Genomic DNA, 72,089 nt, shown 5'->3' on the forward strand with positions numbered 1-72,089 from the left:
GATTTCATTATTTATAATGAACATATGGTCATGAACATGGATCCACAGGGCCCTGCAGCAATAATGGACAGATGCCCATCAGCTACTATGAGTGGGCTGCCCATCCTTCTGACATTGCACACGTATTTGCACTTGCTCTAGGTGCTAAAAAAGGATAACCAGTGTCATCTTATCACAGAAATGAATCTCTTTGGGGGCACAGTGCCAATAAATTACAATCTAAGGATGTAATGTTAGAGTTCTCCAGAGAAATAGAACCATAGATAGAGAGAAAGAGAGAGAGAGAGAGGTAGATCTATAGATAGATGTGTCTGTTTATATATATATATATATACACGTAGATATGTGTGTATATATATACACACATGCATATATATATAAATATATGTATATAGAGAAATATACATACATAGAGATAGATATTTTATATGTATTATATGTGTATCTATATGTATATATGTAATATATAATGTATTAGGGGTCTCTAGAGGGACAGAACTAATAGGATAGACATATATATAAAAGGGAGTTTATTAAGTATTAACTCACCCAATCACAAGGCCCCACAACAGGCTGTCTGCAAGCTGAGGAGAAAGGAGAGCCAGTCTGAGTCCCAAAACTGAAGAACGTGGAGTCCGACATTCAAGGGCAGGAAGCATCCAGCATGGGAGAAAGATGTAGGCTGGGAAGCTAGGCCAGTCTAGTCTTTTCATGTTTTCTGCCTGCTTTATATTCTAGCTGTGCTGGCAGCTGATTAGATGGTCCCCACTCAGATTGAGGGTGAGTCTGCCTCTCCCAGTCCACTGACTCAAATGTTAATCTCCTTTGGCAACACCCTCACAGACACACCCAGAATCAATACTTGGTATCCTTCAATCCAACCAAGTTGACACTCAGTATTAATCATCACATATATAGAGAGATTGATTGAGTTATTAATGATAAGGAATTGGTTCATGCAATTATGGAGGCCAAGAAGTCCTATGATCTATTACAAGTTGGAGATCTGTTGTCTGGCAAGCTGTTGGTGTAGTTCAAAGGCCTCAGAACGAGAGTGCTGATGGTATAAACTTCAGTCCAAGTCTGAAGGCCTGAGAACAAGGTACATGAGGGTAAGACAGGTTCCATGGATGTCCCAGCTCAAGTTGTCAGACAGAGAGGAAAATTCAACCTTCCTCTGTCTTTTTATTCTATTTGGCCCTCAACGAACTGGATGATGCCTGCACACTGGTGAGGGTGGGTCTTCTTTACTCCGTCTACTGATTCAAATATGTGTCTCTTCATAGAGGCAAAAATAATGTTTAACCAGATATCTGGACATCCTGTGGCTTAGTCATATTTATACATAAAATTAACCATCATAGATATAAAGTTTTCAATGCAAAGTTCTATGACTATTTAATTTGGGACTAAATCTGATTTTAATGAAAAGATTTGTGGTATGTAAAGAATATTTCCGTCATTGACTCTGCCTATCCAAATCAGTTTAACTCTAGTGTATAGCATTTTTTTTACAGCTGAAAGCAGAATGCCTTGGAGGAAGCAAAAATTACTAGATATAAACATGACTGCCTATCCACAAAGTCATCGTAACCGTGGGCAGGTCTCGAACTCCTGACCTCAAGCCATCGGCCCATCTCTGCCTCCCAAAGTGTTGGAATTACAGGCGTGAGCCACTGCAGCCAGCCAGTTTCATTTTCCTTGACTCCCTAAGGCATTGTCAGAGGTTCTTATTTTTCCTGCTTCCTTAGGGAACCCAGATATGAGCATGAGTTCTTGATCTTGTCAGCTCATGATTTTGCTTTTCTTGAAGGAATTTCTGAACAATCTCATATTTCAATCTACCATGTGCTGTTGCTTCTTCACAGGGTATTGCCTTGGGCTCACCTGTATGAAATCGCTTCTTCAGTTTTGTTTCCTTTAGCTTGCCTTATCAATTCTGCTTTGAAGTCTCTCCTTTGGACATAGTAGCCTTGTCTGGACTTTGGTCAGTGTGTGAAAATGCAGTAAGGAAGTTGGGATGATGGCGAGGCAGTGAGGTTTAAGGGTGTTCCTGAGGCTTCAGGGCATATCACTTGCATTCATTCATTCAGCACATGTTTCTTGAACATCCACATATGCCAGGAATCATGCTACCTGCTGGATACAGTGGTGTGTGTGTGTGTGCGTGCGTGTGTGTGTGTGTGTGTGTGGTGGTGTGTGTGTGGTGGTGGTGAAACAGGTCCTATTCAAATTCTAAAATAAATTTATCATTACAAGCTGGAATAATGCCACAAAGGATAAGTTCCAGCATCTCTAAGCACCCCTAAAAAGGGCATCAGTCTGGTCTCAGGGAGAAAGGGCAGTTAGGAAATGCTGCCCTGAGGAAGTGCTGTTTGAACTGAGAGGTGAATTGGATTTAACCAAGGGAAAAACCAGGAAGAATGCTGCAGTCAGAGAAAATCACATGTGCAAAGCCCCCAAGGCAGGCAGTGTGTGCACTGGAGAGACCAGTGCAGCTGGAGGTGGGGAGAGTAGCGTGAGATGAGGCTGGAGGGTGGGGAGCCATGAGGACCATCTGAAAACCTTTGGTCTGTATTCCACGAACAACGGAGAGCCGTAAAGTTTTATGTGAAGGCTGATGAAATTCGATTGGAGTTTTGTATTTTCAAGAGTACCTGCTCTTGGGAAGGCTGGTTTGGGTAAGATTCATAATGCCCTGATTCCTTTTTCCCAACATCTGCCCGTCTCTGGCATAGTCGGCTTCACTAGCTGCAAGTATAAACACAGTCACAGCTCGTCATTTTTCCAATTAATACTAATAGCTGGAGCTCCCATATGTCAAACTGCTCACATTTGAAGCCTCCCCCACCAGTCATCTATGAACCCCAAGGTCTTAATTGGTCCAAAGCAGACACATTCTCCTTCCAAATGCCCCAGAGAGGGTGAGGAAGGCTAGTGACTTCAGTAGGTAGGTCCCTGTCTCCCGCCTCAGTCATGGCCTCTGCTCACTGTTGGACACTGGTCCCACGCATACACATACTTGTCTACCGCCAAGGGGAGGCTTGGGCTTCAGGGTTAAAATCAGACTTCCCTCACTCACACGCTCTGCCTTTGTCTCCAGAGCTGAGTCAGAGGTGGCTGGATGTGCAGGAGCATCCACCTGTCCAGCCCCAAATCTCCCCCACAAACCTTCCACGTCAGGCCATCAGCCCAGGTACAGCTTTAGCACCCTGGGTGTCCTCCCTGCTGGGGAATCTCAATCCTTCAGAGAAGCTCCCAGTTGTTGACCCTCTTGGGGCCTTTCTTGTCACCCAGCACAGGCTCTGTGGACTAAGGGACAACTGCAGAGGCATGTTTGTTGTGCTCTGGTCACAACAAACAGATATTTACCATATGATATTTACCAGACCAACACAAACCAGCTGGACTTACATTGATGTGATTAAACAACCTTCCTCATGCCAACGAAATCTGTCCTGGGGATGCTTGCTCTCTCCCTCCCAGACATAGAGGATGATGGCATTTGCATTCTGTTTTTATTTTTTCCGTCACCCAGCACTCATTATAATATTCTCCTTAATATATAAAATAATCAGAAAATATCAATAGAGAGACATTTCATGGGCTGGGCACGGTAGCTCACGCCTATAATCCCAGCACTTTTGGGAGGCTGAGGTGGTGAATCACGAGGTCAAGAGATCGAGACCATCTTGGCCAATAGGGTGAAACCCCGTCTCAACTAAAAATACAAAAATTAGCTGGATGTGGTGGTGGGCGCCTGTAGTCCCAGTTACTGGGGAGGCTGAGGCAGGAGAATCGCTTGAACATGGGAGGCAGAGGTTGCAGTGAGCTGAGATCATGCCACTGCACTCCAGCCTGGTGACAGAGCAAGACTCTGTCTCAAAAAAAAAAAAAGACATTTCACAGTTCCCCGACCAATAAAACACATTTATATATTACAAAACTCAAGTTTCCACTGAGTTTGGGCCCCTAGGAGGGTGACTGCTGCATTCCATAAGGATATAGGACAATTCTAGGACATGGCAGCTCAGAACTGGGCCCTGACATTGGGAGTCCCACTGTGTAAATGTGGAACCATTTACTCTGAATAAACACTATTGGTGTATATCTCCTGAAACATAATTTTTTAAAAATTAAAAATTATGTCTTCATTTTTTGCTAATCATAACAGATACTTACAGAAATGCTCTAAAAGCTTTAAACATGCTTATTCCACTTTCCAGAATATATAAAGAACTTTCAAAACTCAATAAGAAAACAATTAAAAACAAACAATCCCAGCCCTTTGGAGGCCAGAGTGGGAGGACTGCTTGAGGTCAGGAGTTTGAAACCAGCCTGCATAACATAGCAAGACCCTCTCACTACAGAAAAATTAAAAAGTTAGCTGGGCATGGTGGCACATGTCTAGGCCCAGCTATCCAGGAGTCTGAGGTAGGAGGATCAATTGAGCCTGGGAAATTGAGGCTGCAGTGAGCTGTGATCACACCACTGCATTCCAGCCTCAGTGACAGAGCGAGACCCTGTCTCACAAAAAGAAAGAAAAAAAATGAGCAAAAGATTTGAACATACTTCACCAAATAAGAGATAAAGATAGCCAAATAAGCACACGAGAAGGTATCCAGTCACAAACTGAAATGAAAGCCACAGTGAGATACTATACACCTATAAGAATGGCAAACATTAAAGCAAACCAGCAAATAACTGATGATACCAAATGCTGGTGAGGATGTGGAGCAACTAGAACTCTCATGCATTGCTGACGGGAATGCAAAATGGTACAGACACTTTTTCGAAAACAGTTTTGCAGTTTCTTATAAAGTTAAACTGATATTTACCGTACGATCTCATAATCCCACTCCTGGATATTTACCCAAGAGAAGTGAAAGCACACATCCACACGAGTTTTTATAGTAGCTTTATTTGTAATCTCCCCAAACAGGAAAGAACCCATATGTTGGTGAATAAACTGCAGTACATCCATACAATGGACTACTACTCAGAAATAAAATGGAACTACTGGTGTACCCACTGATGGATCTCAAGGACATTATGTGGAAAGAAGCCAGACTCAAATGGCTATGTGCTGTGTAACTCTATTTACACGACAAATTGGAAAAGGTGAAACTATGGGAAGAGAGAACAGATAACGGTTGCCAAGGGCTAGGGGTAGTGGGGAAGGGACTGACTGAAAAGGGAAACGGGAACTTTGGGATGTTGAAATATTCTATATCTTGACTGTGATGGTGGTGGTTACACAACTATGGATTTTTGTTAAAACTCATAAAACTATATATCTAAAAAGGGTGAATTTTACTGTATATAACAAACTCAATAGACCTGATGTAAAAAATGTTTATTTTTCCACTGACAGAGTAAGTATTTAGAGAAAGCTCTTCTAAGAACTTTAAACATTCATTTTAATGGTTTCTTTGTCATTGAAAGAGAGAGGCTATAAAAGCCAATAAAAATGAATTTGCTTCTTCATTTTAGGGTAAGATGTTTTACTGCTGCTGCTTAAATGGAGACAGTCTCTAAGAGCCTCACCATAAGAATGTCGTTTTTCTCACGACTTAAAGTCTATGCAGCCTTTGTTTCCTGGGCTATCCCTGCCCGTGAGAAACCAAGAGCCTGGGTGAGAGCGAAAGCTTTCATTGGACTCCAGTGCCCTCCTGAAGGGGCCTGGACCTATAATGCCACCTTCTCTGAGCCGGTGGTCAATTTGTTATTCTTCCCAAATGGGGAGAGGCACCAGGAACACCAAGAGAAACTAGCCCACATAGCCTTTCAACCTTCACATCCGGCTATTCTTTGCGCCCTACATGTTGCCTACACTGATGCCCATTTTAATCACAGTCTTTTAAGACAGTATAACGTGAAGTTATATTGGGTAAGTCTACTTCCCTCAGTGTGTCATGTCAGAAGATGACAACTTTTGGGTCAACCATCACAGTCCTGTCAACTGTCTGTGGAGAAGGTGCGTCCCTCCGACCTAGTTGCAAAGAGTGGGAAGGTGTCCCAGGTGGGCAGCAGAGCTTGGTTATAGTTACGTGGTCCGATGTGATGACTGAGATGGCTCCTGAGCCCAGGAATGAACAAGTGTCAGAGACAGGGAGGGAAAGTGGTGTAGGACAGCCAGATCCCTACTACTGGAATCTTCTAGGAACTGCCAGTGAGTGCTTGGTTGTCCCTCATCCCACGTCATCCTCACACCAGCCCTAAAGACTAATATTAGTACCTTCTGTTTACACATGTTGAAAACAAGGCTAAGAAGTGATGTAGCTGCACAAGATAAGTCCACAAGTCACGGCGCTGAGTCATGAACCAGGTCTGTCTGCAAGACGTCTGATTTTCTATCACACAGGGAAGAGGGTAGTGTCACCAGCTCCTTGGTTAGTATGAAGATCTGGTAACAGGCCCGTAATTTTGTCATTTTAACTTTTATACTACTGGTCATCTTAAAGATTTTTTTAAAGCATTCCTGTATCCCAGTTTTATGAATGGGATCAAGGAAAGAGATGTTAGCCTAGCATGAGTTTCAACTTCACCCTGGGGTCAGGATAACTGGGGTAAGATTGAGGTAGGAAGAGAGAAAACTGGACTCACAGCTGTGCAGAGCCATGCGGGTGGGTCAGGAGGAGCAGCAAGTCTTGTGGGTGTGCCTGCCCACTGGGACATTTATTCGGTCCTCTTCTTTGTTGAAACCTTGGGGGACATAGGGTGGTTTTGCCGCAGTACGCAGTTCTGCAGTGGGGCAGCCATGGGGGTGTCGGTCCAGGGTGGCTCCCCCTGCACTGCTCAGCTTGAGTGATCCCACCTAGACCCTGCCTGTGCTCACTGCTGACACCGCCACTGCCCAATATCAGGTCCTGCCTTTTCTCTGGCAAAGCTTTAGTGGTTGCAAGACTTCACCGGGAGGGCTCTGGGGATCAGAAATTCCACCGACAGCCCCTTCCCAGAAGCCTCCTCTGGCACTTGGAGCAGAGCATTGTCTCATCTTCTCCGCTCCGAACCCTCCAGCGCTCCTCATCTCCTTTCCCAGGTGCTCAGGGCCCTGCCACTAAAAGCACACTCAATAAACATGATGATTTATCAACAGAGTGTTTGGGGCTTTGAATGCTTTGTCTCCTTTTCCAAAAGCGGGTTATGCAACTTGTGCCCAGCGCACCCCACAGCAATGCACAAGACTCACATGCCATCAGAGACTGTCAAAGAGCAAACAACTCAAAACTACGTTTCTTCTACCAAAGACAGCACCTTTGCTCAAGCTCACCCTTGTATAATCATAACAAGATTTTGTTTGTTGAGCTGGGGTGAAGGGTGAACACTAGATCTTTTATCTGTTTATATGCAGGTTCCTCTACCCCAAGGTATCTCAGCAGTTTTCTTGATTTTAGAAGTTGTTACTTTTCAATTTTCTGTGCCAAAGGAATGCGGAAGTAGTACAGTAGGCTCAATTCCCAAATCACCTATATTTGGCTCTGGAAGGAATTTTGACACAGCACTTAAATATGAACGTGGGTGTCCCTTCCATTGTGGGAATCTATAGTGGTGTGCATTAAGGGAATTCAATCACCAGAGAAGGAGCTACTCGCTGGTTAGGGGCTGGGACATGTTCCTCTTTTGTTCCCAGAATGCACTCTTCTCTGCAGCATTTTACTCTATGCAGTGTCCTGTGGTGGACAGATGGCAAGGGGGCCATCTTCCCCTCCGTGTGTCCACCCCCTGCCCTCTCATTCCCCGCAACTCTTCCCATGGGGGGGATGTGCTGTTCCCCCACCCCCTGGATCTGGGCTGCCTTTGTGACCTGCTTTGGCCCACAGAATGTGGCAGAAGTGACAGCATGCCAGTTCAAGCCTAGGCCTCAAGAAGCCTGGTAGGTTTCTGCTTGCTCTCAGGCTCAACACCACCATGAGAGCATGCCCGGCTAGGTGGCTGGAAGGATGGGGGACAGGTGGAGAGCACACAGCCTGGCCCAGCCAACTAGCCGGGTCATTGTAAATGGGTAAGCAAACCAGGCCGGGCGGGACCAGGCCTGAAGAACCACCCAAGCTGATCCAACCCATAGAATTGGGAGCTAAGTAAGTGGTGGTTTCTATTCTTGTTTTTTTTTTGTTTTTGTTTTTTTACACTGGAGTGCACTGGCCCAATCAAAGCTCACAGTAACCTTGAACTCCTGGACTCAAGCATCCTCCTGCCTCAGCCTCCTGAGTAGCCAGGACTGCAGGTGCACACCACCATGCCCAGATAAGTTTTGTATTTTTTGTAGAGACGAGGTCTCACTCTGTTGCCCAGTTTGATCTCTAACTACTGTCCTCAAGTGATCCTCCTGCCTTGGCCTCCCAAAGCACTGGGAGGCATGAACCGCTGTGCCTGGCCAGTGGTGACTATCTTAAGCCACTAAGTCTTTGGGTGGTTTGTTACACTGAAATAATCCCATTTTCCCCACCACATGAAGGTTCTGATCTATCACATTCAAACTGCCCTTGAGAAATTCATTCTTCCTTCCGACAGCTGAGTAAAATGTGAGTAGGAAACATGATACTCCATTTCCGTTTCAACTGTTTCACTGGGTACCCAGGCTGTATTTTAAGAAATTTTTGTGAAATCAACAGCATATATATTATCAAAGCAAGTATTTTCTGTCCCTAGTCTGTGGTCCAGGGAACCAGCAATAAGATACAAATGAACGGTTGACACCATACCATAAAGATTAGGAATAAGCATATCATAAAGATTAGCAATAAGTTGAATCACGATTTTACAGTGAGCCCAGTTTTAGCAAGCCATAAAAAGGATTTTATGGTCAAACATAAGCTTAATATAATCTCTTTATCATGTTCCCCCTAATAACTGTTCATTATTGCTTCAGTTCATTTTGTTTATACTTGTCACATACATCTCTATAGTACACAGACACAGACTTAGACTTTCTATACATTTCTTAGCATTGAGTTGCCTTTGGATCAATACAGAATTAGCAGGGATCAGTGCAGGAAAGAATATTACCTTTTTCTGAAAGTAGAGTCTTACTTGTATATATAGCACCTTTGATTTAAGGATCTCAAGGTACTTTAACATTCACTGTAGCATCCTTCTAATATCTCTGGGTAGGGAAACTATTATAAATTATCATTATTGCCTTTTTATAGAGGGAAAAAATAAAAGCAAACAAAAGCGAAGTGCTCAGTGAGATGACAGTCACAGCAGAAACTCGATTTTCCGCTCAGCATTCTACTTTGTGAACTGTAGCTCTGTAATATATTCCATATCAAAAGGTATAATGGTTTCCTCCATTTGTATAACATCTCTCTGTGGATGATGTTAAGTAAAAGGGCAGGAATGATGGTAAATTCCCACCAACGGATCCTCCTGGCTGTGCAGTTATTTCCTGCAGTTCTTTATGTTGGCTAATGAGTCTCATAAATTACAGAACTGTCCTGTGCTTCTCCACTGAAAATCCTAATCGACCGCTACCACCCCAGCATTTCCAGCAGGAGGGAAAAACCAGTGACCCACAGTCATGCTCTTCAGCTGGGCATTTGTGGCCAATAAAGTCTGAGCAGTGACCTCTATTAGTGCTTTCTTTTATAACCTACCAGATGTGCAAAATTAATTTTAACTTGCTTGCGTATTTTTGCTTTTCCCCAATATTTGCGGGGAACCAGTGCTCACGGGGTAACAAAAGATAAAACCACCCAGGGGATTTCCTTCCATCTGGAGCGTCCTCTAGGTTTCTCACAAAGGGGATGATGCCAAGAGAAAGGCACCTTTAGGATAATAAGTTTTCTTAAATTCACAACATGCAGATTTGGCTTTACATTTAAATGCATTGGAAAATGGAATGTTTTCCACTTCCACAAGGCTAACCCACAGATGCACGATTATTTACGAATAAAAGAGGATCTATTTATGCTATTCTTATCTAGACAAAGGAAATGCAAATTCAAATTTCAACTTTATACTTCCTTGAACTTCCCGGGCCCTTTCTTTCCAGGAGCCCCATGTCCTGTTCATTTTCTCCATCTTTTCCAGAGAGACCTCTAGAATAAGAAGAATGCCAAGCTGCAGCAACTTGGAGTTTTAGAAATTTGGTTACCAACTACCTGAGTGCCTCTGCCAGCATGGATAAATTAACCACCTAGGGGGTAAGGTCACATACTGAGCTTAGTTCTGCTTAAGGACCGACACAAACTTAAAAACATTCAGGAGAAAAAAATAGGGTTTCCTTTTTTCTTTCTTTTAGAAAAATGAGAATACAGAACATTTTTCAGAATATGAAAGTCCCACCACATGTTCCTAGCAACTTAGCAACTATCTCCAGGCCTCACATGTTTAGCCTTTTCCCAAAAGTGTTTACAATGAACACACACTGGGAAAGCCGTCTCCAAAACACTGTGAGAAGGGGCACAAAAGAAAATATGTAAAGCAGGCCAGCGTGGGGGCTCACGCCTGTAATCCCAGTACTTTGGGAGGCCGAGGCTGGAGGACTGCTTTAGCTGGGGAGTTTGAGACCAGGCTGGGTAACATGGTGGGACCGTATCTCGGGGGGGGGGAGTGGGGGTGAGGAAGCTGGGCGTGGTCTGCAGCTGTGATCCCAGCTACTCCGGAGGTTGAGGTGGGAGGATCACTTGGATTGCTTGAGCCCAGGAGTTAGAGGCTGCAGCGGGCTATAATTGCACAACCGCACTCCAGCCTGGGCCAGAGCCAGGTTGTCAAAAAAAGGGGAAAAAAAAAAAAAAAAAAAAGCAAAAGAGAAAAGAAAGAGACCCTCACCTTTAGGAGAATTTTTGAGAAAACCTTTAAATTAAAAAAGAGGGAGGAAAGATATCAAGACAAGTTATGAAAAGGAATACAAATATGGGGGGAAAACAGACCCCCCCTACAGAACAGGATAGTCATAAAAATAGCTGTCATAGTGCCACAAATTACTGCTGCGAGTTTGAGGAGTGGCAGGGGAGACATCTGCCCCAGTGCGGGGGGGGCTGCTGAGCATTCGTGGGCATGGGGACAGTCCTCATCAACTCACTTCCTGAAAAGCCCATTTCCTGGAAGGCAAAGTGGGCAGAGAATGCTGGGTGGTCTTCCTCGACTGTACCAATCGATCCCTGGGTGGCCGGGGCTGGGGCAGAGGCTGCGGTGCTGCCCCTCGCGAGCCCTGGCTCTGAGCTTCGGGCTCCCAGCCGCGGGGGGCGCTCAAGCCTTGGCCCCGCCCTGCTCCTGCACCGGCCTCGAGGCCTTCTCCGGCTCCCGCAGCCCCTCGGGGCCGCCGCACGGGTCCGGGAAGCGCAGGCCGTTCCCCGCGAAGGAGTCGCGCCGCGCCAGGGTCTCCTCCTGCACCGGGCGGCCCACGGGCTCCGCAGCCGCCGCCGCGCCCTCCTGCGAGGTCTGGCTGACGTAGACCACGATGATGTCGCCCTTGAAGTTCATCACCTGCCCGCTGGAGATGAACGTGGAGTTACTGTTTCCAGTCACATTTCCTGCGGGGAGAGGAAGGGAGAACACGGGGAGGGTGAGTCAGCGCCCGGGGGGGCAGGGTCTCCCGAGAGGAAGGTTCTGGGGAGTGGAGGGCGGCTCCCTGGATTCCCACAGCCCCGGGCCACAGGGAACCACGCTGTCACCCTCCAGGCCCACTGAGGTGGAGGAGGGCGGGGCAGAGAGAAGAGGAGGAGAAGAGAAAAAAGACAAAAGAAGTAAAAAGAGGCGGGGAGAGGAAGAGAGGAGAAAAAGGAGTGGAGGAGGGAGGGGGGAAGGGGGAGAAGAGGGCTAGGAAGAGGAGGCGGAGGAGAGGAAAGAAAGGGGAGAGGAAGAGGAAGGAGAGAGGAAGAGGAAGGAGAGAGGAAGAGGAAGGGGGGAGGAGGAGGGGAGGAAGAGGAGGAGGAGAGGAAGAGAAGGAAGAGGAGAGGAGGAACACGAAAGGAGGTGAGAGGAAGAGATGAGAAATGAGCAACCCTGGGGCAGACTCATGCTTTACCATTTGCCTGTGAGGTGGGACTCTGGGATACTGGCAAGAGAGCACACCAGGATTACAGAATTACAGACAAGATTCAGATGTTACAAAAGAGTGTGTGTGTGTGTGTGTGTGTTCAACAGAACAAGCACAGCTAAGGGAGGAGACCTCAGTCTGCTCTCCTCTCTGGACTCACATCTGAGGCCCCATCACCCTGGGTGCCTTGGTTCCTCGTGGTCCCTAACAGCTCAGCCCTGGAGGATCATGGGGCCATGTGGGCTCAGTTTTCAGTAGAGATTAATCCACTTCCTTAATATTAAAATTACTTCCAGAAGCAAAATAGATTCACAAAACTAAAATGGAAAAAAAAAGTCCTATAAACCACTTTTCCCTTCTGAACTCTGAAGGGTGTTTTGTCCCTAGGGGTAGTTCTAGCATCATTTCTTTGTGGGTGACTAGATGTGGCCAGTCTTTAAGCAATGGACCTTTTGAAAAACAAACAGAAAGTCCAACAAATGTTAGGAAACCTGCTAGCTTTTATGATTCTTCCATTTTAAAGACAAATTTCCTAGACTTCAGTCTAGGAAAGTGCCACAAACCAAGCAGATCTAGAAACACCCCAACACTCAGCATCACAAACAGAATCCTTCCATTTGATCAAGGGCCAGGAATGTAAAAATGGCTCCTCATGATTCACCACCTCTTTCTTCTCCATTGTGACGCAGCTTAGTAATAATTCATACAAATAAAATGAAGTTTTTGTTACCACTCCACATGAGATTTTCCTCAAATTTGGAAGGCATGTTTTGGATGGCCTGACTAAAATACCGATAGGCATGTAGGAAATTCCTTTGAGGAGCCTTCCCCTGACCTACTGGGTACCTCTAGAGAAGCCAAGACCAAAACACAAGGAAAAGCCCATGAAAACACAAGGATTTCAAGTACAAGCAACAAATCCAAAGTCTTGGAAGGAGGTCTGTGCCTCATGCTGTTTTTCCCATAGGCAGTTGTGTGGGATGTCCTTCAAGATGGGCAGGCAGGACTTGTCTAAGAACCCCCAATCAGCATGAGGGAGGCCTGCTGGCATTCCTGTTTACCACCTACCCAGCACATTCTCCACCCCCTCTCCACACACTGCCAGGCATGCAGTGTACTTCAGTGAGGGTCTACTCACCACTGTATCTACGCCCTTTTGCTCCCACCACTTACCAAGTTCCTTCTCAAGTCTGTTGTCACCAGATAAACTTGTCAGGAAATTTAATTAAATATTAGGTAAAGCAGTGAAATATTAGTGAGAAAAAATGGGAAATGTTTCTATGAAAACTAAAGTGAATGCTTTGCAAGGACCCAAAGTAAAAAAAAACAACAACAACATACAAACAAAATGAAACAATCACCACAAACCGTTCAACTGGTGTGGTGGTGTAGGCAAGGAAACTATGAAGAAAGAAAGAAAAAGGAAGGACTTCTGGTTTCAAAATGGCGGCACAGAAGCAAGCTGGTTCCACTCCCCCCACAGAAAACCAAAACAAAATACACAGCACCGACATTATCACTCAAAATATTCTAGAACACAAATATGACAATGAGACAGTTCCCAGGGCCACAGAGAAGTAAGAAAGGAAGAAAAAGAATAGGAAAAGGAAATAATAAAACTCCAGAAGGATTTTGCTCTCAAATATCTGTAATTTCTCATTTCACACTGAAGAAATCGAAACTGGAAATTAAGGTGGTGTGGTTAATGTAAAAAGGGCTCAGGAGGCCGGGCACGGTGGCTCACGCCTGTAATCCCAGCACTTTGGGAGGCCGAGGTGAGTAGATCACCTGGGGTCAGGAGTTCAAGACCAGCCTGGCCAATATGGCGAAACCCTGTTTCTACTAAAAATACAAAAATTAGCTGGGCATAGTGGTGGGCACCTGTAATCCCAGCTACTTGGGGGGTTGAGGTAGGAGAAGCGCTTGAACCCAGGAGGCGGAGGTTGCAGTGAGTCAAGATCGCGCCACTGCACTCCAGCCTGGGTGACAAGAGCAAGACTCTTGTCTCAAAAAAAAAAAAAAAAAAGGGCTCAGGAAACTACAATCAGCCAGTACATACAGCCTTATACTATAAAATAATCAGTGTGTAACTATAAGGTATATGTTTTAAGTAAAAAAAAATTTATGATATGAACTTGTAAGATGACATTTTTAAGTAACTCAGCAACTGCTGACCAGGGGCTGATAAAAAGGCTTCTACTGTAGCAGCAACAGAAGAAGTAGGCATAGCAACACAGTCAAGTCTTCCTATTTGAGAGATTACTACTTGGTTAATAGAAAACGTCAAAGTGAAAAATAAAAAGTACATGGAATAGGACATTCAATTTTTAAAAAATGCACATACAATGAAAATTCTATTCTGATTAAAAACATACCATGTTTATTTAATAAAATGAGCAATTTAAAGTTGCTTAGATGTATGATTATTCTTGACCTAGTTCCTCTAGTTTTAATATACACCATGACACAAACAGAGAAATCTATGAGGAGGATAAAGAAGAGATGAGATTAAATGCAAAACCATCCATCATGAGGTGTTCCCACTACAACATCATTGCCTGCTGGTTCTGTTGTTCTTCAGTATCATGTAAAGCTACACAGAGGACATCTTCAGCCACTGCATGATTGATTTATGGTTTTGAATTTGTTCTCATCTCTTCTTTATCCTCCTCACTGATTTATCTGCTTATGTCATGGTATATATTATTTCTCTGCCATTTTAAATTTTATTTTTCAACAAATCATCATGAATCCATTGTTGTTTACTTCTTTCTTGTGAGAACCTTTGATGAGTCTGAACCCTGGTAAAACCTATGGTTTGTGTAAAGTCTTTCATTTTGAGAATTTCATTCCATGCCATTGCTACATGGCAAACAGTATCTTTGATACTGATAACCTAAATATTCTATAGGACCTATATTCATTTTTGTTTTCTTTTTTCAGATGGACCTCAAACCCTTTTGCCTAAGTAGAATATCTAAACATTTCAGAATCCTTTGTTTCATGGACTGAACCAAGAATATTATTGTTGGGGAACTAAGCGCGGTGGCTCACACCTGTAACCCTGGCACTTTGGGAGGCCGAAGTGGGTGAATGCTTAAGCCCAGGAGTTGGAGACCAGCCTGGGCAACATGGTGAAACCCTGCCTCTATGAAAAATACAAAAAAGTTAGTTGGGTGTGGTGGCACACGCCTGTAGTCACAGCTACTTGGGAGGCTGAGGTGGGAGGATCACCTGAGCCCCGAGATGCTGAGGCTCCAGTGATCTGTGATCCTGCCACTGCACTCCAGCCTGGGTGACAGAGTGACCCCCATCTCAAAAAAATATATATTATTTTTGGAAGGCCATGAAGCTTGTGGAAGGGCAAAAACTAGGCCTTTAAATTCCTGACCATTGGCCAGGCACGGTGGCTCACGCCTGTAATCCCAGCACTTTGGGAGGCCGAGGCGGGTGGATCACGAGGTCAGGAGATCGAGACCATCCTGGTTAACACGGTGAAACCTGGTCTCTACTAAAAATAAAAAAAATTAGCTGGGTGTGGTGACAGGCACCTGTAGTCCCAGCTACTCGGGAGGCTGAGGCAGGAGAACGGCATGAACCCAGGAGGCAGAGCTTGCAGTGAGCCGAGATCATGCCACTGCACTCCAGCCTGGGTGACAGGGTGAGACTCTATCTCAAAAAAAAAAAAAAAAAATTCCTGACCATTAAGATGTAAAGGACAGTTACCTAGAAAGATTTAGGAGATTCTAAAACAAGTTTATTCTTCAAGTGTTTCTTTAACAAAGCTAAAATTAATGACAAAAACAACCATCGGTCAAGTCTATCCATGCATGGTGACTCTTGTGAGATACAGTAAACTGACAGACACCAGACACTAAACTTTTTTTTAAAAAGTTATACTGATCTGCCAATCACAATACGTGGCAATTCTTAAGTGGCAACAGAGTGGTCGCCATGGGCCTGTGCAGCTGCACAAGGCCTTATGCTCTGAAGAGCTCCATGTTGGGTTAAATGCTTTGCTGTCATCATGAAATTCTTATTAATTTTTGCAAAAGGGGAAGATTTTTCATTTTCCACTGGGCTATGTCAGTTATGTTACCAGTCCTGAAGGTGCGGGCAACTCTTAGGAGCATTACTCTGGGAACTTTCCCCACTGAGGCTCCAATCTAGCACTACCGTTTTCGGAAGTAACATCTTGTAAGTTGGACATTTTTCAATATTACGGAAGTGTTTGCTAATCAGATTTTCTCTACTAAATATTCAGTAAAACTGAGTTGTAGAAGCTCTCCACTTATGCTCTAAAATACTGATCCTGTGATGTTTCCCTCATGTTCAAGCCACCCACCCCTTGCTGCAAAACACCAACTTTCTGATGGAAAACTGGGGCCTGTCCTTTGCGAATGGGTCTACTGATTGTACCAACTGTATCCTGAATGCTTTACCTACAATTTCTAGTTTTGGGTTCTTTAACGTGGAATGAGAACCAAAAGTCACTTGCCAAAAAGCAGTCTAAGTGCAGGAGCCTTCTAGAGTTTTCTTCCTTCCACCTTTCACGGTTGTCTCATTCACCTCAACTTCAATACCAAAAAGGTTTTAGCAATTCATTCCCTGAATCATCCCAAAGTATTCAATAGTTTTCATAGAAATAATCGTGATTATCAAACTCATTTTTTTCTTGCCAGTTAACATAATAGTTAATGTTTTAAATGACAAGATCAGCTCACACTCACAGAACTGGGAGCACCCATGGACTTTAGAAAACATGGCCATTCAGCAGGTGGGAGCAGAAGGGTCTGGCTATTCCAGAGTGACCCAAGAGTTGTGAATAATCAGTGTGCTATGAGCTTCAGTCAGCTTCCTGGGCGGGTGTGGGTTAATCTGTGGGTTGAGTGGAGATAGATTGACTACCTACTGCAATAATAACAGTAACAGAAGCAACACTCTCCATGCAGAATTGACTAAGTCCTCTCTCCAGGCCAGGTCGGCTGCATCACAAACACCAGCTTGCAGGTGTTCTGCATGTGAGCACGCCAGGTTTCTGTGGTTGGTTTTTTTCCCCTCTACCGACTGACACTGTTTCAAGGATGAAAACTCTTCTTTTTCCATGGCATGTCATAATCCAGATTCGCTGGAAAGCAATCTAATGACATTCAATGTCAGCGTGGTGCTTCAGTCTCTGAAGAGCAGAGGTGAGTAAGTGGTGACTAGAGGGATGGAGGTATTAATGGCTGCCTGAATTCAGGAGGGGCAGAAATGTGGGGCAGAGGAGAGAATAGCTCTTGGGTCTTGTCCTGAGACTTGGCCCTCACTAGTGGTGAGAATTTAGGACAAACCACCTAACTCTCCCGATCTGTATCAAGCTGTGCTGCCCTGGCAGTGTGCAACTGCGTAGAACAAGCAAATATTAATAATACGCATTTGCTAAATAAATGAATAAATGAGCACATGAATATCCAGCAGGATAGCATAAGGGTCAAACAAGATGATAGATTTGAAAATGCTAGGGAAATAGCAAAGAATCAGTCACAGGTGCAATGGTGGCATTCCTCCTCCCAGAAAGTAATATCAGCGCTCACGGAACTCCGAAGGACACGGAGATTCATGAAATACACTGAATAGTAGTATTATCTTTCCATCCCTGTCTTGTTAGAGGATCTCAGTGTGTCTTAAAGACTGAAAGGGCACTTTCTCTGGAAATCTAACCAACTTCTGTTTGCTCTGCCGAAGTCCTCAATCATTATGATTGTCTTTGGTTAGAACACTCATCTATATAATTCTACATTAAACCCCACAGTCTCATTTCTCATCACGCAAGTCTGCTGTGAGTTGAATGTGGCACCAGAGTAGATCAAGGCTTAGAATTAGTTGATAATATCCTTATCTAATAAGATACCTCAGTCCTGAACTGTCCTTGCTAAAAGTAAGAATTCCTTAACATTTGCTTTCTGTATTGCAGAACATATTAGTTGTTCACATCAGAGAGTTCACATCTGATCTGCGATGGTGACATCAATAGGTCACCATGTTGGCAGCTCTATAATCAGGTGGGTGCTGTGGGTCTCCTTTTCAACATGGTTCTCATGGTTTCTGCAGTTGATACGTATCCCAGGAGGGTAACTCTTCCAACTGAATGCCTAGAAACTCAACGGGGACCTCTGCAGTTAGCAGGGACCTCTCCCTTTTTGGTGGCTAGTAAAGGAGTATGAAAAGGGGAGGGACAGTTCAGATGAGGCTTACCCAAGATGGCCTAAAAAGATCCGGGGCTTAAGAGAATGAAGAAACAAGCTGCAGACTGGAAGAAATTATTTGCAAAAGCCATATCTGACAAAGGACTATTTCCCAAAATAAACAAGGAACTCTTAAAACTCAACAATAAGAAAACAAACAACCTGATTAAAAAACGGACCCAAGGCCTTAACAGACACCTCACCAAAGATATCCAGATGGCAAACAGGCATATGAAAAGATGCTCCATGTCATAGGGAAGTCATTAGGGAAGTGAGAATTTAAGCAACAGTGAGACACCACTACACACCTTTTAGAATGGCTCAGATCCAGAACACTGACAACACCAAATGCTGGCGAGCATGGGGGTGGGTGGCAGGAACTCTTATTCTTGGCTGGTGGGAATGCAAAAGGGTATAGCTGCTTTGGAAGACAGTTTGATGACTTCTTACAAAACTGAACATACGCTTATCATATGATCCAGCAATCATACTCTTTAGTATTTACCCAAAGGAGTTGAAAACTTATGTCCGCACAAAAATCTGCACACAGATGTTTACAGCAGCTGTAGTCATAATTGCCAAAACTTGGAAGCAGCCAAGAGTCCTTCAGTAAATGAAGGGATAAACAAATCCCCCATGTCCTCCACACAATGGAATATTATTTAGTGTTAAAAAGAAAAGAGCTGGCCCGGGCACGGTGGCTCACGCCTGTAATCCCAGCACTTTGGGAGGACGAGGCGGGCAGCTCACAAGGTCAGGAGATCGAGACCATCTTGGCTAACACAGTGAAACCCCGTCTCTACTAAAAAAAATACAAAAAATTAGCCGGGCGTGGTGGTGGGCGCCTGTAGTCCCAGCTACTCGGGAGGCTGAGGCAGGAGAATGGCATGAACCTGGAAGCGGGGCTTGCAGTGAGCCAAGATCGTGCCACTGCACTCCAGCCTGGGTGACAGAATGAGACTCTGTCTCAAAAAATAAAAAAAGAAAAGAGCTATCAAGCCGTGAAAAGACATGGAGGAAACTTAGATTCATAATGCCAAGTAAACAAAGCCAATCTGAGAAGGCTATAGAATGTATGATTCCAACTCTATGGCATTCTGGACCAGGAAAAACTATGGAGACAGTAGAAAGATCAGTAATTGCCAGGAGTTCAGAGAGAGGAAGGGGTGAGTAGAGCACAGAGGATTTGTAGGGCAGTGAAACTACTCTGTATGAGACTATCATGGTGGATGCATGCCAGGATACATTGGTCCAAACCCATAGAACGCACAACACAAAGAGTGGACCCCAATGTGTCAATATGTGCTCATCAAGTGCAGCAAATGTACCACTCTAGTGGGGGAGGCTGTGCATGTGTGGGGGGCAGGAAGAATATAGGAAATCTCTGTACCTGTCCCTCAATTTTCCTATGAAGCTAAAACTGCTCTAAAAAATAGTCTACATTAAAAACATGAAGACCAGAGGTTTTTTATAGGCATTGGTAGTCCATTAAGCCAAACCAGGCCTTGTCCCACCCCTCTTGCCTCCTCTCCTCGGGATCCCTTTCTGACAGCGTTCCCCTTCAAGGCTGCCTCTGACCTTTATTTGACATTTATTTTGCTTGCCAAAAAAAAAGATAGAGTTTGAAGCATGTGGAAGAAAAGGCTTTCCCCACAAGAGAAAGTGATAGTGAAAATAGTAACATCCCAAGACAACTGGCAGAAGAGAGGGGTCTCACCATAACCAGGGGACCATCACGCATTGTGCGTCCTACTGTCCCTCCTGTGGAACCTTCTGGACCAGGCCAGGCCTAGCTACTGCCTCTCCCTCAGCCAGAGTAGCCAATGATGCCAGGACTGTGCTTGTCCCTATTCTGTGACACACTGAGGATTCTCCAAGGCACAGTAAATAAATGAAATCAGCATCACCTGCACTGACTTAAGAGGAGACAGTGCGGCAGTTTAAGGTTGCACTGCAGCCCTGACCTCCTGGGCTCAGGTGATCATCCCACCTCAGCCTCCCGAGTGGCTGGGACTACAGGTACATGCTACCACATCTGGCTAATTTTTTTTTAATTTTTGTAGAGAAGAGGTCTATGTTGCCCAGGCTGGTCCCAAACTCCTGGGTTCAAGAGATCCTCCCACCTTGGCCTCCCAAAGTGCTGGGGTTACAGGTGGGAGCCACTGTGCCCTGGCCTGCAATTGGACACTTGAACCATGGCTTTGTCGCTTACTAGCTGTATGATCCTGGGTGAGGAACTTGTCCCATAGAATTTCTGTGAGGAATAAGAAGATAATACACACAAAACACTTAGTACCCGGTGACTAACGTCTATAGTATCACTGATAAAACTGTAACCTTCAGGCTATCAAACCAATCTTACAGGTCCCTGAACGCAATATGACTGATGGAATTTGAAGGCTACCCAAAAGTATGATTTGAAAGCCAGAATGACATGGGGATTTTTATTAAATATGGGAATTTGGAAGTGTTTCTAACAGTTAAGATGGATTAGTTGGCAGGGTGCGGAGGGTCACACCTGTAATCCCAGACAGTGAGGTGGTTTAGGGTACAAGCTTCATAATCAGACATTTGTTCTTGTTTCTTTGAGAAAGGGTCTTGCTTAATCGCCCAGGCTGGAGTGCAGTGGCGTGAACACAGCTCACTGCAGTCCTGACCTGCTAGGCTTGGTCGTCCTCTCACCTCAGCCTCCTGAGTGGCTGGGACTACACACCTTGGGAGGCCTAGGTGTGTGGATCTGTTTGAGCTCAGGAGTTCAAGACTAGCCTGGGCAGCATGACGAAACCCAGTCTCTAAAAAAAAAAAAAACACAAAAATTAGCAGGGTGTGGTGGTACAGGCCTGTTGTCCCAGCTACTCGGAAGGCTGAGATGGGAGGATGGCTTGAGCCTGGGGGGCGGAGGCTGCTGTGAGCCAAGATCGTGCCACTGCTCTCCAGCCTGGGTAATAGAGCCAAACCCTGTCTTAAAAAAAACTAAAAAAAAAATGGATTAGTTGACTTAACATTAATATTTAATGTGACTTAACCAGAAAAATGTTCAGGTAACTTGAGAGTGTTAAAAATAGCAAGTAAGTCAACAGAAACAATGAATCAGTGATGTCTCCCATCATAATCAGAATGATGCTTCTACTTTGTCCATGCTTGATATAGCAGGCTCTGTGGAATCTGCATTTCTCAGGCAGAAAGAACAAACTTAATTCTAAGAAAACAATCCCTGACAGAATTTACATTTTTGAGCAAGATAATGCATACCTTTCTTCTCAAAAGCTTATTATGTTGTTTAAAATGCCTAACATATGAACATTAAATCACAAGAACCATGCCAAATAATACCACCAAAGTATCATGTAGATTTTCTTCCAAGGAAGAGAACTAAAAATATACACAAATACACTGAAACTACCCAGGCTACATTGGGTTCTTTTGGAATTTTTTAAAAAACTTATATTTAACCCATATGCTTCTCATGTGATTTTCCTTTTTATGGAAATGTAAGTTCTGTTTCAGGCACTTAGAAGAAACTGGGTATGTGATGATAAGGGAAGGGAAACAGTATTTAATAGTTCCATTCTGAATCATGCTTGAAAATTACTTAGAAAGTCATACAGACCAAAGCCTTCCAAAATGAGCCCTATCGGTGCAGAAAGAAGGGAGACAGGATGAAATGAAGCAGAGTATATACAGTGACCACATTTTTTGTATATTTTGAAATAGTACATTGATGTTTTACAGCAATGAAAGCTGAATATTATCACCAAATAACCAAATTATGAAATATCTATTTTAACTTCAAGATTCAGGGCCAATGAACCAGTATCTGCCTTTACGAGATTTAGCTGAACGTGAAATGCAAGGTGGTGAATAGCATTCTAACAAGAGTGTGAAGAAAGAGATAGAAGGCTGTCCGCTGCTGGAGAGGAAGAAAGGAGGGGAGGTAAGTTTGGATAGGAAAATCTTTTTCTATACTCTCAGAATGGAAATAGATGGTCAACAACAGTCATTTCAAGAGAGAGAGTGGGACCAGGGATGGAGACTGAGGACAGGGGAGGATGAGGGGTCAGGCAGGTCTTCACTATCCCGTGTTCCTGGCTCCCAGGTGATGGCCTTGGAGAGTCTATGCCGCTAGGATGAACCAGCTCACCTGTGCTCTGTCATTTCTGCTTCCTCTGCCCAGGACACTAGGTGAGCCCAGGGCACTGAGTGAGCCCAGGGCAGCCAGTGCCAGCCCTTCCATCCCTCTCCTTCTCCAGCTCCCTAGAGCAGACCAAAGAACTGGGAGGCTGAGAGTGACTTGGGGGAACAAACAGGAGGCAGTGGTTTCATGTTCATCTATTTATTCCTGAATGGATGAATGAATGAGTGTATAAGCATCCATTCACTTAACATATTGAGATACTAGAAAGATTAGGCTATGAGAATTCCCCTTTTCTTTTTGCTTTTTTCTTTTTTTTTGAGACAGAGTCTTGCTCTGTCGCCCAGGCTGGAGTGCAGTGGCAAGATCTCAGATCACCTCCGCCTCCCTGACTCAAGCAATTCTCCTGCCTCAGCTTCCCAAGCAGCTGGGATTCCAGGCACGTGCCACCACGCCCAACTAATTTTTTTTTATTTTTAGTAGAGATAGGGTTTCCCCATGTTGGTCAGGATGGTCTTGAACTCCTGACCTAAAGTGATCTGCCCACCTCAGCCTCCCAAAGTGCTGGGATTATAGGCGTGAGCCACTGCACCCAACCAGAATTCCCACTAACTGGTTGTGGCTGCCTAGAGCTGGAGTGTTGATAGAGCATTGAGAGTATCCAGGCTGGTGAGAAAGACCCCAAGATTCATTACGAACAACAGTCCGCAGGTCAGAGATGGGGCAGGCTGTGGAAGGCCTGGATTTCTCAAATGATTGATTCCTTTTCACACGGTCCACTCCCTGGCATTAATCCCTACTTGTTTTTCAGGCTTTTTCAAGTCTCCGTGGCTCAGTGGACCTTCAATAAATTGGACCTTCAATAAATTAATTGAAAAACAAATAGGTATTCAGTGTTCATCAAGAATTGTTTGCAGCCATAGAAAAAGAAGAAAATCATGTCCTCTACAGCAACATGGTTGCAGTTGGAGGCCATTATCCTATGTAAATTAGTACAGAAACAGAAAACCAAACACTGCATGTTCTCACTTATAAGTGGAAGCTAAACACTGGGTATTCATGGACATAAAGATGGCAACAATAGACACTGGGGACTTCTAACTAGGCAGGGGAGGGAGGGAGAGAAACAAGGATTGAAGATACTGGGCTCACTGCCTGGATGACGAGATCAATCATACCCCAAACCTCAGCATCATACAATATACCCAGGTACAAACCTGCACATGTACCCTGAATCTAAGATAACAGTTGAAATAATTAAAAAGCAAAATGATTTTTAAAAGATAAAAAAAAAAGACCACCCTAACTTTCTCCAGCTCAGAAGTGACTGAAACTAACGAGTGGCTTCGGGAGCCAAAACCAAGCCACCAGCCAACAACAGACACATTAATCATAAGCAGTTATGGTTTATTTCACACGAAATAACTCTAGGGGCACAGTGAGAATGCGCCAATCTCCAGGTGAGAGGGCTTGTAACCAAGGCAACCATCACGTCATCAGGATTAGGCGTAACTTCAGACCTAAATTAAGGCATGGTTATTTAAGACATAACCAGAAGTATGCTTCCCCCTTCACTGATCTTTGCTAATCATTCTCCTTGCTTCTTAGGACTTATAACATGACTAAAATAGCATTAACAGCACTGGGTATTATGTTTTTTAAAGTTGTCTACACTTGCGGAGCCGTCTGAAAAATCATCATTCTCCTCACAAAGACGCTGGGACAGGAGATACTCTTCCCTAAAGAAAAAGTCCCCAGTCATTGTCATTTCTCCAGAAACCATTTGATGTGATTGTAAGTAAAAACAAACAAAAAATACTCTCATATAAAAATCCAAAAAACCCTTAAACAATGTCACATCAGCACAGTCCTGAGAGCACAGGGGCTTTGAGGGGACCACGGGGTAAGGCCTCTGTGGGACTGCTCACCTAATCTCCATCCTCTTTCACGCATTTTATAGAACGTAAATTGTGACTTTTTAAAAAACTACACAAAAAAGCAAGAATGAGAAAGTACTATTTTGACCAGAAACCATAAGGCCTGTTCATGGAGAAGTAATTGTGGAGAGAATAGCACAGCCTCCAAAATCAATCTGGCTGCCGCCTCTCCTCAGGCGAAAATTAATTTGGCCCGCTTGCTGGCGTCGACCACGGGCAGACTCTCTACGGATGTTTTGCATGGCTAAGCACCAGACGAAGACAGAAAAAGCAGTGTAAACTTTTTGCAAATTAACACCACTTAGTTGATGACACACTTTTTATTCCTTTTCTCCATCCCTAGATGGTTTAGTGCTAGAGAAATAAAAGATGATGAAAAACAGACTAGGCTACTGTTTTGACTCTTACAGGAGAGCAAAGATCGGGCTTTTTGTTTTATGGCATTAAAAGATCCATGTATCTCTCTCTCTCTTTAAATCTGGCCAACACTGTTCTTCCAAGAACTGCCGCTGATTTTCACACAGTGGCAACATTATCTTCCTGGTGTCACCCACTGAAAAACCGGTCTGCCCCTGACAGTGTGGCCAGGACCTGGCTGCCGCCAGAGACAGAACGTCAGCTTTCTCGCTCCCCACAGCCCAGGGTCCTGTCTGTCTCCACAACCAAGGGGAAGACAATAAACTGAGAGAGAAGAAATAGAACAGGCCAGGCGTAGTGGCTCACGCCTGCAATCCCAGCACTTTGGGAGACCGAGGCAGGTGGATCACCTGAGGTCCGGAGTTTGAGACCAGCCTGGCCAACATGGAAAAACTCCATCTTTACTGAAAATACAAAAATTAGCTGGGTGTGGTGGCATGCGCCTATAGTCCCAGCTACTCAGGAGGCTGAGGCAGGAGAACTGCTTGAACCCAGGAGGTGGAGGTTGTAATGAGCCGAGATCGTGCCACTGCCCTCCAGCCTGGGAGACAGAGTGAGACTTGGTCTCAAAAAAAAAAAAAAAAAAGAAAAAGAAAAAAGAAATAGAACAATGCAAACGAACAGCAAAGCCCAGTCATGGAGATTCCTTACAATCTTAAAAAATAAGAACAACTCTGAGATCCTCTGAGAAGAAAACATACCAGTTCTTTGAAAAATATCCCCAAACATATCTCCTCCTTTATTTTTGACTGAGAATTGCTATTACTGAATTTATACATCAGTAAATCTATGTAGCTGCAGCAAAACCACAAGCTTGAGGAACAGATTAAAGCCAGGAACCATCATTACCACGAGGCAAAACAGTCTCTGTGTTTAAGGCACAGATCTGGCTACCTCAGGGTTATAAAACAATTCAAAGACCGGCTGCTAGCACCACTTGCAGTCTAAATAAAGAAGCAGAGAAGAAAAAGCATCTCTGGAGAGGGGCGGCCTATGAATGGGCCTTTTAAAAATATGAGTTGGAGGATTCTGTGAAGCCCCTTAAATAGTATATATCCATATATTCGTTTTTCTGGAGGGAGTGTCTATAGCTTTCGGAAGATTCTCAAAGAGATCCCTGACCCTTCAAATGACAGATAATTCTCAGAACCAGAGCCCTCACTATCAGCTGCAAAGTCCTTTGTAACTACATGATAAAACAGATGGTGTTTTACCCTCATGGGAAAAAGTTATAATATTGTAATCGGTGGGTTGTTCATGCTCAGGCAGTGTTGCAGTGATACATCTTTATAATGATGTTAAATTGTTAATCTGCCTGGTTCCATAAATATATGATACATTGTGGTATAAAAGGGGCCTTTCCAACCTACAGAATGGGAGAAAATTTTTGCAACCTACTCATCTGACAAAGGGCTAATATCCAGAATCTACAATGAACTCAAACAAATTTACAAGAAAAAAACAAACAACCCCATCAAAAAGTGGGCAAAGGACATGAACAGACACTTCTCAAAAGAAGACATTTATGCAGCCAAAAAACACATGAAGAAATGCTCATCATCACTGGCCATCAGAGAAATGCAAATCAAAACCACAGTGAGGTACCATCTCACACCAGTTAGAATGGCCATCATTAAAAAAGCAGGAAACAACAGGTGCTGGAGAGGATGTGGAGAAATAGGAACACTTTTACACCGTTGGTGGGACTGTAAACTAGTTCAACCATTGTGGAAGTCAGTGTGGCAATTCCTCAGGGATCTAGAACTAGAAATACCATTTGACCCAGCCATCCCATTACTGGGTATATACCCAAAGGACTATAAATCATGCTGCTATAAAGACACATGCACACGTATGTTTATTGCAGCACTATTCACAATAGCAAAGAGTTGGAACCAACCCAAATGTCCAACAACGATAGACTGGATTAAGAAAATGTGGCACATATACACCATGGAATACTATGCAGCCATAAAAAATGATGAGTTCGTGTCCTTTGTAGGGACATGGATGAAACTGGAAAACATCATTCTCAGTAAACTATCGCAAGGACAAAAAACCAAACACCGCATGTTCTCACTCATAGGTGGGAATTGAACGATGAGAACTCATGGACACAGGGGGATTTGTGGGGTGGGGGAGGGGGGATTTGTGGGGTGGGGGAGATACCTAATGCTAAATGACGAGTTAATGGGTGCAGGAAATCAACATGGCACATGGATACATATGTAACAAACCTGCACATTGTGCACATGTACCCTAAAACCTAAAGTATAATTAAAAAAAAAAAAAAGGGGCCTTTCTCATGAAACTTTTTAAAAGACAGTTTTACTGTATCATTAATTTGGTATAGAATCAACACATTATTCACAATAAGTATTAATTAATTAAGGATTAACTAAACAATTTTGTGTGTCCTCCTAAAATTTATAAGCGCTTTCTTGGGGGAGATTTAAGAGGCCTAAGGTGCTTTGAAAACAAAAACCAAAAAGCAGAAATCTGAGGCAATGCCTTTGCTCAGCCAGTCCTGAGGCCAATGTTGACTTTGTCTCCGGGGTCAGTGCTGGGGCTTGAGGTCTAATCCCATCATGAAAAGCCTGAATGCAAAAGGGTATGGGACATGCATGGATGCAGAAACTGCCCCAGTGGTAGACGATGAAGCCACACAGCACTGGACGCAGTGTATAACCAAACATGTGGACTGAATCCAAAGCCATCCTGTAAAAATGCTTACTAAGAGAAAAAGCCCAAGCTGAGGTTTTCCCATTAGCTTCCTCCTTCCTAAATGGTAATACCTGCCCCCAAACCCTGTACCAAGAACTGGCCCTTCTGCTCAGAAGTGAGAGACCAGGAAATCACTTACCAGATGCAGGGGCCTGGCCACCAGGGGAGCTTCCAGACCCGGCACCTGCCCTCGCTGAGCTTGGGAGCCTCCCATCAGCCCAGTCCTCAGGCTGGTCTCTGGCTTCCGTCCTGCCGGCTTCTTCTTCACGGGGAAGGCCCATGCCATAGGCGCACTGGGGCAAGGGTCCACGTTTTGGGGAACCCACGAGGGGCTCACAGTCCTCCCCAGGAGGGTTCTGGCAACCTGTGCAGACATCTGCCCAGTTGGGGCTGGGGCTGGCTGCCCAGTGCGGGCAATGGCCACCGTCCACCTCTTTTTGCAAGTAGTTTTCAGAGGACACGGGAGTCCAATCAGTCCTGCACAGGGGCTCAGCGCAGTCGCAGTTTTCTGAACCCACTGTGCTCTGTGTCCCTGTGAAGCACTGGCTTAAACTGTCATTCTCCCCCACCTCCAGGGGTTCAGAGAAAGGAGGTGTGGATTTGCTTCCAGGCTCAGTGAGGAACAGTAAACGGTCTGCGGGCTGGGAGGGCCTGTCCATGTATTCATCTTCCGTGGGCATCTGTCTGAAGCTGTCTTCCTCTATCTCGGTCTCGCTGACCAATGAGAGCATCCTGGCATCTTCGCCATGTGCATAGGGACCACCTCCTACACACGTGCCCTGACAGACACCACTTTGATCTGGGTAGCACATATCTTCTGGAAATGTCTTCTCCTCCAGAGTCAGCAGTAAGACACCTTCACACACTCCCTGCTGACCAAAGGCTGCCGTGTGTGTACTGACACAACTGTCGCCTGAGGAATCCTGCCGATTTACATTCAGAAGGCAGAGGCATTAACACCTAGAGTTATTAGGATAAGTTTAGCTAAACATTGCTGAAAACGGTGTTTACACTGATTATTTCCACCATAACAAGTACGGATGGAAAACTGACTATGGAACTTTGTGTTATTTCAAATTACCGAGTGCAGGAGAACTCTAGAATGGAATACAACTAGAAACAAATGAATCTAGCTGCATCTCAGATGAAAAGCATGTTCACATCTGACAAGGGGAGGAGCTAACCCAAATGACTTTTGAACACAGTATCCTGACTACATATTCTCAATCTACATACAAAACCCCCAAACAACTGTAAACAAATATTGAACTCGAGTTAGCAGCTCTGTGTATCACTGTGGTATGCTCTAGTAATTCTGAAACTACATTCTGTGTATTCTAGAATTGAGCAAATGAGGAAATATACTGAGAATAATAGGAGCCAGGTTTCATACAGCTGGGGAGAGAAAGATTCAAATATGGGGGAGAGAAAGATTCAAATATGGGAAAGAGAAAGACCAGAATGAATCATGTTAAGTTGGCCTGGAATTGGAGAAATCAGTTTGAGCTTATGCTTTCAAATGTATACATTTTATATCAAGGAAAGTAGATCTAACCAGGCATGGTGGCTCATGCCTGCAATCCCAGGATTTTGGGAGGCCAAGGTGGGTGGATCACCTGAGTTCAGGAGTTCAAGACCAACCTGGGCAACACAGTGAAACCCTGTCTTTACTAAAAATACAAAAATTAGTTGGGTGTGGTGGCAGGCGCCTATAATCCCAGCTACTCAGGTTGCTGAGGCAGGAGAATTGCTTGGACTTGGGAGGCAGAGGTTGCAGTGAGCCGAGATTGTGCCATTGCACTCAAGCCTGGATGAGAGAGTGAGATTCTGACTCAAAAAAAAAAAAAAAAAAAAAAAGAAAAAAGAAAAGAAAGAAAGATCTAAAGGACATAATGTAATGATTAATGAAAATTTAATATGAAATGTGGGTTGAATAATAGTATTGTACCACTGTTAAATTTCTTGATTCCGATACATGTACTATAGTTATATATGAGAATGTCTTTGTTCTTAAATACACACTGAAATATTTAAGGATATGGGACACACGGTCTGCCATTCACTGTAAAATGATTCAAGAAGAAAACATACCTGTGTTCATATACGCACATACAGAAAGTAAGCAAATCACAAAGCAATGAGAGAAAATAGAAACAACTGGTGGGCCTATGTCTGGGGTATATGGAAGGTCTTTGTCCTCTTCTCACTACTTGCCTATAATTTTGAATTGTGTCAACATCAAATGTTACCAGAATAACTACAGAGTCAAGGAAAGTTGCAGTTCATCCTTCTTAGGAATCTGTACCAGACAATCAAGATTGGTATTAAAAAAAAATGACATGAACACAGAGATGACAGAAGTGGAAACGAAGACAAAGAAAACAGGCATCTAGAATGAGCCTGGACTTGGGCTTTGAGCTGCTCTGCAGGGATCCATCCTGGAATTTGAAGTTTGATCACTGAACCTGGAAATGCCCTGTAAGCAAAGGGGCTGAGGCCGGGTGCGGTGGCTCATGCCAATAATCCCAGCACTTTGGGAGGCTGAGGCAGGTGGATCACTTGAGGCCAGGAGTTCGAGACTAGCGTGGCCAACACGGTGAAACCCTGTCTCTATTAAAAACACAAAAAATTAGCCAGGCGTGGTAGTGGGCACCTGTAATCCCAGCTGCTCAGGAGGCTGAGGCAGGAGAATGACTTGACCTTGGGAGGCGGAGGTTGCAGTGAGCCGAGATTGCGCCCCTGCACTCCAGCCTGGGGCACAGAGCGAGACTCCGTCTCAAAGAAAGTGTGTGTATGTGACTAGGATGGCTCTACCAGCCTAACTGTTGAATGTACTTAACAGAGGCACCAACAACTGTTCACTCTACCTTATCTCCACTTAGGCGGCCACAAGCCTCATTGATCCAGTGCCACAAATTAGCTAGAAAACAAAGCAAGGATAAGGACTTCAAATTATTATCTCCCACTTCTTTTCTTTTACATAAAGGTTATTATGTATATTTAAGGTATACAACATGTTATAGGACAAATATAGATAGTAAAATGGTTACTATAGTGAAGCAAATTAACATACCCATCATCTCACTTAGTTACCCATTTTTATGTGTGTGTGGCAAGATCCGCTAAAATCTACAAATTTAGCAAAAATCTTGAATATGATACAACATGATTAACTACAGTCCCCATCCCTACATTAGATTCCTGGACAACTTTCTTCATCCTGCACATCTGCTACTTTGTATCCTTTGACCCACATCTCCCCATTTTCTTTCCCCCTTCCCCTGGTAACCATTGTTTTATTCTATATCTCTGTATATTTGACTTTTGGGGAACACTACACATATAAGTGCAATCATTCCAGATTTTTATTTCTGTATCAGGCTCAGTATTATGACCACTAGGTCAGTTCAATATTGTCTTTCAACAGAGTCCACTGCATGTCTTTCCGTGAGCGCTCCTTGGAGTGAAAGCATTTAAAAGTAAATCAACTGATTTAAAGGCTATGAAGGGCCAGGTGTGGTGGCTCAAACCTGTAATGCCAGCACTTTGGGAGGCCAAGGCAGGTGGATCACTTGAGGTCAGGAGTTCATGACTAGCCTGGCCAACATGGTGAAACCCCATCTCTACTAAAAATACAAAAATTAGCCGGGCATGGTGGCACTGTCCTGTAATCCCAGCTACTCGGGAGGCTGAAACAGGAGAATTGCTTGAACCTGGGAGGCGGAGGCTGCAGTGAGCTGAGATTGTGCCACTGTACTCCAACCTGGGTGACAGGGCAAAACTCTGTCTCAAAAAAACAAACAAATAAAAAAATAAAATAAAAAAATAAAAAATAAAGGCTATGAAGCCATCTTACTCCTATCAAAAACAGAACTTCCTGTTCTATGCAAAGCAAAACATGATCCACTAACGTTTCAGTGACTTCCTCTGGGCACATTTGGGGGCTGTCAGAGGTGCTGCTATGACTATAGACATTCTCATTCTCTTAACAAGTTTTCTTTGGCTATGAGGGACTAAGTTAGACATCACAGAAGAACAAAGAAAACATGTCTAGGAGACTGATTTTTCCAGTGAACTAGCTTGAAAGTACTATAAAAGTGAGGCAAACACAGCAAGCTAGGTGTCAGACCCACTGAGACCAGCGGGCCCCAAGACCTTTTCCACTATATCTGGCTGCTTCTCAGAAGAAAGAAGAATATGTTCAAAAAGTACATCTCCACCCACTCTTACAGAAGTGATGAAACCTAAAAGGTTAAATTTTATGAATTTTAAGAAATCTATGAATTTATATTATGCAAAGATACAATTTTATCCTACTTCTAATGAACATTTAATGTTGGGCTCACTATAAAGACTAAAGTTAGGGCTGGACCTGGTGGCTCACACCTGTAATCCCAGCACTTTGAGAGGCTGAGGTGGGCGGACCGCTTCAGCTCAGGAGTTTGAGACCAGCTTGGGCAACATGGTGAAACCCCCATCTCTATAAAAAAAATACAAAAATTAGCCGGGCATGGTGGTGCATGCCTGTGGTCCCAGCTACTTGGGAGGCTGAGGTGGGAGGATTATTTAAGCCCGGGAGGGAGGTCGAGGCTGCAGTGAGCCGCGCTTGTGCCACTGCAGTCCTGCCTGGGTGACAAAGTGAGACCCTGTCTCAAAAAGCAACAACAACAAAAAACAAAACCGACTAAAGTTAGGAGTTGTCAAGTTCTCCATGAGAAGATCATCACAGTTCAGTTTAACAGCTAATGAGCACTCAAGCTTGCCAGGGATGGTGCTAAGCAGTCTCATCACAAAATAGGGGAAATAACAGTTCCCACCTCATGGTGCTGTTGTGAAGATGTACTTAGTATACGCAAAATATATATAGTCATGTCGGCAAATATTATTTAATATATGTCAGCTATTACTATCATCATCATCATTCTTGCTTCTTTTCTCTCACTTTGCAATTATATATCAAGGTAACCCCCCCCCACCACCAAAAAAAAAGGACAGTTGCAGCTGTTTCCTTGGAGGAATCAGTCTAGACAATCACAGATGGCACTAAAAAATAATACCTGTCCACAGAACTGATAAACATGCAGACCTGTCATGATCACCTCTCCCCTGGACAACTGCAAACAGCTTCCTAACTGGTGCGCCTGCATCTACTCTCACTGTACCACACATTTGTTTGCTACTCTAAAGCCAGAGGGCCGCCCTTGGTCCCCTTTGCTAAGGACAAGGAGCAAACTCCTTCAGCAGCCCTGCAGGGCTACATGGTCTGGCCATGCCCTCCTCTCCAGCCTCGTCTTCCACTTGGTCCCTGACTTTCTGCTACTGTGCCATTAGCTCCTTCTACCCCGCTAATGCACCGTGCTCCCCTCATCATGCAGCTCTCTCAGGATAGAATGCCTGTGGTTCTCCTGATGCCCCTTGCCTAGCGAATTCTGACTTATCTTTAAGATCTTAACCCACCCATTTCCTCCTCTGGGAGACCCTGGCTGGCCCCAGGGATGGGCTGACCTTCCGTCATCTGCCACCTGGTGCTCAGCACCTTCCCTTGCATACTCGGCTTCCCTCCATGGGCTTAACACCTACACTGCCCACTAAGATGCTTCCTCCAGGAGGGCACTGGCTGTGTCTGTGTTGCTCGATATTGAGACCCCAGTGCCAGTCCAGTCCCTGATGATCAATAAACATGTATGGATGCATGGATGAAGAGCTAACAGTCATGACATCCAATTCAGTAAACAGTAGGCTCATACGGCAGTAAAATAGTATCAAAAAGAAAAACCTAAAGAACAAAACATCAGGAAGTCTGTTTATCTCACATAAAGATGACTACAAGCGACCTTCATCATCTGAACATGCATTATCCAAATCCCCAGTAATGATGTTGTTAAGGAGGTGAAGCTGCACTAAATAAAAGCATTCAACAATGAACAGACTCTTTAAAAAATGGTCACCACTTGGCTGGGTGTGGTGGCTCACGCCTGTAATCCCAGTACTTTGGGAGGCCGAGGTGGGTGGATCATGACATCAGGAGTTCGGGACCAGCCTGACCAACATGGTGAAATCCCATCTCTACTAAAAATACAAAAATTAGCCAGGCATGGTGGCAAATGCCTGTAATCCCAGGTACTCAGGAGGCTGAGGCAGGAGAATCGCTTCAACCCAGGAGGTGGAGGTTGCAGTGAGCCGAGATCACAACACTGCACTCCAGCTTGGGTGACAGAGCGAAACACTGTCTCAAAAAAAAAAAAAAAAAAAAGGTCACCACTCAAACATTGCTCACTGCTTAACACTGGCATCTGCAATCCCCATCTTTCCTCTTTAATTAGTCCTCTGATTGTCTAGTGCTTCATTTGGCAATGTAATGGTTAGAGAAGTAGCTAGATATGCAGGGTCTCTTGAAGTCCAAGGGTGTGACGTGGGAGAACTGATCAAATCACAGCAAGGCAAAGGTGGGCCCTATAAATAAGCAATCAGCTGGGCTGGGCGTGGTGGCTCACGCCTGTAATCCCAGCACTTTGGAAGGCAAAGGCCAGTGGATCACCTGAGGCCAGGAGATCAAGACCAGCCTGGCCAACATGGTCAAACCCTATCTCTACTAAAAATACAAAAATTAGCTGGGCGTGGTGGCAAATGCCTGTAATCCCAGCTACTCGGGAGGCTGAGGCAGGAGAATCACTTGAACCTGGGAGGCGGAGGCTGCAGTGAGTTGAGATCGTGCCACTATACTCCAGCCTAGGCAACATAGCGAGACTCTGTTTAAAAAATAAATAAGTAAATAAATAAATAAGAGAGCAACTGAAAATGGAAAAGGATGGTGAAAGAGCAGGTTTTTAATATTCAAGTCAAAAGAGAATGACTTGAATATTAAAGGAAAGATTAAGAGATATTCTTAGGAAATCTAATGATGCCTTGAATCCTTTCGTAAAAATTACACATTTTTAGCTTTGTAGTCTAAAAGTTAAACATGACTTGATGTTTAAAGACACTAACAAATTTGTGTGGGAAAATTATTCCCAAGAAACAGGATAAGACTTAACTGTCTATTCTAAGAATAAGCACCTAAATTTTATTCAATATAACTTATTTTCATAATCTGAGGTTCTTTTTTTTTTTTTTTGAGATGAAGTTTCGCTCTTGTTGTCCAGGCTGGAGTGCAATGGCATGATCTTGGCTCACTGCAACCCCCGCCTCCTGGGTTCAAGCGATCCTCTTACCTCAGCCTCTCAAGTAGCTGGAATTACAGGCTTGTGCCACCACGTCTGGCTAATTTTGTATTTTTAGTAGAGATGGGGTTTCACCATGTTGGCCAGGCTGGTCTGGAACTCCTGACCTCAGGTTATCGACCTGCCTCAGCCTCTCAAAGTGCTGGGATTACAGGCGTGAGCCACCGCACCCGGCAAAGGTTCTTATTCCAAAGTAACACTCCAGTCAGAAAATCCCCCCTACCAATCATCTAAATATTTTATGTATATTTTAAATGCATGCATTAAAAATTGATGTATTCTAGGATAAATGCAAGCTCCTGTATACGTGATGCTGCGCAGTCTATACAACTTAAACACAGAGCTTACAAGTCATCAGTTTCCTGAACGCCAGCGTATTCTTGTTCCCTTATATACAACTAGGCAGGATATTGGCTTTTTCAAGTTTTTGGAGTTTTGTTTCTTTTCGCCAGAGAGTGATAAAACGTGTTTTGCTTTAGTTTAAGCAGATCACCACAGGCAGCAAGTGGACAATCTACTCAACTTCCAAAGCATTTACCTAGAAATCTATCTTTTAAGATTAGATTGCAAAAACCACCATAGACACAATACCTGTGAGTGCTTTCCCTTTTTTCCTATAGCAAACGCCAAAGATGATGGCAGCCACTAGGGCCACAGACGCAAAGAGAAGCAGAATTATTAAACCGGGCAAGTAAACACGGGGTTCTGTATTGGAAGAAAATGAGAAATATGGTATTAAAGATTCTTTAATTTTACGCAGTTGAAAAACAAATCCCGGTAAATCAAACCTCAGAATCAAAAATATTGGTCTGGGATAGCAGAAGTGACAGCCCCCACCCCTGGCTGCCCTTTGTCCATGAGTGCTCACATTCCGAAGGGTGAGATCCACAATCTCAGCCAGCCCTGCTCAGTCCGGTTTCGCTCTACGGGAGAGCAGCCAGGGCCATTACGGTGTTTCTACCTTAGAACAGCTCTAATCATGCTCACCACATCACCCAGTCTCATTCTGGCTAACCTCCGGAACCCTTCAGTATCCCCAGATGAATGACCTCTGCAGACAAAAGGAGCTTCTTGTATCTCTTTCCTAATAGCAACAGGGCACCAGGGGTTTGCTGGTCATGAGAACAGAACCACAGCCATCCTGTGAAATATTTCTGTAGTTTTCATCTCCGACACCATGTGGACCCAACCGTTTTCTTCATCCCTCCCTGATCACTTCATTGCTAGAATCCTTGTTCAAAACTCTTGATTTACTTGACCTGGTTTCCTGGACTCCTACTTTTCCTCTCCTCTTTTTTAAAATAACTTTTTATTCCTTCAGTTATATTTAATGCTATCTGCCAAATGGTCTTTAAAAAAGTTTGCTCTGATTGTGTAACTCCACATCCAGAATGCTTTAATGTCTTCCTGTTTCCCAAAACATCAAGGCCAAACCCCTGATTTCTTGGTCAAAGCCTGTTAACCCGGTTATTCTGTGGCCTATTGTTCTCTTTCCTCATCTGAAAGGTCTTCTCGCCACTTAAGCCATCTCTTCCGATATCTGGACCCACACCTCCACACTGTCCTGCTCACCAAGTAACCAGCCTCCACCATCAACTTTCTGGCAATCTGAAACTCTACTGAAGATTAATTTAATGTGGCTGGGCGCAGTGGCTCACTCCTGTAATCCTAGCACTTTGGGAGGCCAAGGTGGGGAGATCACCTGAGGCCAGGAGTTTGAGACTAGCCTGGCCAACATGGTGAAACCCTGTCTCTACTAAAAATACAAAAATTAGCTGGACATGGTGGTGCACGCCTGTAATCCCAGCTACTCAGGGGGCTGAGGCAGGAGAATCGCTTGAACCCGGGAGTTGGAGGTTGCAGTGAGCCGATATCATGCCATTGCACTCCAGCCTGGGCAACAGAGTGAGACTCTGTCTCAAAAAGAAAAAAAAAAAAGATTAATTTAATCTACAAAACATGTTCCATAGATAATGATAGCTAGATCCTAACAATTTGGGGAGATGACCAAAATCTCCTCATAGACACCCTCACTTGTGACCACCATCATCCCACCATGTCTGGGCATTTTAATTTATGTTTGCAGCTCTATTTTCTTTTTATGTATATTAAAACATTATTAGCTACCCCCAATCCAGTGTAGAAAATTATCAAGGAAACAACACACCTGGAATTAAAATACTGATTAAAATGAAATATTGAGCTGACCATGCACAGGATTAAATAAAGGGGGAGAGGACGCCCACAAATCCATGTGCCATCTGGGAGGGATCTAAACCAGCGGACTACCCTGGGGCACATCTATCAACCAACAGGCTCTTTTTAAACATACCATTTGGTGGTTTTCTAGCTGGCAGAGAAGAACTGCAAACCACATCGGATTTCTCTGTCCCATGATGTTCTACTGTCTTTCCAAGGAAGGTACAGCTGTGGGGGTAAAGGTAGTTCAGTGCTTTGGTTTTATATGCTTGTTTTTTAAAAAGTGAACAAATGCAAGACTCTCCCAGATTGCCAGCTCCTTCAAGAGAGGAACCCATGCCTTCTTGGACATCTGAATCCCCTGTGCCTTCCACAGGGAGGAGAACAGCACAAGGTGGGACAAACAAATAAACAAAAGCAAACACTGCCTGTGTTCTCTGACAGCTACTCTGAGATTGTGGTCAGCAAAGGAGCAGAGCAGAGTCTTCAGGAAAGAATATTCTGGCTCTGCCTGGGTGGCTCAGGCCTGTCATCCTAGCACTTTGGGAAGCTGAGGCAAGAAGATTGCTTGAGCCCAGGAATTAGAGACTAGCCTGGGCAACATGGTGAAACCCTGTATCTACAAAAAACTTAAAAATTAGCTGGGTGTGGTGTACATGCCTGTGGTCTCAGCTACTGCAGAGGCAAAGGCAGGAGGATTGCTTGAGCCCAGGAGGTTGAAGCTGCAGTGAGCCATGTTTGTACCACTGCCCTTCAGCCTGGGCAATAGAGCAAGATCATGTCTCAAGAAAAAAAAAAGCATATTCTAACAGTTTCAATCACATGGTTAAGTGATATGCTTTTGCTGATTGCTTTTTTTGAAAAACACAGAAAATCCTCTTGGACATAAAATTTGGATAAGTGAATCAGAAAATAAACATTTATTTATGTATTTTAATTTAATTTTCATTGTTTAAAAATGTGAGATGGGATCTTGCTATGTTGCCCAGGCTGTTCTCAAACTCCTGGGCTCAAGCACACCTCCTGCCTCAGACCCCTGAGTAGCTGGGATTACAGGCATGCGCCACTATGCCCAGCAGAAAATAAACATTTAATAAGAAATATACAGGGAACTGAAAGAATCATTAAGTTGATTATTGGTATTCAACAACAAGCACGCGATGAAAGGACCCATGAATTCCGCTATAGATTTACTCACACACATGAGAAATCATATATATATGAGATTCTTCATTAAAAAATTATGTATTACTGTAAAAGGCTGGGAACAACCTAAGTGACTATCAATAAAGAACTTATTAAATAACTTACAGTACATCTCTGCAATGAAATACTATGCAGCTGTGAAAAGCCATGAAAATCATGAACTGGTGAACTAATATAGAAAAAGCTTCGGGATATAATATGTAAAAAAAAAACTCACGATGTTTACAGCGTGCTACAGGAGGCTTCTATATGTACACACACACACACACACACACACACACACACACACACACACACAAATAACTGGATGAATAAATCAGTGGTGTTGGGAAGTCGGGAGAAGTAGGCGTGACCACTGAATAAACGTTATAAATCATTTTCAATGAAACAAGGTTAGAAAAAGCTGCAACCATAAGTCACAGATTACCAAATCTAAAAAGTCACACGAAGTTCTTGTCACACATAGGGCTGAAGAATTAGTTTGACTGGTTTATTTTCCCCAGGCTGAATTGACAGACTTTTTCCATTTTGAACGTGGCTTCAAGAGGAAGCCTAACCCAACAGAATCCGTCCGTCTGCAACCCAGTCGAGACAGTGGAGGTTGAGTTGTTTAAAAACCAACCATCTCTTCTGACTCCTTTGTTGTTACTTACTTGGTCCAGGGTCTGCATTTGTCTGTGGAGGAAAAGGCATCTGAGAAGTAGCCTGCAAGGCAAGGTTTGCACACCGTGTCCTTGTTGGGCTGCACTGTGGGGGAAAAAAACAAAAAAAAAACAAAAAAAACCCAGACAGAACAAACAAAAAACAAACGAGGTCACTTAGAGATCATCCAGGCTGGGACTCCAGAGGACTGGAGGTGAGGCACTGCCCCTCTCTGCCCTCACCTCCCACCCCTGTGCCCGCCCCTGTGTCTAACTCCTTCAGCTCCCACAGGCTTGGGCCCACAAAGCAGTTCTGACCCCAGCAGTGAGTTATGGAACCACGCTCAGAAAGGTAACTGGCTTGATGTCGGGCCACTAACACTGGTATGTGATGTCCAGGTCAGGCTAGCTCTGGTCCTGACCTTTTGTTGTTCTGAGCCACTTCCCTGGTCACCGACACTTTGTTTCCTAGTCTGGGAGCCGATGTTGACTGCTCCTGCTATCTGTCTCTTGTTTTCCCCCATGCACCTGCCAGCTAGCCCAGCCTCTGTCTGCAGGGAATGGCAGACACATTACTGCTTTGAAAGGAAACTCACTGTCCTGACCTCTTCTGATGAGCTTAATCTCCTCAGTCCAAATAGCAGAGTGTCAACAAAGTTTTCTCAGTTAAAAAAAGAAGACGAGGAAGAACCCTACAGGTCGCTTTCCCTGCAACCAAGGGTTGATATCAAACATTTTCTATAAAGGGTTATAGAGCAAATATCTTAGGCTTTGCAGGCCTATGGTCTCTGCTGCAGCTACTCATAGCATGAAAGCAGTCCAACAATACATTAAAAACAATGGATGAGGGTGTGTTCCAATAAAACTTTACTGATAAACACAGTGGCACAATGGATGTTAGACCCCTTCCTTAATGGACAGCGTTGAAAGCAGGAGCTGATCCTGGTTAGTGAACTGACTTGACTCTCATATTCTTCATGAACTACACTATCAAAATAAATGTCTCAGGTTTCCTATGCCTATTCCCTCTACTGCAATCCACACATGATGATTCTTTGGTAAGTCCCAAGAAAAACATTGGCTACTATGTGATATCATAATCAGGCAACTGGCTGGTGCCCAAACCACAAATTACTCCTGAAATTAGTAGCACTTCTGTGATTTACTTTCATGAATAAAACACTAAAAAAAGGAATTAAATTTTCTTTGTCCAAAGTCAAGTACAAAGTATACTCTTGATTTCTGCAATTTGGCTGGCTAATAGGGTACCCGCTCCTTCACCTAGCAATTTGATTTGCCTTGAATCTTTATTAAGAAGAGCCCAGTTGACATCTACTAACTCACATTAATTTGAACAGCTTTTTAAAAGAGAAGCACAATCTAGAGTTGTGAGAAGCCCTCAAAATCGAAGAGACGGGGGCTAACAGGCATACAAAGGGTTAAGGCTGTTAATTTCCATAGCTTGACTTCCATATGACTCTTAGTAACACTGACCTGCCAGAAGCATCCTGCAGGCTCCTTTCCTTGCTCCCTTTCAAAATCACACTTTTCCCACTTTACAAAAGATATACTTCTTACCCACCCCATAATTTGCTGCTATGCTGCCAAACCTCTGAGATGCCGAACCAAGTGACAAGTGGAAACACTGGGGATGGCAGAGCTCCTGTGCCCCCCAGCACAGCTCCCACCTTTCCCGCTGTATGAAGGGCAAAAGCAGGATGACAGAAATGGGGCAGCTGTGATCAGGCTGAGTTGTTCTGAATTGAAATTATGCAGGGTGGGGCAGGAGTGAAATTTCCATTCATCTACCCCTTCCCCTCTATCTTCAACCTATTTTGTCCAAAAATGAACCCATTTCCAAAGGTACAAGGCAGAGAGAACGTCTAATAGAATCCCTGATGTGACATGCTGGTGAAAACCTGGAGGAAAGGCTCTGAGCCTTTTCTATTTTAGAACCGGAATTCAGAGGGAGTTGGCTGTGATAGGGAGATCCATTTTAACAATTAAAAAATCAAGTCAGACTTTTTGTAAGAGAAAGCACATCTGGCTTAGTCAATGCATTTGATAATAAAGACCGAATGTGTCAGTTAGACTCTGTGATGGACATTTTCCTTGATATGAATTGAAATGGATAATATTTTAATTCTCCCAACCCTGTCCAAGTATTTTGGTGCCTCTAAGGGCATGATTAATAGGCATAAATAATAATTTGTTAAGTCTTGGAAAAAATCGCTTTTGTTATACTTCCTAGAAGTCAGGAAAGCAAATTACTCTAAGAAATACTTTTTCAATTCAAAAGGATTTCTATTTCTTTACTTTCAACAAAATTGAAGGACACAATTGAATTCTCAACTGATAGATCGTTAAAAATAACTTCTGATATCACATCAGTAGGTGAGCTTGGACACATAAATCAGAAGGTACTGAAATAAATTGAGGGACACGCCTATAACCAGTGTTTCCTTTGCCATTCAGTTATTTATGTGAGCAAATTTCTCAGCACTTACATACATAAAAACAAAAAGTAGAAACAGAATTGATGTTGAATGCTGTTGCATTTTAGCAATAAGTAATATTCAGCCACAAATATGTGCATTGGAAAAAAAAACCCACTCATTATAGAGGTCAGAAGTTTTTACTTTTATGATTATAATATAGCAAGATAGGATATATTCATTTTTGACCAATTGTGTAATAATAAATGCAGTGACAACTTGGTTCAGAAGAAATGTTTTTAACCCTGAGTCAAAGTAAATATTTAAAAATTAAGATTTTGACCGGGTGTGGTGGCTCATGCACTTTGGGAGGCCGAGGTGGGCAGATCACCTGAAGTCAGGAGTTCGAGACCAGCCTGACCAACATAGAGAAACCCCATCTCTACTAAAAATACAAAATTAGCCAGGCGTGGTGGTGCATCCCTGTAGTCTCAGTTATTCAGGAGGCTGAGGCTGGAGAATCGCTTGAACCTGGGAGGCAGAGGTTGCGGTGAGCCAAGATTGTGCCATTGCACTCCAGCCTGGGCAACAAGAGCAAAACTCCATCTCAAAATAAATAAATAAATAAAATAAATAAATTAAGATTTCAAATAGGTGCATATTTTTCAATATGTGCATATTCGAATATGAAAAGTGATTAGTAAAAACCCTCCAAGCATAAAAAATATATCAGGATAAAATTCTGTGGGGAAGGTGGAATGGATAAGAAACAAAAGGAGAGAAAGGAACTATGTAAACTGTCCAATAGTTAAATACAATTAGCTCATTTAAAAATGAATCATAGTGGGCATCAAATGGCCATGGTGTTTACATTCCCCTGGATTCGTTTCTTCAGTGTTATCGCAGTTATAATTCCCTGGTAACTAAGTCCTTATCAGTTCTTTAAACTTGTAACAAAACTTTTTAGATGTCAAGTTAAAAAACGTGCTGGAGTGGGGGATGCATGGTTTTTCCAAAATTCTAATGGGTGCACACTTTTCAAAAACGTCCAACCACCCCTGCACTATCCTGCTGGCTCCTAAATGGGGATCCCAGGTTTCCACAGATGGAGGAGCCCCAGCGCCCCCGGCCACGGCCAGAGCATGTAGGCAGATTGCCCGCAGTCCCTTTGAAGAACCTAAGCCGAGGATTCATTCTCAAGTCTTGCCTGGGCCTGTATCTCGTGGAAAATCAGCCCCCACCTTTCCCCATCCTTCAGGTTCCTCCAATGCTGCCTAGCACCCTGGAGCTTTCTTGCTGCTATTATTATCAAGACTGTCTTAAAGCTGGCTTTGCATGGCTCAGCAAGAGCCGACAGACGCACACATCCAACCCGTACACGGGTGCTGGGCGCCCAGGCCCGGCGCGCACTCGGTGTTGCGGCGGCAGCACTCGCAGTCCTGGCTCCAGTAGTACCCAGCTGTGCACGCGCAGCGCCGGGGGGTCGTGCTGTTGCCGGGGTCCACGGCCACCAGGGCCTTGCCTGCGGGAGACAAGAGACAAGTCAGTGGCCAGGGAGGGGCAGGCAGCCCAGACACACCGCCCACGACTGCACTATCCAACATCCAGCCCAGAGCAGCAGCCCACCTGGCAGGCCTGCAGAATGAATCACCAGGACACTGCTCGAGAAGTCCCAAGTTCCTCCTCGCACTTCCTGCACTGGCACGAAAACGTCACAGGGGGTTCTTCTCTCTCTCATAATTAAGAGTTTTGTGGGCTTTTTTAAAAAGTCAATTTTCATGTTAGTAGAAAGATAAGGACTTGGGAATTGATGATCATTGAATGTTTTGGCGAATGCAGAAGGGTCACAGAGTTGAGCTTCCTCGTTTTCTGTAAATTCATATGCCATATGTATAAGACTAACGTGAGTTTGGACCTTAGAGAACAGGGTTTCTGGAGGTTTAGGGTTCATCTGAGGGTCCTGAGGCATCCCAGAGTGAAAATGGGTTTTTGTGGAGTGACATGCATGGAGAGGGTACCGAGGCAGGCCCGGTGACATGCTTGGAGTCAAACTCTCCTCAAGCACTCAGGGTAACATGCTTGTTTCTGTTTTCACAACACATGGCCTTCTCGTTCCAAATCTCCTGGCCCCTTCCAGTTTTTCTAGAATGCAGGTACGTGGGAATTGATCTGTTGTAAACTACACACACACACACACACACACACACATACACACACACACGTATCTGTTATAAACTACATACACATACAAATATGAATCAAATTACTGATCAATAGTCCTCATTATTTGCAGATTCATATTTGTGAATTCATCTACTCAATAAAATTTATTTGCACCCCAAAATCAATCCTCTTGGTACTTCTGCAGTCCTCAGGGACAGAACCGTGTGCATTTTGAGTTGCTCCACACTCAGGTTTCTGGCTGAGGTTGGGCCAAGCGATGCTCTGCCTTCTTGTTTCAGCTCACAGAAGGTAAACAAGCTTTTTGTTGGTGATTTCCCTGCTTACAACAGCCCCCAGCTGTCGTGCTGAAGGGCTGTCTAGTGTTCTAAATGCAAGAAAGCTGTGGTGTGCCTTACGGAGAAAATAAGTGTGTTAGAGAAGCTTCGCTCAGGCATGAATTACAGTGCTGTTGGCCATGAGTGCAATGTTTATGAATCAACAACATGTATCAAATAAGGCGTCTTTAACAGAAACACACATGAAACAAGGTTATGTGGTGATCAATCCGTGACAGTGTGACTGGAGGCTTGCAGGAACCTCACCCTGTAACCCACTAGGAGTAATGGCTCAGGATTTGCTAATTCAGTGTTCATGGTGACTTTATAGAATATAACTACTGTGCATAACCACAGTCAACTGCACGTACATGCATGACCTCATACCCCCCAACATGATACAAAACAATAACATTATTTAAAACAGACCTTGTACCCTTCTAGGGCTCCTTCTCACCTGGATTGTCCAAACAGCCCCTGCACCTTATATTCCTGAATACTTACAGGAATTCCAAGGGAAAAACAAGCCAACAAACCAGAAACCTGCTGTCTCTTATTGTCTCAAGTTACAGCCAGTAGGGAGGGGACATTTCCTATTTCCAATCTTTATAGACCCAAGCTTGGTGACCCTGGAGAAGTCCCCATTTCCTGCAGTGCCCACTCTTCCAAGGCCCCAGTCAGCTCTGCAACATCAAGGCCAAAATGCAGAAACATGTCCACAGCACATGGGAACGTCCACAGACACATGCCACTTCTCTGGAAAATTCCAACTACTCCTAGGATCCCATCTGAATGTAAGCCTGGGTGGTGATGAATAATTTTGACATAATTAAAAATATTGTATGTAATGTACCAGATTTTTGGCTTTAATCAACTTTGGCAGTAGACAGAATGAATCTTTATTTCCAAGAGACAGCAATGAGTCAAGGTCATTACTAAGCAGTGGGAAAGAAAAAAGGCTTGATCAGATGCTTCTGCTCAGTGGAGTTTCCATGTTACCTTCCCCAGCCAAAATCTGCCAGCTGTCCCCAGCACATTAGAAAAATTATGGTGTTAAAAGAAACACTTATTCTCTAATTCTGTCCATTGGGGAAAAAACTTCTATACACAAGGATCAATCCACTAGTGAGTCTTCTCTAGAATCCAGACTGAGGTCACTAAATAAAATGTTCCTCTAAAAACAATCATGAATCCTTAGAGAAATGTCTGACTGTAGTTTCAGACAAGAATTGTGCAAGCTAAACATGGAAGCAATAGATGCCTGGGCTGTATCAAAACACCTTGGGCCACCTCATAGAAATGTGACAATATAAGCACCATTACAACCAGTTATTGCAGGCGGGGACCATGTCTCACGCCTATAATCCCAGCACTTTGGGAGGCCAAGGCGGGGGGATCACTTGAGGTCAGGAGTTCAGGACCAGCCTGGACACATGGTGAAACGCCCTCTCTACTAAACATACAAAAGTTAGCAGGGCATGGTGGCACATGCCTGTAATCCCAGCTACTTGGGAGGCCAAGGCAGGAGAATCGTTTGAACCCAGGAGGCCAAGGTTGCAGTGAGCCAAAATTGTGCCACTGCACTCCAGCCTGGGCGACAGAGCAAGACTCAAAAACAAACAAACAAACAAACAAACAACAACAACAACAACTGCAATAGACTGAAACTGAAACACCTCAAATGCCTCCATAATATAAGTCCTTGGGAGAATGCTGGATGATTAAGATATTGTTTTGCAAAGTGATAAATAAGGTTAAAAGCATTTATTCTATCTTTTCTATATGTACTGCACTACAGGATAAATGCTTGTAACTTTATCAATAAATAGTTGATGAGGGAAGTTTATCTTCATAAAGCAGGCCAGCTAATAAATGAAAAAGAAATGAGAGAAGCAGAACATCACCTTTCTGCAGCCCCTAATGGAAACAAATCTAACCCATGACCATCAGCAGCTGCTAATGTTAGAAAGAGGAATGCTCAGCTATTACATGGTTCCAATATTCTATGTATGAACTATATTATACATGAAGTTTGCCACAAACAAAACAAAAAACAAAGCAGAATCTGACTGGCCTTCTAGATCTAACAACCAATTTATAAGAAGGGGTCAGGCCGGGCATTGTGGCTCATGCCTGTAATCCCAGCACTTTGGGAGGCCGAGGCGGGTGCATCACTTGAGGTCAGGAGTTTGAGACCAGCCTGGCCAACACGGCAAAACCTCATCTCTACTAAAAATACAAAAATTAGCCAGACATGGTGGCACGTGCCTGTAATCCCAGCTACTGGGGAGGCTGAGGCAGCAGAATAGCTTAAACCCGGGAGGGAGTGGTTGCAGTGAGCCGAGATTGTGCCACTGCACTCCAGCCTGGGTGACAGAGCAAGACTCCATCTCAAAAAAAAAAAAAAAAAAAAAAAAAAAAAGAAATATAAGGGACAGAAGAATACATTAAATGATACCAAGGGAATGCAACCAACAAAATCTGGCCTGTGGAATCTTCACAGGACTAACATCACGGCTTCTTCAACAAATGAGCTCAATGGAAAAAGGAAAGAAGAGAAAGGAACCTCTGTCTCTTAAGAGAATTAACAGACATATTTTGCTCCTGATTCCTTCAAATAAACTATACTTTAAAAAACATTCCAGGCAAAAAACTTAAGGTAGTCTGGTAAGGAGATCAAACTGTGTTAATAAAATATTTATAGTTTAGGAAAAAGGTGAAGAGTAGACCTGGTTTTGAGTCCTGCTTCACATGTGTTAACCTTGGAGAAGTTATTCAACCTCTCTGAATCTCAGTTTCTCAATCTTTAAAGGGGATAGGCCAGGCGCGGTGGCTCACACCTGTAATCCCAGCACTTGGGAGGTTGAGACGTGCAGATCACAAGGTCAGGAGATCAAGACCATCCTGGCTAACATGGTGAAACCCCATCTCTACTAAAAATACAAAAAATTAGCCGGGCATGGTGGGGGGCGCCTGTAGTCCCAGCTACTCAGGAGGCTGAGGCAGGAGAATGGTGTGAACCTGGGAGGCGGAGCTTGCAGTGAGCTGAGATCGTGCCACTGCACTCCAGCCTGGGCGACAGAGCGAGACTCCATCTCAAATAAATAAATAAATAAATAAGTATGGCTACTACCTACAGGGTTTCAGGGAGGATTAAACCACACAAAATAGGTGGGAACATTATGGAAACATTATGTCAAGTCTACGATGTGTCCCATGATTAAATGGCAACATAAATATATTCCAGAACAAATGTTCTAAATGAAGAATTTTAACACAGGTCTTGGGGATCTAAAATGCATCTTAGTTGGGATGTGTAGTCACAACTTCCTCCCATGTTCCTGAAACGAAACATCATTGGCTGCCTTTAAAAATGTTTCTATAGAAAGAGAGGTCTGAGGTTTCTACACTAACCACTGACACACTGACACGATGGGCTCACCTGTATCACAAACTTTATGCAGCAAGCATTTATCTTCTTCATTCCAGCTATCCAAGTATTCATCCGAGCCACAGGGCAGACATACACTGTCAGAGGTAGTAGTGCATTTAGAAGACATGTACTTTCCTTAAAAAAATGAAAGGGAAAAATGCAACCATCAAAAAACCAAAGAAAAACAGCAACACAAAGTAAAACAGCAACAAAAATTGCACCCATCTATAGGACCAATAATCACTGGTACCCATGATCCCAGGACACCCCCGAAAGATGACAAGACACAGGAGAAGAGGCCCCAATGCACAGTGACTGCAGCACCCTGGGCAACTCAGGCCACTCAGCTGGCTGAAATAACCCCACCTGGGTCTGCTGAGCCTGTGGTCACAGCAGTCTCTTAATTCTTCTAAGTAAAAGGCCAACCACCCTCTGCACCCAAAAAGTCTGCTAAGGAATAGAATGATGAGCCAGGCACGGTGGCTCACACCTGTAATCCCAGCAGTTTGGGAGGCCGAGGCGGGCGGATCACCTGAGGCCAGAAATTTGAGACTAGCCTGGCCAAATGGTGAAATCTCGTCTCTACTAAAAATACAAAAATCAGCCAGGCGTGGTGGCAGGTGACTGTAGTCCCAGCTACTTGGGAGGCTGAGGCAGGAGAATTGCTGCCTCAACCTCTGGGAGACGGAGGTTGCAGTGAGCTGAAATCATGCCACCGCACTCCAGCCTGGGCAACGGAGCAAGACTCCATCTCAAAAAGAAAAAAGAAAAAAAGAAGGAATAGAATGATGATTTTTAAACTGGGCCGCAGAACTTGAAAGATTTCCTGGAATCCACTCAGGGAATAAGGGGGGTAGGCAAGAGGAACTTCATCACCCATCCCCTCTCCCCTCTGCCTTCCAGCTGGATAGGCAACTTCTTGTTAACTTCTTTTTGTTAACTTCTTCTTCTACACTTACTACCGGCTCATGGTTAGCTTTGTTTGACCAAGTGTCATGCTGCGCCCCACCCGCCTATCCAACACACACTTGACAATCACTGGATCTTGGTTCTGCACATTCAAGAAATAAATGTAGCTGAAATATCCAAAATATCTTGTTATAAGGTAACCCACCTTCCCCTCCCCAGAATGAAGACAGAGTGCAGGCCCCGTGGACTGTGGCTTTCACTGGGGCTGCAGAAATACTCAGCCACACTTCTGGCAGAACAACTTGGGGTAGGTGGTAGCCAGTCCACCTTCTGCTCCTCAACAGGTGTATGGAAAAAGGCATGACAAGGGTTTAGGCAATTTTTAGCAGCAACAATTCCAGTGTGGTTATTCCAAAATAAAATTTCTGCGAAAACAATTTTAAATAAGAGCTGCATTTCACATTTTGAGAGTTTGAATCATAAAGTGCTAAAATATTAGTTTTTAAAAACTTCTTGCCATCTCGAGAAATAGTGTTTTGGAAAACTGTGTTTCAGCCCAAATTAAGCAACAGCTTTTAAAGTTGTTTTTGTTTTTTTTCTTTTTTAAGGGATTTTAAAATCCCTTCAAATCTCTCTCTATTGAGAGAAAGATTTTTGTCTTCAGAGTGACAGACATTACCACCTGCCACTGCCATAATGCATCTATCCAATTTCTTTTTTCATCTGGCAGACAGAAAAAATAACAATGAAAGCCTCACCCACTTTTGAGGGGCAATGCAAGGTGGCTCAGAAGCAGGTGTACCTGGTTCACATTTGTTACAGCACCGTCCCAGATGCTCATAATGCCTCTCACTGGTACATGGAGGAGCGATCTGCAGAGCCACCTGAAAAGAACACTGAGGTCAGGCAGAGTCCACACAGCTCTTTCTGGATAAAACTAGATAAAACAAAAAGGGAATCACCAAATTACCTTTTTTTTTTTTGAGATGGAGTTTTGCTCTTGTTGCCCAGGCTGGAGTGCAATGGTGCGATCTCGATTCACCGCAACCTCTACCTCCCGGGCTCAAGCGATTCTCCTACTTTAGCCTCCTGAGTAGCTGGGATTACAGGTTGTTTTTTTAGACAGAGTCTTGCTCTGTTGCCCAGGCTGGAGTGCAATGGTGCAACCTCACCTCACTGCAACCTCTGCTTCCTGGGTTCAGGCAATTCTCCTGCCTCAGCTTCCCAAGTAGCTGGGACTATAGCCATGCACCAGCTAATTTTTGTATTTTTAGTAGAGATGGGGTTTCACCATGTTGGCCAGGGTGGCATTGAACTCCTGACCTCAGGTGATCCACCCGCCTTGGCCTCCCAAAGTGCTGGGATTACAAGCTTGAGCCACCACGCCCGGCCTGCTTACCTTTTAACTTGTTAAACACACAGAGAATTTTAAAAAGCGGGGATAGCAAGGTGTTATAAGGGCTTCCTGGGCTCTGGCCTCACTACCTGTTGCCTGAAGGACTGCAGGAGCTGTTTAAGCTTCCTCAGCCTCTGGTTCCCTTCTGGTTCAAAAGGGTATGATTCTAAGACAAATACCAATTTCTGAATCTGCCCATCTGAGTAAAACAAAAGAAAACAGCGCAGCCCAGGTGTGTCTATAATCACTCAGAGATTCTTATCAGTTTGCCACAGAAAAGTTCCTTTCCTGATCAGCATTCTTGGTGTGAGCAAAAAACAACAAACCCTCCTGTTGACAAGCAGTCATGTTAGAAACTGAAGAGCTGGGCTTAGCTGAACAGACATCCACGTATGCGCGCCACACTTGCGATTCATGCACGTTCCCTGCTGCGTCCTCGAATACAGAGTCACAAACCTTCCCCTCAAGGGTCTTAGAGTGGAATGAAACACATACCAGATGGGCCCTACCTTAGCAGTAGTAGGAAGGAAGCAGAAGCGGCCAGGAAGGCTTCCTGAGGGAGGTGGTAAGTAATCAGCCTTCCAGGATAAATAGAAATCAGCCAGACCAGGAAACAGAAACTGGCAGGTGGAGGTAGGGGGAGGAAGTAGGAAGACTTTGGACAATATGAACAGTTCAAATAGGGGCGATGAGGCCTGAAACAGCTCTTGGGTGGCAATAAGAGCCCTTCAGTCCAGCTGGAGCCCAGTGTCACAAAGGCAGTCAGGGGAGGGCTTCATTTGCATATAAAAGTGCTCGGATGGAGGGCGCAGAGATAATACGGCTTGGAAGAAGCCATGCATCCTCAAAATAGCTCCATTACAGAAGGCAGCTTTATAAAGAAAGCACCAAACCCAGCAAAGCCCAGGCTAGTTGAGTGGGTGTGGGGCACACAGCCATCACGGACCTTTCTGACCTCGCCCTGGCCAGCAAAGGGCTTATGAGGAGGCTGAGGTCAACGAGAAGGTCCCAGTGTGTTACTGAGGTGATGTATGCCAGGAAGGCTGTACTTGGACTTGCTTCCTGGGCCCTGCTAACACTCCCCGTGGACACCGGATAACACACATCGGATGCTCCCCATGTATTCACTGGGTGACAGAGTCTTAGGGAAGCTGCATTGAGCCCAGCAGACTGAGGAAGAATTGCTTAAAAGAAACCACCACACCGCTCCCTTCCAAGGTGTTTTTCTCTGTTTTAGATGCCACCCTTCCCTGTCTCCCTCTGTGTGTAATGTACGTGCATAGAAGAAAGAGGCAAAGTGGTAAAACTGCATGCGGCCAGGCAAACTGGGTCAAAAAGCAGGATTCATCCGAGCCTAAGGATTCGTGAGCATTGTTGCAATGCTGATGACAAGGGCAAACAGGATAAATACGAGGTTGGACTGTATTTCAGATGACAGGGGGTATTAATTGCTTCTGATCCCCTAAAAGGGCAGCCACAGACTCGGTAAAATGAGCACATACTTTGTGTTATACACACAGAAAGGTACTTTTTAGGAGAATTTGGTAAATGCGATATCCCTGAAGTGGCTGCTTAGGGGCACTGTCAGATGTCACAAGCTGTGTCCCGGGCTCCAAGCCCTGGTGCCTGTTGAGTATAACTGACCTGAACATGTAGACAATTCACTCCATGTTTAGGAGTCTGGCTGCGATTCATTCAACCCACCTATCCTCTGACCCAGGAGCTTTACACCTCTTCAAAGAAACAAGGAAGTCACTGCTTCCAGAAATGACCAGCTGTCCTAACTTTTAATTGATTTTCACAGATATAAAATCCATTTCTCTCTCCTAAGCTTCTATCTCACTATGACTTTTCACCTGAATGTACCTCTTTTTTTTCCCCCAAAAAAATTGAGGTATAGTTCACGGACCATAAAATTAAACCTTTTAAAGTATACCCACCGTTCAGTGGTTTTTAGCACTTTGGCAAGGTTGAACAACCATCGCAGCTATCTAATTCCTGAACATTTTCATCACCCCAAAACTGACATGTCTACTTGACAGAGCTATAGGATTACAGATCTTTTAAGCAGCAGCAGAAATTTTGCTGCTGGGAAAATTGCTATGGTGAAGCAGAAAATTATGCTTTTAATCTCATTTAGGGTCCAGCTTAAGCAGAAACCTACTTTGTTCTCTAGTTACATGATATACTTTGAAGCATACCTTCAAACCTTCAACATGGCAATATACATACAACTTAAAAGGCAACGTAAGTACATATTTTTAAGGAAATGTGGTTTGCAGGTAAGTAAAGGAAATCTGGAAAACTCTTTAGGTTGTTGGTGCATGCCAAAGACAAAGCATGCCTTTATTATCACCTTTCCTCTTCCTTTCTGGCTCTCTGCTTCCAACGTTCTTTCCCTCCACTTGCAGACCCTTTTCCTCCCCATACAGCCCATAAAGCGTGCCCTGTGTTGGTCTCATTCTAATCTCATGCCCCAGTTCCAGCAACAAACCACCTGGTGAGCGCTGTGCACTGCAGCCCTGTGCTTGTAACTCTTAGGAAATCCAGTGCTTCTGTCAATCCAGCCTGTCTTGCTTTGCCAGGTACCTGAGGACTGACCGACTTGTCCCTCGATGCTGCAGGCCAGACTGGCTCTCTCCCTGCTCCTGACTCCCAGACTCTGTCTTGAGTCCCACATGCTTGGGCTCAGTTTCCCGTTAGACTGCCCTGGATCTGTTTCCTTAAACCAGTCTCCCTCTGCCTGCATGGCCTGTCAGGTTCATCTTCTGGGTGTCATTTTTTTGTGTGCATGAATGAATAGGTGTCCCTGCCCCTCCCAGTTTGACCTCTCATTTTGCCTATAGCATTCTGGTTCTGATGTCTACCATTTCACCATTAACTGCCCTGCCAGCCAGCAACTGGCAAGAGCCTGAAGATGGCTCCAGATTCCCTTGGCAGTAGCCCCTCTAGGCTTCTGCCTTTCCCTTTCACCTGCCCAGAACTTCAGCCAGACTCTATCCTCCAGACTCTATCAGCCAGACCAAGCTTCCTAGGGTTGCAAAGTGGTATTATTATTGGTAGCAGCCCTAGTAAAGCAATCATTTGATAAAAACATGTTCCTGCTTAAGTGTTCTTAAGGAATCTCCCAGGGAATGGGGGAATTTGGGCATAAGGCCCCAGATCTTCAGTTAATAGAGTGATTTTGTCAGCCACTTACAGTTGCCTCTTTTTCCCTAAGATGCAGCAAGGAAAAGCCTTTGATGACTGAGTTGAGATGTACAGGCTTTTATTTACTGAGATTTTTCTAGTTCACCTTTAAGACTGATAGAGTCAAAACTTTGGAATCGCAGTTGTCTTCATGAAGCAAATAAAGCAGAAATACTTTTTTTATTTATTGAATAGGGAATATAGTCCCATGATACAAAATTCAAAACGAACAACAGCTTGTTTAGGAAACTCTGTCCCACTCTCACCCAGTCAATCTTCTCCATAGGTAACCCATGTTACCGGTCATTTTTTGGGTGCATCCTTCTGGAGGTGAAAGGAGAATGAACTTGTGATCTAATCTAGGGCCTATTCTACATCACAGCTGCCTTCGAGGCTGGCTGGGATCAGGTTGCTCTTGTGTTTTGGGGAATATAATTTGACTTCTTAGAAGTCTTGTTTAGAAAAGCAGCCATGTATTGATAGAGTATAGTTCTTAATCAATAAGCTACAAATATTCTCTTTGGTCCACAGAATCTGTATCAACTAACCTGTATTCTGACAGAACTCACCGGAATTAATATGGAACATTAGTCTGTTTATAGCAAATATTCTCTGCACATACAAATTCCCCCTGCAAATTCCTTGCTTAGTCTAAAAAAAGGAGTTAAAACAGCAAGATGATCTGATTTTTCTTGCTTCGCTTTCTTGTGTCTTTTTGTGTCTTCTACGCTTTTGTTTCAGGGCGTACAGGCTGGTGTTTATCTTAACGGCTGATGGACTCTTCTAGAATAACCATGTCCACAGTCTGTGCAAGGCTTTGGGAGGGCGGGGGGAGATAATAAATTTGAAATTAAAAAATCCCTTTATAAAGCAATGTGGATTTATTTCCCTACGCAAAGCCATGTTGAGTCTAATTCTGAAAAACCATAAGCTGAAGAAACATAACATTTCTGCCAGTGGAGCCACAGAGACGAGCGGATCTGTATTTAGAATCCTGCAGGGAAGGTTGACTTCAATATTTATTTTCCATGCTGTTAACCCAATTGTAGTGCAAGTCATTACGGATACTAAAATTACTTTCTTGCTCCACTGAAAATTCATGCTGACATCGAACGATGTAGAAAGAGGCTTGGCCCCTCTTGTCAAATCAAGAAGAAAAGAACATAACCTAGAACAAATGAGGGATTTTCCATAGATTTTGTTTTATAAAATATCATCCGTGACTATATTTCAGAATTTGGCTATAATTTCAGTAAGGATGGTATCAAATTTCTGAATGTTACAGTACAGTCGAAAGATGTGGTTTTTCTTAAGAGAGAAATGATTAAATGTGAAAATAACACTTCACTTAACAGCCCTGCTGTCCTGGAAAAAAATATCCTTAAAGAAAGTCACTATTGAAACTGATCCTGCCCAGAATAGAATACAAATAAATTACTAGCAACCTGTGTACCCCAAACACTAAAAGAGCTTCTTTAAATAAGACAATCTTACCCTAAGGAATTATTTCTCTTTGAAGCACTTTGTTTTAGAAGTAAATAAACAACAAACATACAAAAGGTGGTATTAATACATCAGAGTAACCTACAAACAAATGCGCTTGGTTCTCGTCCATTTCTTTGAATGTCTTTTTTTCTCAGCCAGCTGGGCTGACGGGCCAGCGAGAAGGTCTCACTTTCTCCCAGTCACAAGTGTTGCCATTAATGAGTCAAAATATAGACCCTTTGAATTCAGATGTTCTGGGCGATCGTTCCTGGTCTGCCCCTTCCTTAGCTGCTTTCTCCAGCTAAATTTATCTCTATTTTATCCAGCTTTCTATTCTGGATCATGGCACAGTCCTGTGCCTGTGAATGTAAGGAAAACGTCCCACCATGGTGATTCTCAGCAAAACATTCATAACCAGGAGTGGAAATGATGCAGGAATCACGTGAGGCCCAGAGACCAGCTAGGGCGGATTCCTATTCAAAAAATTAAATGACACAGAAAAGAAAGTCTGATATGATAGAATATAGGATTTTTTTTTTTTTTTTTTGAGACAGAGTCTCGCTCTGTCACCCAGGCTGGAGTGCAGTGGTATGATCATAGCTCACTGCAGCCTTGACCTCCCAGGCTCAAGAGATTCTCCCACCTCAGCCTCCCGAGTAGCTGGGACCACAGGTGCCCGCCACCATGCCGGGCTAATTTTTTGTATTTTTTGGTAGACACGGGGTTTCACCATGTTGCACAGGCTGGTCTTGAACCCCTGAACTCAAGAGATTTGCCCACCTCAGACTCCCAAAGTGCTGGGATTACAGGCGTGAGACACCACACCCAGTCTGAACATGAGAATTTTAGCAAAGCGGAGGTAAGGGCCGGGAGAACTCAGGTTGGAGGAGGGGACAAGGTACCTCGGGCACTGGTGACAAGAGTATGAAGTTGCCTGGCCAGGCAGACCCCAAGAGCTGAGTTGGGCTTCAGGGCAGGAGGATTTTTCTACCCAGGGCCGCCCTCGAAACTGGGCTTCCAGTTTGACCCAGTTTGACCCAGAGAGAAGAATGCCTGATATTTCTTTAATAAAACTGACTACATTTCTAAAATCTCAGGACAAAAAAAAAAAAAAAGCCATTTCCAGCCTGAGTCTCCTCACCTGTACAATAGTGCTAATAACGGTGCCTATCCTGCTGCACTGAGAGGCAGACGTGAGGATTCCTATACATGGTGTGGCACTGGCAAATGGCCATATTGCACAAACACAAAGCTTCCACCTCCTCAATTCAAAGCTGAAGACCTTTCTGGCAGGCTGCTGGGAGAAATGGAGATGTGATTGTATCACACCCCAGTGCAGTGGTCTGTATCCAATAGAGGAGGGATATTCACGGGCATAGCCGAGCGGAATTAGTAAAAGTATACATAACTTCCATCCAGTCATTCCCTGAGGGGAGAGAGGGAAAAGGGTGTCTCTAGAAAGGGGAAAAACGATGGAAAAGATAAACTGGGCACCCAGAGACAAGTTCTCAAGGCCTGACAATCTTCCCGCACAAACCATCCTTGTGCACTTTTAACCTGATTATGACAAACCAAAGCTGCATAACAGTATTTTAGCAGGACAACTAGGAAAAAATGCATGCTTTAAAAGGCATGTTTGATTTAACAAAAAGAAGTCCTTTATCATGGGATTGGAAACTTGAGGCATCAATGTGAAATTGGCGATGAGTGGTCCGAGTCATTTCAGTGCCTTTCTGTCTGGGGGTTCAGTCAGTTCCACGAGCCACACTTGGGTGAAGGCAGACACAGTTTACTCAGTCCGTCTGCTGATAAAGCTGCTGCCAGATTATATCTGTGATTTCTGTTAACTAGGACATAAACGAATTATGATCGAATATCCTTCTAGACATTCTCATTTTAAATAAGCTCGGCAGATAGAATTTCAGTCTTACAGATTCACAGAGAAAATATCAGGCATGTTTCTTTTGTACAAACCAGAGCTTCACATTTCAAGCTTCAGAACAACATTGCATAGGTGCCTACCAAGATGGTGTGTTATAAAGAAACCATGAGGATAAAGGGGCAGTGTTTTAGGATCCCCCGCTCACCTTGCTGGGTCACCTGGCACACCCCATGGGTGTGTTCACCCTACCTGGGAAACCTGTCAATCATGGAACACATTAAAAACTTGGAGGTCCTAAGTTATACCAGTCAGGTACATGGCCTAAGTCATAACAGAGGTAGATACAGAGAATCACAGGGTTTAACAGAAAATGCCCTGAGTGTTTAAAATATACTTCATTTCTAAGAAATATATTTTACACATAGCTCTTGAAAAAAAATTCTGCTGCCAAAAGTTAGGCTCATATATTTTGTGATTTGTACAATATGAAAATATGTGTCTAGTTTATTGGAGAAGATCATGAAGAAACTATGACTGTCACAAACAATATTATAATTGGTTACAAAAAAAAAAAAAAGCTTAGCACAGTGGCTCACGCCTGTAATCCCAGCATTTGGGGAGGCAGAAGTGGAAGGACTGCTTGAGCTCAGGAGTTTGAGACCCTGTCTCTATAAAACTTTAAAAATTATCCAAGTGTGGTAGCGTGTGCTTGTGGTCCCAGCTATTCAGGAGGCTGAGGCAGGAGGATTGCTTGAGCCTAGGAAGTTGAGGCTGCAGTGAGCAGTGATTGTACCACTGCACTCCAGCCTGGGTGACAGAGTGAGACCCTGTTTCAAAAAAACCCAAAACGATTGATAAAGGATTTGGGACTCTTTTCTGAGACAGGGTCTCATTCTGTCACCTAGGCTAGAGTGCAGTGGTATGATCACTGCTCACTGTAGCCGTGACCTCCTGGGTTCAAGCGATCTTCCCATACTCAAGTGATCCTCCTGGGCTCATGCCATCTTCCCATGCCAGCCCCCTGAGTAGCTGGGACTACAGGGCCTAGGGATTTGGGACATTCTAAAATGCATTTTATGAATGTGTATCTAGCGATAAAAAGTATTCAAAACTCCAACTTAAAGGCACTCATCACAGCTGGTCAGCTCCTACTGGTCTCACTGAAAATCACAAATAATGAATCAGTCCTCTCCCCCACAGATACTGTTCCCCCCAAAAGAGTCTGTGAGTTCATTTAATCACCGGGTAAGAGCGAGTCTGAGTCATTCACCTTTGCCTGAGTCATTCATCTTTATCTCGAAAAATGATTTTTCTCCAGAAGATATAGTTTGATGTTGTCAGAGTTTAACAGGAGAAGTATCAGTCTCTTTACAAAGTTCTGCTGTCATCACACTGTCAAAGGCATCTTCGCTGAGCTCTCTCCCATACCTGCATGAGGTCCTGGCTTGCTGCAGGACTGAAGGCAGGACCTGTCTCTGCCCTCTCACACCTTCTGTAAAGGGGGACACAGCCACATATAGAGAGGAAGGAAAACTGTGACCAGTCAGAGCCCTACACAGCAGTGCCAGAACTGATGCATTGGAAAGATACTCCCTGATCGCGGACGAGGAAGGAGAAACGCAACCCTGGCCTCAGACTGGCGTCCACGTCTTCCTTGGCTCTGGATGGGCAGGGAAACAGACGGAGATAGGGAAGGACTTACAAGAGGAAGTGCACAAGCTGGGGAGGGTGAGGGTGCGGGGCAGAGACAGAAGGATTCGAGAGGAGGAAGAGGACAGAGCAAATGGGAGACTCGGGCAGGTGCAGGCGGAGAGCCTGGAGGGGTAGGCAGGTATGTTCTGACAGTAGAAGGAAAAGGTGGGGGCTGCTTCGGGGCTTCCAGGAAAGGGCAGCTAGTCAGTGAGTTGTAGAAGGAAGGGAGGGTCTTTTTTTAGCAGCACCGTGAAACATATTGTAAAGACTGTTGGGAAGAGAAAGCGCAAGAAGGTGCAAACTCGTTTTAGACAAGAACAGAGCCTGGGCTAGGATCTCACGGAGGAAACAGAGATGGAGACGAAAAGTACAGGCAGGAGCAGACAGCAAAGTGGCAACTCTGGATGGCAAAATCTGCAGGAGGCCGGGAATGCAGCTCATTTCGGGAGGCGAGAAAGGGCTGTCTCCCACTGCCAAACACTGAATTTGGCTCTTTTTATGCCTGTCCTTTGAATGCCTTTTTAAAAAAACTTTGGGGCAATTTAACATTTTTTATTGTGGAAAATAGATATAAAATTTGCCATTTTAACCATTTGAAAGTTTGATTCAGTGGCATTAAGCAGTAACGATTGCCACTATCTATTTCCAGAACATTCTCATCACCCCAAATAGAATCTCTGTAACCGTTAACTAGTAACTCTCCATTCCCCCTCCCTCAAGCACCTGGAAACCACCTTTCTACTGTCTGTCTCTGAGTCTGACCACTCTCTATACCTCATATAAGTGGAACCACACAGTATTTTTCCCTTTGTGTCTGGCGAATTTGGCTTAGCATAATGTCTCCAAGGTTCATCCATATTGTATTATGTACCAGAATGCCATTCCTTTTTATGGCTGGATAATATTCCACCACACGTATAGACCACATCTTGTTTATCCATTCATCCATTGATGGACACCTAGGTTGTTTCTATCTTTTGGCTACAGTGAATAATCCTGCAATGAACACTGGCACACAAGTATCTGAGTCCCTGTTTTCAGTTCTTTTTGGTCTATACCTAGGAATCCTAAGTTAATTCTATGTTTAGCTTTTCGAGGCACCCACCCCTCAACTGTTTCCCGCAGGGGTGGCATCATCGTACATTCCCACCAGCACTGCACGAGGGTTCCAACTTCTCCACATCTTCAACAACACATGTTATTTGCTGGTTTTGTTTGTTTGGTTTTTGGTTTTTAAAATAATAGCCATCCTGACGTGTGTGAAGTAGTATCTCCTTGTGGTTCCAGTTTGCATTTTCCTAATGACTAATGAGGTGGAGCATCTTTTCTTGTGCTTATTGGCCACCTGTGTATCTTCCTTGGAGAAATGTCTATTTAAGTCCTTTGTCCGTTTTTATAGGGTAATTTAATTTTGCCTAGTTCTGTTCACAGGATTTGATTTAGCTGCTGACAACACTGACTGAATTCACAACCTAAAAGTCGACCAGTTAGATATACATTCATTTATTTCCCAATTAAGTGAACACATACTATGCGCCAGGGACAATTTCAGATCCTCTGGATACAGGGGATAGAACTCAACTAAGAGAGTCCTGGCTTACAGTCCAGGGGAGAAGAACAACTATAAGTAAACAGATAAGGAAATCTGGTTGCAACAATTGTCATGAAAAAAATGAAACAATCTATATAAGGTGATGGTATGATTACAGGAAGCCTCTTTGAGAAGATGGCATTTGAGTGGAGTCCTGCTTAAAGCCAGGGAACAAGCCAAATTTACAGCACGTGCCAGAAGGAGGATTACAGGTGGACATATTTGCCAAGGCCCTTGGAGGAAGCATGCACAGCTTGGTGGAGAAACGGCAAGATAGCCCATGTGACTAAGTGCAGTGCGAGGTGGGTAGGGTATAAGGTCACATAACTGATTACTAATTTATACGCACTGTGAGTTAATATATACCCATACTGTCAGGATTGTGTGGTATTGATCATATTGGACGTTGCCATTACCCCATAAAGGTTTAAATACTAGGCACTTCATGGTATTTTCATTGGCAGGCAGGAATTACCTCCTTTGCCACCAGATTTTTAAAACATATATTATTAATTGTGATAAAACACACATAACATAAAAATTTGCCATCTTAACCATTTTGTCACAAGTTCTTTTTTGGAATATATAATATGCAGGGAAAAAAATCTAACTTAGGTCAGGTTTGATTAAAATAAAAAACAACCTTAAAAATATAGGGTAACTGTGATTGGAAGTCCTGACATATTCACCATTCCGATTTAGCAAACTGCACAATTGACTTTATATACCATCTTGAAAGCTGCTTGTTATTGGGCCCATCAGCATTTCCCCCCGCAACCCACCCCCACCACCTTGATTCCAGATGTGCTTCTTAAAGGAAACAAAGCACACAGCACTGACTCAGGCGCCCATCAATGGTCTGTTGATTTTTACTCAGCCCTTTGCCTTACTCCCCTCACAATGCATTTATTATCTCTGCTCCTTGAAAAGAAAACATATGGCCCAAGGGAAAATGAAGAAACAAGCTTGCATTTCAAAACTTTAATTGCAAGTTTGTCTTCCAGAGAGATAAGAGTGAAGAGTCTGCAGCCCTGGGCCACCTGGAATCCAAGGGCAAGGCCGGTTGTTTCCTCAGTACAGTAATTAGGATGGCTTTGACTTGTCCTTATGTTCCGATGCACCCCTATTTCCACAGGCTCCAGTGAATGCCCCTTTATTCTCCCAGTGTGAAAGTCTTTTTACATTGTCATTCTTGGGGTTTGTTTTTTTCTTTAACTTTGTATTCACTTCAGATAAGAATTGCTTTCTCTTCTTTTCTGTAATAGAAGCCAACAAGCCCTGTGGTCACTTCTGAGAGTGCACCTGCCGGCTGGAGGCCCTGTCCTTCTAGGCTCTGCCTCCATGCTGGGGCTGCACGAACTGCTCAGGCCAGGAGTCCCCAAAGTGACTGAAGGAGGAAGTATTCCCCTTACCTGCTGCCCTCCCTTCCTTCACTGCCCAGCTTTCAGGGTGAAATCCAGTGCTTCTCAAATGTGCACAGAATCACCTGAAAATTTTATTAAAATGCAGGTTCTGATTCACTGGGTCTGGAACAGAGCCTGAGACTGCATTCCTAACAAGCTCCCAGGCAATGTCAATGCCGGTCTCTGAGGAGCAAGGCTAGAGATTTTATTGAAAACCAAAAGCCAGGACTTTCTCCTATTCCCAAACACTGCATAGTCATCTCTGACTACACAATAGACACTGAGAACCACCTCTCCCATCCCTGGATACCTTTTATCTATTTATCTATTGATGAATGGGGGCATAGGAAGAATTGGCCCTAGTGAAATATCTACTATGTGCCAGGCACTGTGCTCGGAGACCTGACTTCCCTTCCCTTCCTGCATCCTCCCAAGAGAGATTAATCAACTTGCTGAGATGGCTGGTGATAAGGAGATTGGAACAGTGCTGGGCATGTAGGAAATATTCAAATACTTGATAAATTAATGAATAATTTTTTCCCAAAAGACCACTGTAACCTCATAACTTCCCTATAAAGAAGACTGTAACAGTTTCCTTCTAGCACTGAATCAAATTCACACTCCCAAGCACGCCCTTGGAAAGACTCCACTAATTTGGGACAAAATCCGAGATACCCTGAGGGAAGGGGGTTGCAAAATCAAGATTAGCAATCTCTTTCTGGGCTGGAACTCTCTTTTCTAATAAGGACTGAACACGGGGCTGCCTAACAGGAGACACAGCTGTTTCAGACTCTTTGTGCCCGTCACTCATGCCAGGAAATGGAGAGCCTCCCATGAGGCCTCTTCTGAGTGACCTCACCCCTTGGGTGCAAAGGGGTGGGTGCCCACCACCTTGAGTCCTCTTACCCATGAGGACTGCCCCACACAGTTAAGATGACTGGTTATGGCTTCTGGTGCTTTGGTCATTTTCAATTTTACATGGAAATTGGATCCCAGGCCAGGCGTGGTGGCTCATGCCTGTGACCCCAGCACTTTGGGAGGCCAAGGCGGGTGGATCACCAGAGGTGAGGAGTTCAAAACTGGCCAATATGGTAAAACCCTGTCTCTACTAAAAATACAAAAAAAATTAGCCAAATATGGTGGTAGGTACCTGTCATTCCAGCTACTTGGGAGGCTGAGGCAGGAGAATTGCTTGAACTCGAAAAGCGAGGTTGCAGTGAGCTGAGATCGCGCCACTGCACTCCAGCCTGGGTAACAACAACAACAAAAAAATCCGACCACAGTGGCCTGTTCACAGGGACCCCCAACTGGACCCAACTGGAGCATAGAAACTTCAGCCCATTAGAAGGGGGCAATTTTCCAATTTTAAACCTTGTGACCCATAGAAGTTAATAGGTTAAGGTTTAAGACAGAGGTTCCATCTGTGTTTTCACTGAATTTAACTGCCCCCTCGATCTCACAGTCCTTGTCATAGGTTTTGGGGTCTGCTGCTAGATTTCTGGCCACTGTGCATTAGTGACACCATGTTGTCATTCTCCCCCTAAACCCCGTTAGTGTCTCCTGATCTCACTCCAAGTAAAAGCTTGAGACTGACCGTGACCCAGAGGCCATGGGTGTTCTGACCCTCTTTCTTATTTGAGCTTTTCTCTTACTACTTAGAAAGTGTCTTTCAAGGGATCAAAAAAATGTTAGTAATAGAAAATGATTTTGATTTGTTCCATGGTAGGGACATGTCAAAAGAGGAACTCAGGTTATTCTCATCAAGGGAAGAGTCCCCAGATTAGCTATAATTATAGTAAGACTAAGACATAAAGGACCTTTAAAAATATAACTACCTACTTCCAAAAGCTTATGAGGGCAAAGGTTTAACCTATCACTGTCTGCTGCCCTGAGGCTCCGAGGCCATCCTTCTCCCCCCTCCCACCCTACACAGAGCCTGGCAGGTGGCGGGAGTGGGATGAACACGCGTGGAGAGATGCGACCCTCTGAGGCGGTGCACCCAGGGCTACAGCACAGTGGTACAGTATAGTCTATTTCTACCTCTGGGGTGTGGGGCATAGACGAGCCAGTGCTGCCTTGGCTTCAGGAAGTGGTGGTGATTCAAGACATACACTTCTTTTCCTCCTGAGTCAGGGATCAACTGGCACATGGACCCTGTGCCAAGAGTGCCCGGAGTGCCTGTCTTTTATCTGGATTAGCCTTAAAGACACAGCATTGCCATTTCTGCTTAAGAATAGTTCTAGAGGCCAGGCGCGGTGGCTCATGCCTGTAATCCCAGCACTTTGGGAGGCTGAGGCTGGTGGATCACTTGAGGTCAAGAGTTCAAGACCAGCCTGGCCAACATGTCGAAAACCCGTCTCTACTAAAAATACAAAAATTAGCCTGGCATGGTGATGGGCACCTATAATCCCAGCTACTCGGGAGGCTGAGGCAGGGAGAATTGCTTGAATGTGGGAGGCGGAGGTTGCAGTGAGCCAAGATGGCACTACCGCATTCCAGCCTGGGCGACAGAGTGAGACTCCTTCTCAAAAAAAAAAAAAAAAAAAAAGTTCTAGAAAGCCCTCAGTGAGTACATACTTGAGCAGACAAGACAGACTCCCACAAATGCAGACTGGGCACGCATTTGCATGGCTGTCCCCAAATACCAAAAAGCTTTCTGTCCCACCATTCTGGGAGGTCCCTTTCTCTACTGCCTACCCCATCACAGAGTTGACTATACAAGCAGTTTACCTGAGGGGTTAAGACCACAGTCACCGGACCGCTGCCTGGTAGGAGCTCCAGCCCTGCCACGCACGAGCTGTGCAAACTCAAGCAAGTTAATCAGTCTCTCTGTGCCTCAGTTTTCTCAACTTACTAGCAAGGTGGAGTGAGCATTAGATATAATCCTTGTAAAGCACATGCCGGGCACACAGGAGGGGTTCAACAAATGGCAGGTACTTGTAATATATTAATCTTCTAATATTGTCAGAGCTGAGTGCAAACCTTTTCATGGAATCCCAGGGTCTCTGGCAGCTGTTCTCAAACTTGAGCACGTGTCAGAATCAGCGGAGAGGTTGTGAAGCCACAGACTGCTGGCCCCCACCCCCAGAGTTTCTGTTCGGTAGGTGGGGGGGGCGTAAGAAAGTGCATTTCTAACAAGTTCCCAGGGGAGACTGATGCTGGGCCCAGACACTACAGCTGGAGAACTCATGGCTTCAGGGCACAGTCTCAGTTCTGGAGGTTTATTCGCAAGCCCTTTGTGACCCAGACCCCCAGGACTTTCCCAGCTGGCTTTATCCTTCCCTGGTCCCTGTCATTGGCCTTGGACTCCATAAATCCGGGCGGGACATGATTTTCTCATGCCTGTCACCACCTTTGCCCTTCTCCCTCCAGCTCTCTTTTCCTCTCAGAATCACACCCATCCTTCCAGGACCAGATCAAACACCCCCTGCCCGATTCTCCACTCGGAACTCATCCTTCCCATGCCTGTGTCCTAGAGGCATCTCATGTGTTCCTCCTGTGGGGCTCCGTGGGAACAAAGAATGGGATATCTGACCTTCCCCATCAGATCTCAGCCTCTCTGAAGTCAGAGGCAGCAACGTCCTAAGTCTGATGTTCCCAAAATACTTGGTGGGTTTTGTTTGGTTTGGGGTTGTTGGCTTTTTTTGCCAGTAAATCCAAAAAAGTATCTCGTTGAATTGAAAAGAAAAAAAAAAAGTTTACAAAGAGGTTAAAGGAACTGGAATGAATAACCCTGGGGAAGGGGAAGTTGTGGGCTAACAATCTTCAACAATAGAAATATTAAAATAAAGAAGACATTGACCAACTGGTTTTTACCCCATTAAAGAACGAATTTGAGGAAATGGGGTCAAACTGTGACATGTTAGATTTAGGTCTGTTAGAGGGAAGTTCCTGACATCAGGAATTATTCAACAAGGAAACGGGTTAGCAAGGGCGGAAGTGAATAATCTCTACTAAGCTTTAAAAATGGAATCGATTCTCAATTACCATGAAAGTGTTAGATGTGATCCTGCTTGTATATCTGACTATGAAGTTGAGAGAAGATAGGGGCCTTTAAAAATCTCTTTTACTGGCTATGAATTTGCCAGCTGTTTGTGCTACTACGTGATACACTATTAAGTTAGGTGCTAACTGCATTAGGTAAGCAATACATATTTTTAAAAAGTCAATACTTCAGAGAAGTGGTTCATGTCCCATCTGTGGGATGTGATGTGAACCCCAACCCAGCCAACACAGTGGTGCCAGTAGGATTTCTGGCAATGCCGCACAACCTTTCCCCATTGCCCAGCTTAGCCATCACGTTCACCAAGAGCTAAACAGAGTTTTTCTTCCTCATTTTTCATGGAAAGTCTTCAAATTTCTGATAGCTTGAGGAAGTGGCTCTTGTACTCTCAACACTCTTAACAGGAAATGTAATAAGTTATTATTACTTTGATGAACTAAAAGGGTGGTTTTTGCAGTCAGGTCTTCCTGATACTTGGAAATCTGGCAGCTCTGTCCCTTTGCTGGTGCCAGACAGGCCTCCGTGTCACCTGCTGGGTCAGGATTTTTTGGGGGTATGGGGAAGTCTAAGAGGCACTGGACACAGAGGAAGGGAAACACTCATCTTAGGCAGCGGCAATGTGCCAGGAAAATGTGTATCATGCAAGCAAACAGTTTTTGCGCAGCTATTGGTCCAACATAAACACTGCTTCTTTTGGGGTTAGGTGACATATTTGAGGCCGGTTGGGAAGAGCACAGGTCAGGTCACACCTGCCTCTGCTCTGATGTGACTCTCTGGGGATCACTGGCTGTTTATCTCTCTTCAGTGTGTGTTAAGAGCTCTGTCTCTACGCTGAACTTCTCATTCCAAGACATCTCTAGGTCTGGCCATGGCTCTCTCGATTCCAGAGCCTGCTAGTTCCCTGCAGAGCACAATGCCACGGGGCTTTTAGCATGTTTGCCTCTACAGGGTCTAAGGAACTTTGTCTCTGCCTCCCAATAAGAGAACCCAAACAAGGGGAGATTCAAGAGCCTAAACGTAATCCTTCTTTTTTGTTTGGGAAAAACAACACTTCTTCACTTGAACCAGAACAACATTTTGATTTGGACTAAGATGGCAATTTCCTTAATAAAGTGAAAAATATAACCCAAACAGCCAGCTATTTTGTCCTGACATCTGCCATGTCTTATTTATTTATTTATTTATTTATTTACTTTGAGATGGAGTCTCGCTCTGTCACCCAGGCTGGAGTGCAATGGCACCACTCGGCTCACTGTAACCTCCACCTCCCAGATACAAGCGATTCTCCTGCCTCGGCCTCTCGAGCAGCTGGGATTACAGGCACGCGCCCTCACGCTGGGCTAATTTTTTTATTTTTAGTAGAGACGGGGTGTCACCATGTTGGTCGGGCTGGTCTCAAACTCCTGACCTCGTGATCTGCCACCTTGGCTTCCCAAAGTGCTGGGATTGCAGGCGTGAGCCACCACACCCGGCCTTATTTTATTTTTTTACTAGTTAAGTGAAGCAGTGGGAGCGGAGAAGGAACAAATAAATCTGTTAACTGGTTGTGATTAATTAGTTGTAAACACCATTGCACTCAGACCAGCCTGCCATGTCTTTTTTTTCTAATAACCAGCCACATCCGTCCTTTGCCCCTGGCGCCTTCAGCCCCTGCACAGCCCCATTGGCTCTGAAATCGCCCCCGTACTCAGCTTCTCCTTCTCTCGCCACTGCCCTGACCTGATTCAGGCCCTTTCCCAAACCAAGGCAGTGGGCTCCTTACTGGCCCCCTCAGGCCCACCCCTGGACACTCTTCCCCTAATACACAAAACTGATCATGGCCCTCTCTGGCTCACAGCTCAAGATTAAATCTGAACTATTTACTTGTACCTAAAGCCTTTGAGTGCTGGCTTTTGCCTTCTTCTCTCCCCACACCCCTGAGTCCAGGAATCCTGTCCTTCCTTCAGTTCCCTGCAAACACTCCACCCTGATGCGAGTCCCTGCTGTTCTCGCCGCCAGACAAAGCACTGGTCATTCTGGAATCCCCAGCCTAAGTGCTGTTCTCTCATGCTCTCTGCAGTGCTTTAGACACATGTGACCATGCAGGAGGGATGGGAAGTCCTCTCTGACACTTTCAGGTGAAGGCGCTTCTTGTCCTGTGTGCCCACGACAAGTTGAAAACCCTCCCCAGAACACTGGATCCTGCTGTCTTTTCATCGTCTGCACACACCTGGACTGCAAATCTGAAGACAGGAGCTGTGGCCCTTGGTCTCTGCTTCCTCAGCCCATTGCAGAGTGTGCTACAGGTTGTGGGTACTCCATTTGTTGCAGTCACTGAATGCATTGAACACAAATTCAGGTTTAGTTTCTCATTATCGAATGCTGTGGCCTGCATGCGGTGACCCAAAGCACTCAAAGGTTGGAAGTCGACGGTGGCTCATAAAACAAACACACATATAAAGTTATCATCACATGGCCCTAAAGAATGTACTTCCCACTGCTGACTGGGGCTGCTTTGGGCTTCTTGGTGTGAGAGCACACTGCGACTGGAACGTGACACAGTGAGAACAGCAGCGCCAGTCAGCCCTCTGACAAGCAGCTTCTGGTGACCCAGGCAGACAGGCAGCCTGCCTGGGGAGCGCTGCCAGGTTGGTCTCGCTGGCAGGAAATAGAGCGTCTCTCAGAATCAGGACAGAGATATGGGGCTGTGTGTAATCTTGCTCCACGCCCACTCGGTTTTAAACCTCAAAAGTTCACTAAGAACTTCAGAGGGATCAAGGCTATTTTGCTGAAACCCACGGCTCCTTCTTGGTTCTTTCAAGCTTAGTGTTTTGGGGCAGAAAGGGTGAGCTGAACTTAAACTGTGTTTCCAGCAGTGGACACCACAGAAAGCCCCACACTGCAACTAGAGGGAAATACACAGAAAGGCCTTCCCACAACCCGGGCAGAGAACGAAAGGGTACTCAGAGGAAAAATCACCTGCTGGGCAGAATCCTACCCATGCCAGTCCTGGGGTGCACTGAGCTGCAGTCAGCAGCCTGTGTGCTCAGAGGCAGGTGTACTGCCCTGTGGACTAAGGCCAGGACGCTGTGAGGAGACAGCAGACAGGCCATGCGCCACCTGGCCAGGGGGCAGATGCCCTAGGGAGTGAACCACCTGGACAGTTGCGTACCATCAGGATGGGCTGCAGACTCACATCAGCCAAAAAACCAAAAAACAAACCAAAAAATGGCCTAGACAACATTCCTAGAGACCACTGGATACAGCATGTGGGAAAAACACTATTTTTTTTTTCCATGAACTTCAAAAATAGGAAAATACAAAGGGGGAAAATTTAATACTGACATGGCAGATGAAGTCCACACTACCCCTGCTTAAAACAACACTCTTTGCAGAGGAGGCCCTGCTTTGGAACTCCCCTTTTCATGTCCTCATAAAACACTGATTTATTGACCTCCAAAGGCACATTTTTATTGTTTCAGTTTTCCTGATGTAAGAAGTTCTGGTAGATAACTGAAAAAGCAAGCTATTTCCTTATCAACACAGAGAGTATGTTCCTATTACAGGTTTGCCATTTGAGGGGGAAGTGGTAGAAAGGAAATAACAGGGGAGGCATTTGAAATATTTCTCAGCAAAATGAACTGCAAGCCCACAGATCTGCGTCTGTGCTCTCCAAACAAGGCATTACTACATATATCCATGTCTCCCCTCTCGGATGGGATGGGGGGCAGGAGGAAAGGTGGCACAGAGCACCCACCCACCCTACGACCCAGAGCCGCACCCTGGGGGATTTCTTCAGAGGGGTCTCCCCACGGGCACTCCAGGGCCCTGTGGCCTGTTTCTGATTAGTCGACTTTACCACCTCAGTAAGGGCCATCCAAGAGTTATCTCAAAACTATAAAAGTTCAATGCCCAATTTGTTTGGTGGGGGTTTCCTGAATTAGGTGATTTGTGCTATCTGTAAGGTCATAAAAATATATGGTTTTTTTTTTTTTTTTTTTTTCCTGTAAAGATTCCTTTAGGTCTAAACCACTCACACCATCCTCCCAACATAGGGAGCTTTCTTCCCACCTCCTAGAATCATTTCTTCCCTGACCTCTGGTTTCCCACACATCTTTTCAAGACCACTTGGGAAACCTCTTCATCCCGAAGTCCTTAGGGATTCCTCCAGTGGTCCTCCCTCTCTCCCTCCCTTCCTCTCTCCCTTCCTCTGCCACCCTCTGTACTTTTCTTATCATATGCTGCTCTCTTATCATCACAGCTTTTCCCTTCTGGTGCTCTCCACTAGACTGTGACCCATGCGCCTTCCCCTTGTTCCTCATTAGCACAGTGTTTGACACCACCAATGTCTGTTGTCCTGCATATGCACGCACCTGCTCTTGCATCTTATAACCCCAGGTAAACATGACCATGTACAATCCATTACCTTAATGAAAACAGTGTGCATCTATATTTTGTTACCTGGAATAAACAGCAGGACTAGCTACACAAAAATTCAAAATGTTTTTATCTGTAGGCAAATAGTTTTATTCTATCTGAAAATGAATTCCCTCACAAATACAAGCAGGCAGACATATAATCATAGAAATGTTTTAAAGGGCAAAACTTATAGCCTTTCAGGTAAGTTTGAATCTATTTAACATAATAAAAATGAAACTAAATACAATCCCTACAGATAAGGCACTTTCTGGAAGCCATTTATGCCAACTATTTTGCAAAACCAATTTCCCCACTAGGCAGTTCCTGAAGCCTTGCCTGGTGTTTGATCATTAACATCCTCAATGAACTGTCAATGCCATTCCTAAATTGTGAGCTAATGGAATAGGCTGGCCAAAGAAGCAGTCATTGAATACAGAGAGTGCTTTTTCCTAGATAACCACAGTATCTCCAGGAAATATTATTTTAAGGCTGCATCTAGTCTCACCTTTGAGAGAAAATGCATTTCTACTGGGAAGGTTGGGCACCAAGTAAAATAAGCAGAAAAGCATTCCAATGTCACTTGATTGTGAAGGAGTTCAAGAAATGCCACCCCAAAATATGCCACTATGGTGTGCTGATTATTTTGAACTGAAGGCAGGTGGTAGTGGCCACGGGCAGAGGTTTCTCTGAACTCTGCCCGAAGAAAGATCCTCCAAAAGGAACTCAAATGTCTCGAATCTCCGCCGTGGGAATCTTCTCACCCAGAGAAGATTCTCACCCAGAGAAGATTAACTCAGATTACAGGAGAGGAGACCGGAGGTTGACACCAGCCCACACAGACTCTCAACTATTCTCCCAAGGGCTGGTCAGAGACCATTTTTATTGCCTGAGAATCTTTTATATGCCTGACAAGATGTCCTTTACTCACCATATGCTTCCTCCCCAAACCCCCCAAAACCTGTTTTGCAGCACCCTGCAGAAACCCCTATGGATGCTATAATGAGCTTCAATCATCTGACCCTTCCTCAAGTCTCTTATTTTGTAGGAGTCCTGTGTCTATGTAGGCAATTAAGTACAGTTTTTCTCCTGTTAGTCTGTCTTATGTCAATTGAATTCGTGGCCTAGCCAAGGAATTCATAAGGTTCCTAGAAGGTCCGCTCCCCTAGAACTGGAACTGATCGATGCAAGTTTAGGTACATTTTCAAATATGCATAACGAAAGGGGCTTAAAGGGAAAAAGACGGGAAACAGCACTTGTTGAAAGGTCTCCCTGAAAAATAAACTTATTTTGATAGCATTTGTTGTTCATATTAGAACCGAACGCCTTTTATGCACATATGAATATGTCATTTTGCAAGAGCAGTGTGGGATAATTTTGCAACTGCGTGATCAGGCAGGTTTTTCTTAGGTGGCTAGCTGTTCGCTGAAACCCTGGTCCTTTGGTTCAAATAAGGTAGCACCCCGTTCAACCTGTTGAACACTTAATTAAGCAACACCTGAAGTGCTTAAAATGAAAAAATCCTTTAGATTTTTCCGCCTTCATTTCCCTCAACCATACTGAGAGACCCATACAATTGGGAATGAATCTTCCCTAGAATCTTTTGCTTCAGCCTTCAGTGCACCCACATTATTTCTGTCAAGGCTTTTCCCCTCTTCTCACCCAAACACGATTCTCCACGCGTCCCTCCCCACGCCTCTCCGGGTTCCGTGCGCGGCTGCGGAGGGACGGCAGCAGCCTAAGCTAGTGTTAACAGAGGGGAAATCTGACCCTGCCGAAACCAAGAAAACCACCACTCGCCCTTCCCTGTGAGAGCTTTCAAGTTCGTATCAACGATTTTTAAAGCGTTTGTTGTGCTGGGTGTGCTTCCCTCTGCGGCCCTCCTCCAGGAGGCAGTAAGTCCGTGCCTGGCTGCATTCGCTCGCTAACTGTACTGAGAAACCTGTTCCAAGAGGACCGGGAAGCCACTCGGGTCTGCGAGGGGCAAGTCCAGCATCCCCGGGGCGCGCGCAGCCTCTCCTGGCCGTGCGGGGCCTCCAGGCGAGCTGGCAGGGGTGTCCCCGAAGGGGCTCAGGGGAGGCAAAGGCAAGCCCGCAGTTCAGGGACGGAGGGAATCAGGTCCCTTTCCGGGTGGAAATTTGGGACGGAGGCCACCTGGGAGAAATCGTATCGGGAACGGTTATCTCTCGCAGGTGCGGTCCCCACGCCGCTGTCTCCCGCAGCACCGCCCGGCGCAAGCGCTTAGTAGGTGCTCAAGAAGCGTTTGGAGAAAATGACAGCATCAAAGTCTGCGGCTAAGAGGGGCTTTTGGAAGAGCCCGTTTCGGGTGTTGCGGTCCCGCCAACCTGCTCCTTCTGCGCCCGTTTCCCTCCGCTTGCCCTTTCCCGCCCTCCGCCGTCCAACTCTGGAAGCGCCTCCCCAGCTTCCCACGGCCTCCGCTCCCCAAAACTCCCGCTCTTCTCGGAAGGCAGAGGAGCCAGGATGCCGCCGGCCCCGGCCCTTCCCGGGCCTCCCGAGGAGGCGTCGGGCCGCGCGGCCCAGCAGGCGCGGGCGCTCCTTACCTGCAGCCGGGTGAGCAGCGCGCAGAGCAGCAGCAGCGCGGACAGCGGGCGGCGCCGCCGCCGGGCGCGCGGGGCCATGGCGCGGGGCAGGCTGGCGGGCGCCGCGGCCTCAGCGGCCTCTGTGGCCCAGCGGGCGCGGCTGCCGTGGCCCTGTGTGGTCCCGCCCCTGTGCCCCGCCCCGCACCTGCCCCAGCGCCGCCCTCCTGCGCCCCCCACCGGCCGGGCCGGGCGGTGCCAGCCAGGTGGTGCCCAAGCTCCCCTGGTTTGCGGTGGGACGCGGGGCCCCGGTCGGAGAGGGCCCCTGGGGGTGTTCGCCGCGCCCGGTGCCTCCTTGGTCCGGTCTCCGCCCCTGGCCCAGGTGCTCGGGCTGCAGACAGGTTGGCGGGAGACCCGCCCTGGGTTGCCCTTCACGGCACTGGCTCCCGCCTTACCGCACCCCAGGCCTGTGGGCCCCGCCTCCCCGGAAGGAATGGGGGCATCGGGGTGGCCCTGCTCCGGCCCCGCGCGCCCACCCTTCGAGGCCCGGCC

General features: G+C 44.9%; 1 protein-coding gene and 1 long non-coding RNA gene across 2 annotated transcripts; one reads left to right on the forward strand and one right to left on the reverse strand.

Annotated features, from left to right (window-relative positions):
* Positions 1 to 4,905: 4,905 nt before the first annotated feature.
* TNFRSF11A (TNF receptor superfamily member 11a) lies at positions 4,906 to 52,109 on the reverse strand. The gene is made up of 10 exons (XM_058439682.1): positions 51,855 to 52,109; positions 48,767 to 48,848; positions 47,065 to 47,190; positions 42,503 to 42,646; positions 38,702 to 38,795; positions 36,976 to 37,070; positions 35,235 to 35,348; positions 30,291 to 30,343; positions 27,563 to 28,346; positions 4,906 to 11,480 (listed from the first exon to the last, which is right to left on the reverse strand). The coding sequence occupies exons 1-10, from the start codon at positions 52,107 to 52,109 to the stop codon at positions 11,197 to 11,199; spliced, it is 2,031 nt and encodes a 676-aa protein (XP_058295665.1). The 3' UTR covers positions 4,906 to 11,196.
* Positions 17,112 to 22,141, forward strand: LOC131383595 (uncharacterized). Its single transcript, XR_009213737.1, has 3 exons — positions 17,112 to 17,175; positions 17,943 to 18,030; positions 22,008 to 22,141. It is a non-coding gene; the product is annotated as an uncharacterized LOC131383595 (long non-coding RNA).
* Positions 52,110 to 72,089: the final 19,980 nt, after the last annotated feature.

Source organism: Hylobates moloch, unplaced genomic scaffold (assembly GCF_009828535.3).
Source record: "Hylobates moloch isolate HMO894 unplaced genomic scaffold, HMol_V3 SCAFFOLD_5, whole genome shotgun sequence".
Classification (NCBI taxonomy): Eukaryota; Metazoa; Chordata; class Mammalia; order Primates; family Hylobatidae; genus Hylobates; species Hylobates moloch.

Coding starts and splice junctions, on each gene's coding strand:
- TNFRSF11A (XM_058439682.1), bottom strand. CDS start 52,109: ATGCAGGCAGAGGGAGACTGGTTTAAGGAAACAGATCCAGGGCAGTCT. Junction 42,647..47,064: donor GCATAAAGTTTGTGATACAG/GTGAGCCCATCG, acceptor TGTCTCCCGCAG/GCAAGGCCCTGGTGGCCGTG. Junction 28,347..30,290: donor GCCGCCTAAGTGGAGATAAG/GTAGAGTGAACA, acceptor GTAAATCGGCAG/GATTCCTCAGGCGACAGTTG.